The sequence below is a fragment of the Giraffa tippelskirchi genome, chromosome 3, assembly GCF_054371585.1.
Source record: "Giraffa tippelskirchi isolate mGirTip1 chromosome 3, T2T-mGirTip1v1.2.pri, whole genome shotgun sequence".
In the NCBI taxonomy this organism is placed as follows: domain Eukaryota; kingdom Metazoa; phylum Chordata; class Mammalia; order Artiodactyla; family Giraffidae; genus Giraffa; species Giraffa tippelskirchi.
This window is the reverse complement of record NC_137277.1, coordinates 30,441,829-30,513,917: the sequence shown is the minus strand read 5'-3', so window position 1 is coordinate 30,513,917 and position 72,089 is coordinate 30,441,829. Positions and strand designations below refer to the sequence as shown.

Here is a 72,089-nt window from a genome sequence, read left to right as displayed (position 1 = left end):
GGGAAAAAACTAGTCATTGAAAAAAATCACTGGATGGCACAAGCCTGTGTCCTTACTCAGATACTGCTGACACCGTGAATACCAAGTCCAGCTGTTGAGAATCTAATTACACTTTATTGCATTTCTTTCTTTTTTTAATTGCCTTATTATGTTCTCCTTCTAGGCTCTAGTCTTGGAAGGCTGAGACTTGTCTTACCACTCGTCCTTTCCTATGGCTAACTTCAGTCCCTGGCATAACATAGGCACTTTATTAATATTTGTGGAAACAAAGTCAGACTTTATTTTTTTGGGTTCCAAAATCACTGCAGATGGTGATTGCAGCCATGAAATTAAAAAAGGCTTACTCCTTGGAAGGAAAGTTATGACCAACCTAGAGAGCATATTAAAAAGCAGAGACATTACTTTGTCAACAAAGGTCCATCTAGTCAAGGCTATGGTTTTTCCAGTGGTCATGTGTGGATGTGAGAGTTGAACTGAAGAAAGCTGAGCACCGAAGAATTGATGCTTTTGAACTATGGTGTTGGAGAAGACTCTTGAGAGTCCCTTGGACTACAAGGAGATCCAACCAGCCCATCCTAAAGGAGATCAGTCCTGGTTGTTCATTGGAAGGACTGATGTTGAAGCTGAAACTCCAATACTTTGGCCACCTGATGCGAAGTGTTGACTCATTGGAAAAGACCCTGATGCTGGGAAAGATTGAGGGCAGGAGGAGAAGGGGACGACAGAGGATGAGATGGCTGTAAGGCATCACTGACTCGATGGACATGAGTTTGGGTAAACTCCAGGAATTGGTGTTGGACAGGAAGGCCTGGCTTGCTGTAATTCATGGTGTCACAAAGAGTCAGACACGATTGAGCGACTGAACTGAACTGAATTGAATGCATGAATGAAAGGGTTGTTGAAAAAACATAAAAGTCTCCAAACCTCTGTGTTACACTAGAAATCTGCATGTGAAGGTGGGGATCCCCTGTTTATATGCACCACACTCTGGCTGTTAAATATTGCTTTAGTTGCTTTACAACTCATTTATTTATGTTACTCAAACATTTAAAATTTCCAACCTCATGGTTCATCAACTATCCTTTCTGTCGCTTGGACTTCCAGATGCATTTAAGGAAAATAGACTTTGGTACAGTAGAATTGTAGGATGTCTCAAGAATGCTGGGGCAGTGATGAATGTGTTTTTTAAGGTCTTTATCACTTCAGCATTTATCACCTTTCTCATCATTTTCTATGTTTCTTCCTGAAGGCTAATGTGTGCAGGAACTTTAACAGCTTCCCCACTACAAAGTAGGAACTGTCTTTGCTTTTTAATCTGACTAAAAACCTAGAGCATGTATATGAAGACACACTATTATTTTATTTTATTTTTTTGGCCACACCCTCCAACATGCAAGGTCTTATTTCCCCAACCAGGGATTGAACCCATGCCCCATGGGTTCATGGGATCATGGAATCTTAATCCCTGGGCCACCAAGAAGTCCCAAGACACACTATTATTATCATTGTGCTTAGTCACTCAGTTGTGTCCAACTCTTTTCGATCCTATGGACTGTAGCCCGCCAGGCTCTTCTATCCATGGGGATTCTCCAGGCAAGAACACTGGAGCGGGTTGACAGGCCCTCCTCCAGGGGATCTTCCCAACCCAGGAATCAAACCCAGGCCTCCCGAATTGCACGCGAATTCTTAACCGTCTGAGCCACCAGGGAATTATCATTTTATTATTCCCATTTCAAGCATAAGGAAAGTGGGGTTTGGAGTATAAAGAAACGTCCAAGTCCATTAGAATTGGACTCTCCTGCCACCAGCTCCATCTCAAGCGTCAACTTTCTCCTGGTTCATTTTATCTCCAAGGATAAACACTTCACGGTGCTCGGTCTCTCTAACAGTGGACCTGATAACCCTTGACCAGCCGCCGCCTGGAACAGGCTCAGGATTTTATGTGAACTATTTGGAGGCCTCTGATGGAAGGCTGCGCGGTATGAACATTCAGTCATGTTCAAAACATCTGAGGGACTGAGCTATGTTTATCCAGACCTGGCAGTTCTTGTGTTCAGAACTATTTTCTTGGAGCACACTGGAGGGGCTCGCCTTTGCCAGAGAATGTTCCTATAAGGTTTCTCTCGAGTGAGAGGAGAGCATTGTCCCTGCTCTGAGGCCCTCCTAGGGGTGTGGGAACACAGTTTTCATCAGATGCTTATAGACACCCTGTTCATTACATGGCCTTCCCAGCATACATGTGGAAACACCACAGCCATATAGATTCACAGCATGTCCACACCGGCTTGCAGACAAGCCCAGGGGTTGTGATGCTGGGTTCTACCGCTCTTTTCTTGACCACGAACTCCAGCCACAGGCCACTTGTGGTCTGAGTCCTAACCCAGCTCTCAGCACGTGTGACCACATGATTTCTGGACAAAATGACGGGCTGTGTGGGTGGGGATCTAGCTCTGGACCCAGGCAGCCGCGAGAGGACCCCAGGTTGCAGGAGGCATCAATTCTTTCCTGATGGGATGAGCCATTAGTGAGCTTAAAAAACAAGCCGTTTCTTCCAAGCCGGATGACCTAGTTTTACCTTAGTGTGTGAGTCTGGTTCCTTTTTGCTGTCTCGCAAACTTTATGAATAGTTAAAGCTAAGCTTTTTCCAGTAGCCATGTATGGATGTGAGGGTTGGACCTTAAAAAAAGGATGAGCACCAAAGAATTGATGCTTTCTAATTGTGATGCTGGAGAAGACTCTTGAGAGTCTCTTGGATGCAAGGAGATCAAGACTGTCAATTATAAAGGAAATCAATCCTTAGTATTCATGGGAGGGACTGATGCTGAAGCTCCAATACTTTGGCCACCTGATGCAAAGAGCTGACTTATTGGAAAAGACCCTGATGCTGGGAAAGATTGAGGGCAGGAGGAGAAGGGGGTGACAGAGGATGAGATGATTGGATGGCATCACCAACTCAACAGACATGAATTTGAGCAAACTCTGGGAGATAGTGGAGGACAGAGGAGTCTGACATGCTGCAGTCCATGGAGTCACAAAGAGTCAGACACAACTTGGCAACTGGACAACAATAAACTTTACAGAAACTTGCCTTAAATGTTTGCTCTCAGCTATGCTCTTAGACATCAAAAGAAGTCACTTTCCACCCATTGTGTATTATTTGCCAGGATGGCCCTAACAAAGTACCCCAGAGAAGACGGCTACCTTCTCCTCGTGTCTTCACCTGGTCTCTCCTCTATGTGTGTCAATATTTAAGGTGTCCTCTTATAAGGACTCCAGTCATGCTTGATTAAGGCTCACCTATATGGCCTAATGGCAACTTACCTCTTTAAGAATCCTGTCTCTCTATACATCCCACTCTGAGGTACTGGGGTTAAGACTTGAACATGGGAGGAGAGAATTGGAGCTTCACTCCTGAACTCCCTTCCCCCCAAAGGAACAGACCTGGGGGTTTCTGGGTTCCTTCCTTTTTTCTTTCAGAGTGACACACACATTCAAACCATAGAAGCCAATGAACACTAGTGCCTGAGAGAAGGAACATCTTTCTCTACTTTTTCATATTTTGGTTCACAGAAGAATGGACTTTCTCCTCCCTATAGACAACTTTTAAAGGGAACCTGGCTGACTTTTCTCTACCACTTCCCAGGGTCCTTCCCCCAGCTAAGAATGGGATCACTGACCCATCGTACATGAAATTCATTCATGGCACTGGGGTCACTGGATTCAGATCACTGCTCGTGGGCCCACACTGTGGTATTTTCAGGAGATTATATGTAAGGCCAGCTAGTTATCCTCACTCCTGGGTGACAGACAGTAGCTGAGGGACTTCCCTGTGGCGGTCCAGTGGTTAAGAACAGACCTTCCAGTGCAGAATAGGACGTGGATTCAATACCTGGTCAGGGAACTAAGATCCCACATACCTAGGGGGCAACTAAGCCCACTCACTGCAACTAGTGAGCCCATGTGTCCCAACGAAAGATCCCATGTGCTGCAACTAGTAATCAAAGCAGCCAAATAAATAAATAAATAAAATAGGTTAGGGGAAAAAAAAGTCAGTAGCTGAGTCAGGAATTTTTGAGGCCTTGCCTCTCTCTCTCTCTCCATTGCCATCTGAGAATGTGGTCCCAGATTTCAATTCTGGGGTAAATGCCAGGAAGTGAGAGACCCCTGTCTTTGATCCCAAGCTTGGGAACCCTCTTCTAATTACCCACACTTTGCATTGGGATATTGGGCTCTGAACTGGTGTACTCAATATGCCATCAAAAAAGGAAGCATACAAATGAAAATGTTTCTCTATTGTTTAGTGAGACCTGTGTATATAATCAAATAGCAGGAGGAGAGAATGTCCCTCCCAACCTCTTTTCATGCCATGATAATTAGAAGGTTAAGGGGAGAATCAGTTAAAATAATTGGGGCATCTCTTGCAATACAGGCCAAAAAAACCCATAAATTGGTTGGAGGTATTGAGAAGGACATTGTCTGATAGAATGGGGGGGAATCATATTCTCTGGGGAACTACAAGCTTTGAACTTTTCAGATCGTTCCCATTTCCTAAAAATAAAGACAGAAAGTTTTCTACATTATCTATCTCTAGGGATACTGAGTGTTGCTTATACTATTTCCATGAGTCAACTTTTACTGAATATATATATCCATCCTGTTCAAGGACATCTACCTAATTTATTTAAGAACTTTGTTTTATTGTCTCTTTAAATTATTCTTTTTCAAAAATTTGTCATTTTTTGTTGTTGTTAATAACTCTGCTATTTTAAATCCTCAGTCCACAGAAAAGAATCAATGGCTGCAAAGTGGTTTGTTAAGAATAAGAGTGTATTGAAAATAGTAATGTAAATACTAGAGCTCAAAATAGCATCATAAATATAAATAAGAAAGAGGATTCCAGTCTAGTTCAACTATAGACTATGAATCTGCATGTGCCAGAGCCGTGCTAGGAAAACAGATTTCCTACAAACAACTCCAACTGGAGGGTTGAATGAAAAGTCTGACAAGTGAATTTTTAAATTGGATTTCACTGGATGAAGGAATTTCTTTCTTTCTATTTCTGTACCGATTTGTCCTGTTCAGAAACTTCGTTAAATAGGAGTATGAAGATTTTGCATCATTTTCCACCGGTGACCTCTTTAATAAACTCATTGAGCAACTTTTTCTAGAACAACCACAAAATACTGCTTTCCAGTCTTCAATGGAATCTTTTTCTCTAAGAAGTCTAAAACTTCAAAGCCAACATTCAAAGCCTTCTCCAAAGCATCAACAGGTTGGAGTCAAAATATTTTCCCAAAGTTCGCAAAACCAATTTCATAGCCTTTGACACATTTGCGCTCAGAGAGGAAGTCAAATGAGCATGTGGAAATCATTAGGGCATTCACTGCCCATTTCTAGTTCTCTGCCTCCTGCGTGCCTGACAGCACTGCGTCTCCCAGCTGCCTTTGAAGTCAGGCACAGTCACGTATGTGACTGGCTTCAGTCCGGAAAAAAGGGTGGATAAACAATTTTCAGAGTTCTTTCTAGCCTGCTGCCAGGACAACTTGTCCATGTTCCAGCAGTGGCTGTTCCACCACCCTGGATCTCAGAGTAAGGATGACATGCAGCAGTCTTCAGCTGCCTCGTGCCAGTCACGAACTTTGCTGAGTGAGGTCAGGGGCCCACTTGTTACTGCGACATAACTTAGCTCAACCTAACTGATGTGTAGTGATGGGATTTATTCATCAGTGGACACCAGATGGATGATGCCCTGTATTAATAACATCTAATGTGAAAGAGCAACATCATGAAGGCTGGTGGTAAGGCTTGTATTTGTTTTTGGTTTGTGGTTGGATAAAACTCTGGCGTACCAACTTTTGGACTCACTTGGAATACTAGTGAACTATCTTCAAGGAAGAAGAAGCTGATGACTTTTTCTGTTGGAAACTTATAGTACAGAACAAGAGGTATTTATTTTAGTGAGCAATTATTGTGTGAGTCATGGTGAGGATTGGAAAATATGCGTTGGGAACACTAGCTAAGTAGGAATGGAGGGAGGAGAAGCTGGTGAAAATAAATGTCGGGATTACCAGTGTGTGTGTTAATCATGATGCAGTAAAGCAGGGAAGATGCTCAAACTGGAAATTTAAATCAAGCGGTGTCCATTCAGTGTAGGTCTTTTGACACATGGTGTGAAGGTATCAGCAGGAGGTATAAGATTTTATTCTATACAATAAACTGTATTGAGTAAAAGGCACTCAAATGAGTATTTGAATTTAGGAATGAGCTTTTGGGTTTTTTTAAAAACATTACTTCATGGCACTGATAATATCTCTTAAGGCCATCTCAGTGATGTCCAGGGCTTTGCACTATGTATTTGGAAATCCATGAGGATTTTTCAGGCGATGGACAATTGGTATAAATGAGTAAGTGAGTGATAGTTGCTCAGTCAGGTCCAATTCTTTGCAATCCCAGAGACTACATCCTGCCAGGCTCCTTTGTCCATGGAATTCTCCAGGCAAGAATACTGGAGTGGGTTGCCATTTCCTTCTCCTGGTATAAATGACTTAAACAGCAAAGAATTTGACTCTTTCCCAATAACTGTTGATTTTTTTTCCATTATCAGAGGAAGAGAGAGATGACATTGTTGGGTAGACAATGTTTTAAAACTGCAACCAAAATGATGTCACAGAATTTGAAAAATTCAAACTCAATTCAACCAAAAAGTGCACGAGGAAATGTTCACTGATCCTTCCCAGCTTTTGACTTTCACTTTTATTGTTCTTCTGGATGTTTGAATAGATACAGAGAGTGTATACTTTCATGATGTTTAAAAATCTATAGTCATCTAGAATTTATACTAGTTTATCTTACTAAATTACAATCTAAATTAATTTTTTTGGCAAATTGCTATTTATTGAATGATCCTTCCTCCCTCCTACTATTATGGAGCACTGCTTTTATTAGATCCACATGTATAAGGGCATGATTTTGGACTTTCTGTTTCACTGATCTGCCTGCCTATCTCAGTTTTAATTACTATAATTTTAAATGCTGCTTCTGTAATAATAAGTAAGAAAAGCTGAAAGATTTTTAAGGACATTTAGAGAAGTCTTACCTTACAGTAACTTTAAAATTGTTATCAAGTAACTCATCTCTTTAGAAGATAATATATGCAATCTGACTCCTCCAGTCTGATTTCTGCCTCTCTTCATTGGCTTCTTTCTCTATATTTGCAAACGTGAACAACTTTTTCGTATCTTGAAGAAACTTGCTCTGAGTATCTTGTGTTTTTCTGGATGTTGCATTCCTGCATTGTCCCCAACACCTCTGGACATCTTCTGGGTGTGGGAGAAAGGAGCCCTTAATGGGAAAAAACCTCAACACATGGTTTTCCTAGAAGCTCTCCCATCTCTCCGTTCTGACCACCACAAGCATATCCTTCCTTCTTCCTCGGTACCTTCCACTGAGAAGTTCATCAGAAGCTTCTCTGGCCTCTTGCTGCCAATAGGTCAAATCGAAATCTCTCAGCCTGGCACTCAGGACCACCAGAGTAAGAGCACAAACTTACTTTGCAGCATGCATACCCACTGCTACCCTAGTTAACATTTGGGCTGAAAGGTTCTGGGTTTCAGTAGCTCTGTGATCTTGGGCCCTTAGCCTCACTCCTTGCAAACCCAGAAGTCCACCAGGGAGTGGCTTAGCCAGTGGGATTTTGAGTGTGTCAGGCACTAAGGAACCTGCAGGATTGGGAGCCCCGTCTTGAGCACACATGCAGAACATGGCCCATCTTGTACAGCGGTAGTGGCAACACCTCTAGACTCCCGGAGGTAAGCACTGGGACCCTCCCGTTATCTTCTGTGTTCTGAGAGGTCATCAAGTGGTTCTCTTTTCTCATTGCTCACCCTTTATTGACCCAATGAAACTATTTTATTTCTTGGCATCCCCACACCCACAATTACCCTTAATAGATGCTCTATAAAGCTTTGCAAATAAATAGAGACCACCTGGTCACAACACAGAGAAAAGATCCCTGGGAGTCAGAAGGTCTGAGCTTCATCTGGATTTGCCCACTTCCAATTCTGTGGCACTGAACCACAAAATAGCTCTCCTGAGTTCCAGTGCCCTAAATTTTCATTTGAAGTGGTGTTAATCTTCTGTGTTTAAGAGTCACACGTGGCTGGTGGCTACTCTTTTGGACAGAGAAGACACAGGACATTTCCATCATTGCAGAAACCTCTACTGGATGGTGCTGAGAGCTAATACAGCATGAGAAGAAGATGCTGTGGCTGGCAGACATGACTTAAGATAATCTTTATGGGAAATGCCTAGAATAGAAGCTTCACAGACAGCAGAAACACGGCTGCATTGAATGGAAGAGATGGTCAGTGTCTACGAGAGGCACTCCAGGGCTTCAGAGGAATTAGATTAGCCGAGAGTCAGAGAAGCAACTGAGAAACCTCACCGGAACCATCTGGGAGTCATCTGAGCTCACTGAGTCATAGGGAGGAAGAAGGGAAAGTGGCCCCACCTCATGTGAGAGTGTACAGCGTTAAACTCAAGCTACGGGGCAGCTCCCCCAAAGTATTGTGAGGCTTCAAATGGGAAACAGTGGTGTTCAGATCTTTAAACTTCTTAATCGATTTAAGAAATTGAGCTTGATGAATGCAAGGAAGTGATTACTGGCTTTAAACAGAAACGTTTTGGTGAAGTAACAGAAATGGAAGCCTGATCACAGGAGGCAGCGTGAATGGACACAGCCTATCATGAAAAGACTCTTCACAAATGCAATGAATTCTCCGGCTACAAAATCTAATCTCAGAACCAAGGTCCTATGCCTGCATTCTAGCTGTAACAACTACTGGGGAAAAAATTCCTAATAGATGCTTAAAAATAAAAATCAAATTGATAGAAGGCCAATATCTTCAGAAGCATAACATCTTAAATTCTGAAGCATTGTGCTTTGAGAAGGATATGAAGAACAGAAAAGTTGGAAGGAAGTTCTGGGAAGAAATCAGATTTATTCCTCTTGTAATCTGAAACATAATAACAGTACCTTTTATTTGTATGGTACTTTAGAGTTCAAAAATGGCTTTTAATACATCTTTTTCTGAGCAAAAAAAAAGAAAAAGAAAGAAAAGCAAGAAATTGAGCTTGAGTTGAAGAGGCAAAAACATGGTGTTTAGCCCAGAGAAAAGAAGACTGGGAGAACACATATAAGAGATGATACCTTTTCCAACTCAGAAATGTCCTGTTAACCTGTTAACCCTCTGTTCAATTCTCAGGATCCTCTTCAAAAGATTCCTATAATGTGTTACTTTTGAGAACACCCCTTGGCCAGGTTTTGTTGTACCAGCTGTACTGTAAGTTTCTAAAGGGCACAACTATGACACCACTCCCCTCCAGTCTTCACATCACAACCAGAGGATCTTTCAGGAATTGAGACGATGACCCTCCTTGAGTCACACCCTCCAATGGTTACACATCACAAGTAGGCTCAAGATCAAACTCCCACAGCCAGGACCACCTATGAAAATGCAGGGCTCCTTGTTCAAAAATTAGTAAGAATTTCAAGATGGTGACAGCAAAGCACTGACCCAAGTATGAGCTCCCCTGAGTCCAGGGCCTTGAGTCACTGTGCAGGTCTCATGCCCATGAAGCCAGCCCTGCCCGTTTGTAACTCCCTTATGTTAGTGTTGTCGCTCACTCATGTCCGACTCTGTGATCCCATGGACTATAGCCCACCAGGCTCCTCTGTCCCTGGGATTCTCCAGGCAAGAATGTTGCAGTGGGTTGCTATACCCTTCTCCAGAGCTTCTTCCTGACCCAGGGATCAAACCCAGGTCTCCTGCATCGCGGGAAGATTGTTTACTGTCTGAGTCGCCAGAGAAGCACTGTATGCAGCTCCTCAAATGTTCAGGGTCTTTGAAAATGCACCTGTCTGCACCCTTGTGGGCTCTCCCACGCCCAGCACATTGCACATTGATTCTGTCCCTTTCAGATAGTTGCTTAAATGTCACAATTTCAAGATAGCCTCCCAAGGTTCAATCCCTCTCATAAATTGTCATAATTAGCTTAGTTCTTTGTTAAGAACTAAGGGTTCTTAATTCTGAAATTTGATTGGGTTGCCCGTCAAATTCACTGGGCTGCTACTTCCATGAGGGCAAAGACCATGTCAATCTTGTTCACTGTCTTATTTCCAAAGCTCAATAAGCACAAACACACGGAAGGAACTCAGTAAAAATCTATTGACTGAGTGAATGAATAAAGAATGAATTGCAAATAACCCACATATTTCCTTTTTTTTTTCACAAGTGCAGTGTGTCAGCTTAGCTATCGCACTTTTGCTATTGATTTCTAACATAATTCCACAGTGATAAGAGAACAGACTCTATGATTTCAATACCTTTAGACCATGAAATTTTTGCACCTTGTTTCTCTTCTTGAACAATAAACACATCTCATAACTTCTCTATGAAGGTAATTACTCATCCGACCAACCAGAACTCAAATGACTCTTGAAATTCTCACTAGATAGCTCTGCATCAGTAGATTTGAGGTTTTTGTTGACTCTTCATCTCTAAATTTCATAATTAGAGCCCTTTCTACATTCCCTAACACTGCTATTCCACAATGCTTAGTACCCATTTTATTAATACATTCCTGTGTATCCTCAGCTCCACGCAAACAAAGAAAAATGTGTCCTTAGCTAAGGGTCTTAAAATCCTCAAGATAAGTTGAACAGAAACCCAACCAAGGTGAGAAAGGGAGGGACCTACTTCTAAATTCTCTTTCCTGTCTAGAGGAAGTTAGCTATTTCTGTTGCTATAACTCCAGCTCAGAACACAGTCCAAAATGCACACATACGGGAAAGAACCTATTTTAGTTAACTAGCACTAAAATGCTGGTAAGTGTCACAAAACACAACCGTTTTCCATTTGCAGCTGAACACTCTTTAGGAAAAACATGCTGTCAAAGACACAGGCACATGGAGGGCAGTTCTACAGTCCATCAGTATAACGTTTATTGCCAACAGGATGCTAGAAGAGCTTGATTCCTAGAACTGAGTACCGTCTGTCAAACTGTTTGGGATTTTTTTTCTTCTATCTGCAAAACAGAGTATACACTCAGATATGGTCCTTAAATTCTATTTAAAGATATACTCAAAGAAGTTTAGATCTGCTGCTGATGCTAAATCGCTTCAATCGTGTCTGACTCCCTGCGACGCCATAGACGGCATCCCACCAGGCTCCCCTGTCCCTGGGATTCTCCAGGCAAGAATACTGGAGTGGGTTGCCATTTCCTTCTCCAATGCATGAAAGTGAAAAGTGAAAGTGAAGTCGCTCAGTTGTGTCCGACTCTTAGCAACCCCATGGACTGTAGCCTACCAGGCTCCTCCATCCATGGGATTTTCCAGGCAAGAGTACTGGAGTGGGGTGCCATACGACTTTGCAAATTAATTCATTGATACAGATGAGATTGATTGTTCAAAATATTACACCCTCATGAATATCCGTTGGGAAAAATAATACATCGGTTTTAAAATAATTTTCTTTAAAACACCACAAGCTTTGATAACGTCTAATTTATTCTAAACAGTCAGAGCTCCCTCCTCACTCTACCATGGTGTCACTGGAGCTGCTTTTTGTTCTTGATGAGCTCTTTAGAAGCTCTTTGCTGAAAGGAAAGAGTTGGCAGCAGAAAGGGTCTCCTATTAGCTTCCAGCAAAATGAGTAAACAGCATGGTCCCCAGGGAACCAGCCATCAATCACAAAACAGAACCCTTCTGAAGTCGGAAGAGAAAGATCTGGGCTGAGGGAGAATTCAGAACTGTTAGAGCAGAGGCTGCAGAATCTGTGCTGCTGCTTCTCCATCCTAGGCCCCTGCAGGTTAGATTCCCCTTCCGACCTCTAGATTCTTACCTGTGTGAACACACACGTGGCCCCAGAATCCTTCTCAACACTCTGAGTAAGCACAACTATGGTCTACAGCTGGTCCTCAAGATCAAACAGACTTCCCACCCTTGGACAAGAGATTAAGTATTGCCTCTTTTCCCCATGAATGCATGAAGGTATAGGGTTCAGGAAATACCATCATGGCACCCTGCCGAGAACGCTGGTGTGGGTAATCCCAACAATGGTGGGTCCAGCACCACTGGGAACAGCTGAAGGGCCAGGGCTAAAGGAGTGGACACCAACAGGGACAAAGAGGACACATCAGTGAGAACCATTCCACCTCCTCCTGCACTGGGTCAGCCCTGCACACAAAAGGAAGGACTCCAGCCCCATTTTCAGGGCAAAACAAAAATTATAATCGAGCACCAGACCCCACATCAGCTATTTAGAGCATGAACTCAAGACTCAAAAATGCCCGGCGAGGTGTTTACGACAACACTCTCCAGGGACGTAAATGGAAATTACTAAAATTATAGATGACTTGGCTATTTAGGGGCAGTTACACACATTTCTAAATTGGAAATGATGCCTGGCTGGGTGGAAGCCTTCAACATTCCACAACTCTTCTTAAAGCCACATAATATTAAAGACGGTTTGAGCCTGAGTACATGAAGCTAGATCATGTGTTGATATTTGCAGACCTGGGATTCTTACACAAGATCACACTCTGTGAGTCTTGGCTGTTCATGGGTCCTTGTGTTTGAATATTTGCCCTGGTGAAGTAGCTGTGACATTTAGACCAGAAACCAAATGTTTATTTGTGGAATTTTGCCTTGCCCACACTTTACCAAAATAACAAGAAAACTAGCCTTTTCCTATGTCTGAACTGCATCTTCTTCCCATCACATTCTTGTAATCCTGGGAACATATGTTTAAGTAAAAGGACTCCACATTCACACATTCCTCAAAAAAATACAACAAATTATAATTCATGGAAAAAGTCGGCAAGACTTTTCCCAAAACATACAAGAAATAAGAGACATGTGGAATTTATGTTTTTTCTCACCATTGTCTAAAAACGATGACCACCAACACTTGATTGCTCTAATTGCTAAGTGTTTGGTGGCACTTATATATCTTTGTTTCCATTAGAAGCAAAAGGAGAATGACGAAACCTACAATTTGATGTCTAAAATGATATACTGGGACTACGAAAATAACACTAGGACAAGCTTATCATGTTTATGTCAATCCTACTAGCATTTTGAGCTGTTTTGTGAGGGTGACTAAACCAAGAATTGCTGGGAAAAAAACTTTAGGAAACAGAGAAAGAGAGAGAGAAATAGACTTGGGGTTAGTAGACAGCGGTTAGGACAGAGCAAAGAGAACTCAGGCAGAAAAAGATGCTAATGAAACAGAGAGAGGTAGGCATGCAAGATGCAAGTAGTGAGAAACAGGAGAGAAGAGACTTCCTCTCCGCCCCCCCCCCCCCGCCCCGCCGCCACTGCCCCAGTAATTTCATCTTCCCATTTCAGAGTTTCTAGATCAAAGGATTCAAAGCTAGCATGCTCTCTATATCATATCAAATTGAATTCCAGATGGTTAAGTGAAACTTAAGAAGTCACGAACTGAATTAGAAGAAAGTATAAGTAAATAATCCTGTGGTGAGAAAGAGCTTTCCTGGTGCAATTCCAAAGAAATAAACCATAATAGATACATCTACACAGTTCACCCTCTGAACATTAAAAACTATAAGCAAAATGTCAATGCAAGTGTCATATAAAGAATATATGTTCTGTATATGTATGGCTGAATCCCTTCACTGTTCACCTTAAACTACCACAACACTGTTAATCACCTATACTCCAATACAAAATAAAAAGTTTAAAGTTTTTTAAAAAAGACTATATATTCTTGGGAATTCTCTGGTGGTCCAGTGGTTAGGACTCAGCGTTTTCACTGCCTGGGGCCCAGGTTCTAAGATCTTACAAGTGTAGCCAAAAAAAAAAAAAAGAATATATGTTCAGTACGTAGGATGAAAGTGTGTGTCACATGATACACAGGGAACTCTTAAAAACAAATGAAGAAAAGATAAATCCTTGGGGGAAACAGGCAAACAACAAGGACAAGCAACTGAACAAAGAAAGTCAAGGACCCAGTGAACAATGTACTACAGCATGATTTTCCAAAGATGAGATGTGAAAGCAACAGGACCACTTTTCTGTGACAGGAAAGATGCAGAAAGTCAGGCCCTCCATGGGCTGGCTGGTGGTAGGGATGCTGAGTAACACATACCCTCAGGAATGCCATTTGATAAAATACAGTAAAAGCCTTGCCCAATGTGTGCCTGAGTTCTGATGTAATGATTACATATCTAGGAACTTATCTTAAGGAAAATATTAAAGATGTTTGCATCTTTGCAGACATTTCACTAACAAGATTCAGTCATGGCTACATTTTTATAAAGAAAATTTCCTTTTATAAAGAGGAATTCCCTGGAGGTCCAGTGGTTTAGGACTCCATGCTTCCACTGCCAAGGGCACAGGTTCAATCCCATCCCTAGTTAGGGAACTAAGATCCCACAAGCTGCAGAGTGGAGCAAAAAGAGAAAAAAAAATAGTTATTAAAAAATAAATTAAAAAAGAAGAGTCAACCACAATAAAAATATCCAATAATGGGGGATGAGACATAAAGCATTCTAAAAACTCAAGACAATGGAATATTAAAAAGCCATCAAAATGATGCTGTGGAAAGGGATTAAATGACATGGAAAGAGTATACATTTTTAAGTGGAAAAAGCATAAATGAGTTGAGGTGAGCAAGTCCCTGGGGATGGAGTCAGTCACATAGTAAGTTTCAGCTTTATAGGGCTACTTTATTCGGGATTCCATTTCTGAATGGAAAATGTGCACAAAATCACAGAAATAAAATATATGTATATGGAAGTATCTATTTAGTTTAGAAGTACTGGAGATTTTTATTTTCCTCTTTCGCTCATCTGTACTTTCTCTTTTTTATCCAAGTATAGTTGACTTACAGAATTATATTAGCTTCAAGTATATGACAGTGATTCAGTATTTTTACAGATTATAATCCCTTTAAAGTTACTACAACATAAAGGCTGTATTTCCCTGTGCTTATGTATTTTATACATAATAGTTTGTACCTCTTAATCCCCTACCCTTCTCTTGCTCCTCCCCCACCCCTTTGCCTACTTGTAACCACTAGTTTATTGTCCGTGAGTCTGCTTGTTTTATTAATTTCATTGTTTGTCTTATTTTTCAGAATCCACATATAAGTGATAACATAGTGAAATAAATCAGCCATAGAAAGACAAATATTCTGTTATCCCTTGTTTGTATTTTCTGACATTTCCACGAGTGGTATTTATTGTTTTTACAGACACTGAGGCAAGGTTTTAAAAAATGATGCTGTGTATTAACGGCTAATGGCAGAAACCCATTTGAATAAGGAAATGAGATTACCAATGAGCAGCAGCATCCGAAATGTTATTAATCATGTATTTAAATATAAGCATTATATATGATACATATCTGTAAGTAAACATAAACATTGCATATTACCTATATGTGCAAATAAATTTTATATGTACATATATTGTAATAGAAAAAGGATTGGAAACATGTACCATAAAATGCTAACAAGCTTCAGTGATTATTTCTGGGTGTTGTGAAAATAAGCAATTTTCAGGGGTTCTGTGTGTGTGGGTTCCCTATTTTCCAAAATAGATGTTCAGCAAATGTTTTTCATTTGTAATAAACAAAAAGTTTTTTAAAACAATACACAACCCCTGAGATAAGGCGGGATCTCCTACAATGTAAGTGATGTCCCGTTTACCAGTCCATCCAGCATCAGCACCTTTTTGTCACCTTTTTGGACCCCCCGCACTCACTCACAGGTGAGGTGAGCAAGTCCTGCTGATTCATTGTACCATGTTTGGCGTTTCTCCCCTCTTGGTTTCCACGGCCATCTCTCTAATTCAGACTTTCCTTGCCCAGTCATGGCTTTCTCAAGGACATGTCCCAGTCCAGAGATGTCCACTGTTTCCCCAACTGCTGGACATGGAGTTGAAACCCTCTCCCAACATTTCCTGGGGTCTCACTCATCCTATATCTTCATACACACCCTCCAATAGGAATCACAGCCAAACTGTCCCCTTACTGTTGTCCAAATGCACTCTCTGTCTTTCCAGCTTCCTTTTTGCTTGAAGGACCCGGACAACCACCTTCCCAGAAACCTTTCTCTTTCTCTCAAAGCCCACCTGCCAAGACAGGATCTCTGTCCCCACGGCCTCCGAGGAAATACACTTCTCCTTTACAGTCCATTCATGTTACACAGAATAACAGGAATAATACAAATAAGTGTTCTTACCTAGTCTGTTACATTGTATTTCTCTCGCCCAGAAGCCTAGTAAATCACAGAGAATGAACGTTTGGATGCAAAGAAAGGATTCTCCAAGACAGGACCCCAGTACGTGTCTATAAATACGATCCTTTAATAAGTGAACAGATCATCCCTCGCCTAAGTGCGTGCGCAGCGCCCTGGTCCCACCTGGTCCCGGGAGCGCCACATCTGGTCCGGGGAGAGCCCCTAGCAGAAGCCCACCAGGCGCAGGGTGCTGGGGAAGCTTCTGCGCATGCTCATGCACTTGTCCTGGTCGATGTACAGGGAGTTGGCCTTGACTGCCAGGTCGTGCTCCAGCGTGGCCTTGGTATGGGCCAGCGACTGCAGCGTGTCCTCCGCGTCCCTCAGGCGCTGCTGCAGGGTCTGGATGGTGTCGTCCACCTCGTACACCTCGTTCACCAGCCTGCGTGGGCAAGAGGTGCCCGTTAGGTTAGCAGAGGTCAGGCTGGTCATTAGCTCCACCGAGGGCGCGTAAGCTTACTGCATTCCCACGGATCACCCCCAACCTCAGAACTACTTCACGTCACACGGGAAACAGTATCGGTGTGCAGTTGCATGAGACCAGGAGCGCTCCTACGGTCCATAACCAGAATCCAAACGGCTGGGGGACACCAGCGAGTTTTCATGCTCGCATTGGTCATACACACACGCATATTGAACACTATATATTTTTTTAAAGGCCAACTTTTAAACATTTGATTTTCTTTTAAATAATAAAGACTTGGGGAAATCGAAACAGCTTAATTTTCATACATTGATGTTATCATTAAAAATGGTTTGCATAGTTAGGAAGAGGAGGGACACCGGATTGTATTCAGTGGCTAGAATTCAGCCCAATCTGTTAACTATAGGGGAGGAGTTAGTTAATGGGGCACTTCTCCAACTATGATGCCCCTCCCCCCACCAATGCCCCAGAGTTCCAGAGTAAACACCGAAATGTCAAAAACCCAAGAGAACACGAAAATGACAATGCATGAAATCAGCTACATGAGCCACGAAACAAGTTGCAGTTCTGATTGTGCTGCTGATGAAAAACATGACACATTTTCCTTAAGACTGAAAGGAAAAAAGGCATGATTTTATATTAAAAAAAATCTAGCATCTCCCTCTCAAATTATTTTAATCTATATTGTTTTCATTTTCATTTCTTTAATTATCAGTGAACCTTTTTTCAATGTCTATTGGGCATTTGCAATTCTGCAAAAACTACTTGGCAAATGTTTTCCCTAATTTGTTTTTGACTTTTAATTAGTTTATGATATTTTTGTTAAAAGTAAGATTTCAATTTTTAGTAAGCTGTCTTTCTTTTTCTTTGTGATTTCTTCTATTGTGTTTATATTTAGAAACATTTTCTCTTCCCAAAGAACAATTAACCAAGGACTCCTTTACAGTTGATCTGGCCAATAATATCCAAAGGATATGACCACATGGTCAATCAAGAGAAAGAATATGAAACAGGTTACAAAATGACAATAATAATGATAATTAATTTATTGACTGCATTAGTTTATGTGTATATATACACACATGCACGCTCAGTCACTCAGTTGTGTCTGACTCGGTGACTCCGTGAACTGTAGCCCACCAGGCTCCTCTGTCCATGGAATTTTTCAGGCAAGAATACTGGAGTGGGTTGCCATTTCCTCCTCCAGGGGATTTTCCCAACCCAGGGATCAGAACCACGTCTCCTGTGTCTCCTGTGTCTCCTGAATTGGCAGACAGATTCTTTACCACTGAGCCACCTGGGAAGCCAGTAGAAAACACCACTTCCAAATTCATCAAATTATGATCAGCAATTGAAAGCTGAAGTTTTTCTTATTTGGAGGTTCATTTATCAGGAGACTGGAGTGCATAAAATTAACTAAAATGTACCATAATCTGAAGAGTGACAGTGAACAAATAGGGATGGGGACATCCCTGGAGATAGAAAATGATCTCATGATCATGGAAAAATATTAGAGCATGTTTAAATCATTATACCAAGGCCATCTTATAGCTCCACAGAACTTTGCAACTGAAAAATAAATGTGAGAGGTCATCAAGCCAAGATTCCTTGTTTCACAGTTGAAGAAACTGAACCCCAGGGACTGATGAACTGCCCTCCCTGTAGGCACACAGCCATGTTTATACACAGCGTGGTCATCCAGGAAGATGGAAGGAAATCGGGGGCCTTGACAACCATAATAAAGATCTCGGTCCCATTTCCTGCCCGACCCACTCAGCACCCAGAAGCAGAGAGCAGGGAAGTTGGCCTCTGCGCTCTCTCCTACTCATGAATTTGAACAAAGTGAAGAGTTTGACACAGAAGGATAAAGGAATGATTTCTTCATTGTGTTAACTTGTGTGGAATAATATTATGTGAGAACAAGAGGAAATAACATCAATGTCTGATGATAACAGACACCATAGCTGGATGATGGGGTATTACACAGTCATACCTTTTATAAAAGAATTGTTCTTGCCTTGGGATTCCCTGGTAGCTCAGTGGGTAAAGAATCAGCTTGCAATGCAGGAGATGTGGGTTCTATCCCTGGGCCAGGAAGATTCCCTGGAAGAGGGCATGGCAACCCTTGTCTAGAAACCTATGGACAGAGGAGCCTGTCGGGCTACAGTCCGTGGGTTCCCAAACAGATGGACACAACTGAAGTGACTGAGCATGCATACACGTGGGGAAAGAGACTTAGAATATAATGTTGGTTGAAAACATTTGGCTATTTGGGAGCCTCCTGCAGCCCGCCCCAGGTTGGGGGGCACTGCAAAGCACCCCCAAAAGACTCATGGGGGAAATGACAAGCCTGTGCACACCCACACCATGGCTTCACCTCAGAACCTGACCTGTTTTCTTATGTTCCAATGGGGGAGGGGAGGAATTAAACTTTCGTGCCAAAGTTTCCTTTGGTCCAAAATCGGTAAACGCAGCATCTGAGAACAGAGCTAAAAGCATATTTTGTTGTTGCTGTTAAGCTCAAGCTGATTTTAAAAGTTAAGTTTCTTTTTTGAAGATCCCAGGGTTTACAGTACCGCTAGCAAAGAAAGAAGTCTTCAGAGAGACTGTTGGAGAGGGCTGGTGGTAGGATTTACGAGGGCCCATTGTTTATAATCACACCGGCCTGCTTCTCGTCTCGGATCCTTCACTGAACTGTTTTCACTGCTTCAAAAGGAACCCTGAACCTGAAGGTAGGGACGGAGCAGGATTATATGAGTCTTTACTCCTCCAAGCCAAATATGTTAGTCTAGTGGGAAATTTATCTGTGAGAGATCTTCTGAAGAAAGACACATTAAAATATCAATTTCTTAAAAGGAATACAATTTCTTAAAAAGATACTTAGAATGCATGCAACTAGCATCCTTGTTTTCCTATTGCTGAGTGAAGGCAGCTCAGAGGTATTACGCCTCCCTCAACTTGCACCATTACAAATACATTTTTCCTCCTCTTTCAAGGCCACGTTCCCCTCTCAGTTTCCTTATTTTTTTGGCAGATGGCAGAGAGCCATTCTGCTGGAACCACTCCTTCTGGGGGAAATCACAGAACTGAAAAACAGTTTGCATTCAAATACAAATAAAACTACCATCGTTTGAAAAAAAAAAAATCAAGATGAAGTACAGCAGAGCCTGGTCTGGCCTGCCACCAAGGATGCCAAGAATGTTTAGAATTGCTCTTGAAAGAACCCATTTAGAAAAACTTCAAATGCAAAGCAAAGTCTCGAAATGAAAACAGCACTTCTTCTCTGTCCCCACTCCCCTGAGTTCACGGTTCTTATGTTTTCTTCATCCAGACGGCCAAAGGCTGCTTTCAGAATGCTCGATTGAAAAAGAAAAATAATCCCCTCCCTCAATAATCATCCTCAATTCCATGGTTGTTTCTCTAGGCCCATATTTTTGGCAATGATATTTTAACAAGAAATCTTTATGGAAACAAAAGCAGGTTTTGTCCTGAACTTGGTAAAGGGGCAGAAGAAATAAGACACACGGTAGGGTCGCCAGGAAGTAAAGGAAAAAAAAAAAGCAAATTCTGTTCAGCCAGGAAGGGAGAGAAAAGAGGAAAACGCATTCAGCACCTTAGAAGTGGTTGTGAATGCCTCACTGTCTGATAACTGCAAAGTCAAATTTGACCATGACCCAAAACCCTTCCAGAAAGCAACCCTGTGCTGGTCTGATGGCAGCCTGGACAATTTCTCTCTCCTCACCTCTACTTTCGATGACTTTGCAGAAATTGTCAGAGTGTGAAACTGCAGCTCAGCTTTTCCTAATAATATTTGCATAAAACCACAATTCATGATCTAATCTAACTGGCCAAATGGGTGTGACCCCACTCACTACCAGGTTCCTGTAATAAACAGACACTTCCGACTGGCTGCCTCCGGAGTAGAGGCCCACTTATCCTCCAAGATGGGCTGTGTGTGAGTAGGGGTTCTGTGGAACCCACTTGGAGAAAGGTGGCCTGGGGGGTGGCCTCCTCCACAAGGATGGCCGAATGACAGCTCCACTGAGAGAAATGCAGCTGCTGCGGGAGATGAAAGCCAGTGGCATGTGGTCTAGAACCCGACTCTCAGCATCCAACACAGACAACACGCGTGCTGCCCGTGGAGGGGGCTCTGCAGTGATCCTTCCTCTGTGACCCTCAGGTTCATATTCTTCTCCAAGAGCCAGATGCAGCCTGTGCTTGGCTAGGCCATCCCACGGTGCATCAAGAAGCCAGAGGAGCTCAGGCCCAGGACGGGGGTTGCCAGAGGCCCTACCCAATGAAAGAGAAGCAGAAGCAAACCGCTAGGTTGGCTGAACGGAGCTCAGCAGCAGACAGACAATGATTCTAACTATGTCTCTTCTTCCCCCCAGCAGGTGCCAGCCAGGCCACATCACTCAACTCATGTCTGCCTCAGTTTCCTTATTGGTAAAGCGAAGATCATGCAGGAGGTAAAGTATGCAGGACAGTGCCCAGCACAGAATAAGATCAATAAATGACAATGGCTCTAGTGATTGCTGGGCTTCCCTGGTGGCTCAGACAGTAAAGAACCTGCCTGCAATGCAGGAGACCCGGGTTCAGTTCCTGGGTTGGGAAGATCCCCTGGAGAAGGAAATGGCGACTCACTCAAGTATTCTTGTCTGGAGAATTCCATGGACAGAGGAGCCTGGCGGGCTACAGTCCAGGGGTTGCAAAGAGTCGGACTTGACTGGGTGACTAACACTTTCATGGTGATGGTCAGCATCACCACCTTTATCATCTTCATCATTTCCGGCCTCACAAAGACCCCCTGTTGGACATATGTATACCTATGGCTGATTCACGTTGATGTTTGACAGAAAACAACAAAATTCTATAAAGCAATTATCCTTCAATTAAAAAATAAACAAACAAACAAAAAAGACCCCCCCCTTTCCTTCCCTCCAGGGAACACACAGCCTCACCCCACTGCTTGTTCCCCGGGTAAGAGCTCAGAGTCCTTTTGTCCCTAGATAGAAGGGAACTCTATCGTGGAGCAGGGCAGATGTCAAGGCCAGTGGTCTCTCCCCTCTGCACAAGTTCAAGTTCTGCCCCATCACTCCTCCAGTTGCTATAAATTTGACTTGCTTCTGCACAAAGTGTTTCAAGACATAAGTAGAGCCATAATGAAATCCAGAAAGAGGCAGACAGGCTGGTACTGAGAAATTGGAAATGAAGCCAGGATGGGGATGAGGGTGGCCAAGTCCACACGAGGCCATTTAAAAGGAATCTTCCAGGTTAAAATGATAAGAATAAAATATACCTAGTGTCCAGCAGATGCAGTGTGCAGACAGTTCCCTCCCACCGAGCATACATGGGAGATGCTTGATGAAGACCAGCTGCTTTCAATTTATACTGAGAACAAGAACAAACTGAAATGAGCTGAGATGAGCTGTTGGGGTTTAGGGAATCCTAAGGATGCTCTGAAGGACCAGAGCAGGTATTAGCTGCCCAAAGAGATGAAAGAGAGCAGTGGTGAGAGCAGACAGATGGGGCCTGGGGATCTGGTGCCCAAAGTCTCTTTTCTGATGAGTCTGGGGGACTGAGAAGCTCACAGCGGCCAACCTCTGAGCTGCTTCCAAGACAGGAATCTGGAAACCCCAGAGACTCCAGGGAGATGTAAAGGCACCCAGCGCCTCCTCCACCTGTTGAAGGAGGCTAAATGTTTGTTAACACTTTTCTTGTATGTAGTGTTGATGTCATTTCTTTTTTTCTCTAACTGTGGTAAAATATACGTAACACAGAATTTACCATCTCAGCTCTTAAGTTCATGGTATTAGTACCTTCACAATCTTGTGCATCTATTACCATCTTCTACACTTCAAGAACTTATCATCATCCCAAGCTGCAAACAGTAACGCCATTACCAACACTTTAAAGAAGGCTCCTGTCAAAGCTATGGTCTTTCAAGTAGTCATGTATGGATATAAGAGTTGGACCATAAAGAAGGCTGAATGCTGAAGAATTGATGCTTTTGAATTGTGGTGCAGGAGAGGACTCTTGAGAGTCCCCTGGGCTGCAAGGAGATCAAATCAGTCAATCCTAAGGGAAATCAACCCTGAATACTCATTGGAAGGACTGATACTAAGCTGAATCTCCAACACTTTGGCCACCTGATGTAAACAGCCAACTCATTGGAAAATATCCTGATTCTGGGAAAGACTGATGGAAAAAGGAGAAGAGGGTGGCAGAAGATGAGCTGGTTGGATAGCATCACCAATTCAATGGACATGAACTTGAAACCTCCAGGAGATGGTCAGGGACAGGGATGCCTGCCATGCTGCAGTTCATGGGGTTGCAAAATAGTTGGGCACAATTTAGTGACTGAACAACAATGACAACAAAAAAGGCTCCAGCCTTTGGCTCCTAGACCATCACTAGGTTCCCCCACATCCCCAAGTTGGTGGACATGCCTTTGAAAGGAGCTCAGAGCTGCAGGCAGGCTGGGGGCTTCCCCAGAGGAGCCCAAGCAGACCCAGGAGATGCCCCCCTCATCACCATGACCCCAGTCTGGTCCTCCCCACCTCTCGCCACCCACTCACCGCAGCTGAGCCATGTCTCTGCACAGTTCTATGTTGGGTCTCCTGGTCCGCTCGTCCAGACGGGTCTGAGCCACCTTCAGGAAGGCAGACTTCTCCACAATGGCCTTCTTGATGGATTCAATAGTCATCTCTGTCTGGAAAATCTCCTGCAGGGTCTGTACCAGGAGAAGCAAACGCCCGAGGCTTTGGTGCCGAGTCCCCAACAACCTGCTTCCCACCCTGTGCATCTGGGACCCAGACTCCTCCTCTGCTGGGAACAGGGGTTCTCTGTGGGCCTCCTCCTTTCAGCGCCATCCGGGACCTGCGGTGGGAGGTACAGCACCTGCTCGCACCCTCCGGAAAGCATCCTTCAGACGTGGCGTGTGAATACTGACACCACAGAAATGGGCAAATGCTGCAAACCTGAGCTCACTGTCCTTCTTTCCCCAGATCACTGGCTGTTAGACATTGACTAGTGCACATTTGTATGTGACCCAGAGAAAAGGGGGGCCAGGAACTTTGAGGGCACCCACTTCCCTCCCAAATTTGTATGCCCTTAAGTCTTTATCTTCCTGCTGTCTCTTCTCACTAATCTCAGAGAGGTTTTCCTGCCAGTGAAGGATTTGCCTTAAAGCAAATCAAGGTCAAGCTTTGGGGTGTCTCCATGGAAGGGAGGAGCACTGGAGGTCTGGTAAGCCCGAATTTATATTCGTTTTGCCTTAGAAAAGGTCGCCCTAGTTACCTAAACCTGAATCCCTCCCCACCTGGGAAGCCCTTGAAGAGGTAATGAAGTTAAAATGAGGTCATTAGAGTTGGTCCTAATCTAGTCTGACTGGTGTCCTTATAAAAAGAAGAGACAAAGACAGACATGCATGCAGGGGAGACCACGTGATGATGCTGGGAGATGGTGACAATCTACAAGTCTAGGAGAGAGGACTTAGAAGAAACCATCTCTACTGATAACTTGACCTCAGACTTCAGCCTCCAGGACTGTGAAGAAATAAATATCTGTTGTTTAAGCCACCCTGTCTGAGTGCTTTGTTATGGCAGCCTGAGCAGACTTAATACAGCGGTAAATAAAAATTTGTTGAACAAAGGGACTCCACCATGGCACCTTCTAAAACGTCTTTAGATGGCCTCTCACTGGCCAGGGAGCCCTGCCTTTAGATGACTTCTCACTCCCCTTTAGATGCCCAGGGAATCGTAACCCTTCCCCCATCAATGAGATCCATGGTCTGGCTCCACCTAGTTTTCCAAGCTTCTATTTCAGGACACACACTGTCCATGCCAGCCAGACCAGGCTCTTTACAGAGCTGACTCAACCCCTGATCTGCCACCTCTCGAGGCTTTGTTCCTGATGCTGCCCCACCTGAATGTTCGCTTCTTCCTCCAAACCCCGAAAATAATTTCTTTATTGGCTATTTGGCAACCACCACTTGTAATTTTCTGTTGTTTTTAATTGTGTGTGAGCTTTTCAAGTTACACACACCTTCTCTACAAATATAAGCTTCCTGGAACAAAAACTACCTTTCATCTATCTCTCTGCCCTTCACCGAAGTAGAAGCTGTCTGGCCCAAATATCTGTGGCCCAAAGAATTCATCGTGAGAAGGGAAGGTAAATTCTTGCAGCCTGGGAAGAATGGCGCCCTCAATCAAATAGTACTTCCTTAGAGAAACACGGCCAACAGTGTAAGGTTCTTAAAAAGAGAAACAGAAAACTATATCCAGCATAATCCACAAAAATAATAAGAGCTCCAAGCCCGATACTAAGTAATACAAAGCTCCTTATTTATCTTGAAACCCACGAATTCTGCCTAAATCCTTCATTTTATTGTCCTTATAAAACAAAAGCACTTTAAAAAGTTCAATATCAGAAACATCTTGAACCACCTAATAGTTTCCTGTGTTTCGTTTTATATTCCAGGGGGAATATAAAAAAACGAAAAAACGGGGGCTGAAATAATTCAACAGAAAACATCCCTACCATATGTTCTAATAATAAATTCACTTGCTAGTTACATACAGTGATTCATTAAACTTTAATAATAATATTTTTGTAACTGTTAAATACTAGGAGCCTTTCACGATATAGTGCCTTCTTTGTGTTCCCCAAACCAGTGGATTCCAATTTCATGCTGACACCTGGCTACCTGGCTAACATAAATGGTGCACTTCCTACTGGTTCTCATTTTCTTTAGTCTGTATGGACAGGAAGTCGTGTGCCTTATGGTGGAGATCTGAGGTCCCAGGGCCCCTGCCCTATCTCTCCAGGTTAGCTGCGGGATCCACACCACAGTGCCGGGCTTACCTTTGCCAGGTGAGTCTGAATCTTATTTTTAGCATCCGCGGTCTCAGCGATGCGATTGGTGAAAGCCAAGTTCACCTTGTTGAACTGATTCCACATCTCGTTGGCCGTCACCACCAGGAGGTTTTGGATGTCATCTCTCAGTTTCGCAGAGGCGGCTCGCTCACTCTGGGAGCGAAGAATGTTGTCGTCAGTGAATTTGGCCCAGGACTCGGGCACTGAGACCCTGAAGAGAAAGGAAATACATCCAGACAACGGAAACAATGATGAATCAGCCTAGACGGTCTGCAGGCAACTGTCCATCCGGCGAAAGGAAAAAAAAAAAAACAAATCGCTTGATTCTGGTTTTATTGCATGAAGTGTAAACATCAGAGCAAAGCGTCTTTTAAACCTGTCTTAATTGCTCCTTATTTCACTGCTTACTCTGGAAAGCCACAACACATATTAAGTTCACTACCAATGTAGGGGGAGAAAGGATTGCTGAAGGGTGTGAGTATGTCCATTCATTAGAAAGGTGTCTCACCAGCCTCAAAAGCATTACAAAAAACTATTCAACCTCAGGACTAATCAAAGAAGTACTGTTGAAAATAGCTTACTAATAACCCTTTGTCAGAACAGCAAAGAGCTAAGAGAACGATTATTTTCCAGTGAGCGTGTTTAGAGACAGATTCGCTCATATCCTGCAGGTGTGTGTGTTAGTCGCTCAGTTGAGTCAGACTCTTTGCGACCCCATGGACTGTAGCCCACCAGGATCCTCTGTCCTTGGGATTTCCCAGGCAAGAATACTGGAGTGGGTTTTCCATTTCCTCCTCCAGGGGATCTGCCTGACTCAGGGGTTGATCCTGCATCTCCTGCACTGGCAGGCATTCTTTACCATCTAAGCCACCAGGGAAGCCCTATCCTGCAGGTAGGAATGTTGAATTGCTACAGGCCTGGTGGAGAGCAACGTGAACTGAGTCTCTCAAATGTCATAATCCAGAAATTCTACTTCTAATTGACATGTAACATTACATCAGTTTCCAATGTGCAACATATTGATTTGATTTATGGATATATTGCAAAATGCCCACCACAGTAAGTCTAACATCCAGCATCACACACAGTTGCAAATCTTTTTCTTAGGATGAGAATTTTTAAGATCTCTTCCTGGTGGCTCAGACAGTAAAGAATCTGCCTGCAATGCAGGAGACCCAGGTTCAATCCCTGGATCAGGAAGATCCCCTGAAGGAGGGCATGGCAACCCACTCCAGTATTCTTGCCTGGAGAATTCCATGGACAGAGGAGCCTGGCAGGCTACAGTCCATGGGGTCGCAAGAGTCAGACAGAACTGAGTGACTGAGCACACACACAAAGAAAGGTAACACAGGGTTATCAAGACGCAGAGAGACAGGTCCTCTCATAGAGAAAAGACCATCCATCCCAGATCGTATCCAGGGGCCTGGCAAAGAAACTGTGGACAGGGCAAGTCTAACAAAGAGTGGAAATAAATTATTCAACATTCAGCTGTTTTTCAGCTTGTACTCCTATCACCCCCACCCCCCCATTCAGGGCATCTAAAACACTGGTAACATTTTATTTTCTTTATGCTTAATTATGTTTTCTAGGTTTTCTGCCTCAAGCACGTGCTATTTTCATAGTTAAGATTATAAACAACAAATAATTCTTTTACAAAAGATCGCAGGATGCAACTGGCCACAGAACACGTGAGCTTACTGAGGACCTGTCCATAGAAGGTGAGTCTTACCTTTCTGCATTCTCCCATGACTTCCAACTTACCTGTATGCTGCATCCTTTGGAAAGCAGAGAGAATGAATTCAGTGGCATGGAAATCACAGGCAACCTGTGTCTACTTACGTAGCATCCACCCTCTCCACTCCACGGAAGTAGCTGACGCCGTCCGACGTGTTTCGCAGATGGTGGCATTTATCGTCGATCCTGTAAGCCGACTGCTTGTCACTCAGGTCCTTCTCCAGTTCGTGCTGGGCAGCTCTGTTGGCTCTAAAAGGCAGAAAGAGACAGAGCTTCAGGCTTAGGAAACAATGTCACACAGGGAAGTGTGACTGCCCTTCTGGGTGGGGAACCACCCCTACCCCCACCCTATCCCCATCCCCATACCCACTCTCTCCCATGACCTCCCATGAAAGTCTGCTCCTTCACATCATGTCCAGCTTCTCCATTAAAAGGAGCTTCTCCTGCAACCTAGACGTCCATCGACAGATGAATGGATAAAGTTGTGGTACATGTATGTGATGGAATGTTACTTAGCCATGAAAAGGAATGAATTTGAGTCAGCTGAACTGAGGTGGATGAACCCAAAGTCCGTTAAACAGAGTGAAGTAAGTCAGAGAGAGAAAAACAAATAATGTATATTAAGGCATATATATGTAATCTAGAAAAAAGTGGTACTGATGAACATATTTGCAGGGCAGGAATAGAGACAGAGATGTGCAGAACAGACTTGTGGACACAGCAAGAGAAGGAGAGAGGGTGGGACAAATTGAGAGAGTAGCACTGAAACATTCATTACCATATGTAAAATAGATAGCTAGTGGGAAGCTGCTGTATAGTACAGGGAGCTCTGTGACAACCTAGAGGGGTGGGAATGGGTGGGAGATGGGAGGGAGGTTTAAGAGGGAGGGGACATATGTATTCCTATGGCTGATTCACATTACTGTATGGCAGAAACCAATACAACATTGTAAAGCAATTATCCTCTAATTAAAAAAAAAAAGGAGCTTCCCCTGAAGCTGTCCATACATATGAGTGATGGGAACTCTGTCCAGACTGTCCTGCTATGGGCAGAGATGTGTGGACACACAGAACTGGGTATCTGCAGCCCCTCAGGCTGGCCCCATTTTCCTAACACACAAACCGCCCCCAGACAGGACGCTGGTTTGGAGCAATCTGTCCACATCTGTGCTTCCCTTTCCTTCTTCCTTTTCCTCTTCCACATGCTAACCTCTTTCCCCTCCATTCCTGGAGAGCAATCCCCTGTGAAGTTATCAGGAATTCAGAGTCAGCCTCCTTCCATCTGTAAATGACCTCAGTTTGTGGTCACCCCAGGCCTGAGAGGTTTGCCAGGAGATAGAAACCAAGAGTCAAAATGAACCTCCCTGGCAGGAGCCAGTGTGCAGAAAGAGATCAGGAATTGCGGTACCCAAGCTTGTGCTCCAGCGGCCACCCTCCTGGGAAGGAGCAGCCCTTGGTGAGCTCTGAGATGCTATAATCACAGAGTGCCTACTCAGCACCCAGGAAGCAAAATGGACAAAGCAAAGGTCTCCTCCCTAGAGGAGCATACATCCTACTGCAAGGCAACAGGCAGTCCCTATAAGGAATAGGCAAATCCTGTGGCTTATCAGCAGAACAATTCAGAAAACAAAGCAGGAAAAGGGGGCCAGGAATGTGAGTGATGATTTTAAACAGGATAGTCAGGGTAGGACTCCTAGAGGAGGTGGTGCTTGACCCAAGACTTGCAGAGGGAGAACCAGACCAGACAAAGCCTTACTGGCCATTGGAGGGAGCCAGGTTTTTCTCTTAGGTGGAATGAGAGACCACTGACTTACATTCTTAAAGGATCATTGTGATGTGGGGTTGACAACAGACTTCAGGGGACAGAGAGGTCCCATTAGCAGACACATGCAGTTACCCAGGTGAGACACAGTGGCTTAGACCAACAGGGCAGCAGTGAAGGAGGGGAGAAAGGCTTAGATTCTGGAGATGCTTTAATGATAAAACCAGGGGAATCTCCTAGGAGATCAGACATCAGTGAGAAAAAAATAAAACCTGATGTTGAGTCACTGGAATAGCAGGAAGCCATCGGTGGAGGTAGGCGAAATTGAGGGTGGGTGGGGGAGAAGAACACAGAAGGTCTTGCTTAATGTCTGAGTGTCTGTTAAACATCCAAGTGGAGATACGAAGTGGGTTGTTGGAACTGGGGAGAAAGTTCTGGGCTAGAGTAAAAATTGAGGAGGCAATCGCATAAAGCACATACAGAGAGCACCTGAAAGAAGCAAAGGACTGGATAATCCTAGTCATTTCTGAATTCTGGCCTCAGCACAGAGAAGCCACCCAGGAAAACCTGCGTGGGACTGAACCAGCTGATTTCTAACTTGGCCTGTGCCTCTGGGTACTTCACCGGACCTGTCAGAGCTCTTAATTTTGTGGTTTGTAAAGTAGAAACGAGGGTAGCAGCATGCAGGTTGTCTGCGTTTTGTGAGTTCTAAGTCAGCGCATCCGTGTACACAGGATGAGAGAAGACGGAGCTGCCTTCCTGCTGCTTCCCAAGTCCAGTCTCTCGCCTCAGGCTACTGGGTTGAATTCTGGGACTCGAAGACCTTCCTCATCTGTGTTCTGGGACCAAGATGCTCCTCAGGCTTCCTCTCTTGGGCTGACACCCTTGACCTCCTCTGACCTGACTTCAGAACCTCCTTAGGAAGGTCTTCTCTCCATCCACCACCTTAGCGCCCAAGATGAGAGAGATCTATGTTGCCATGTTGGTTTCTAATGAGACTCCATCCTCAGCTGAGATCCTCGCTGGTCTCATTGTTTCTTCCTTCATCATTCCTCCCAAGACAAGTAGAGTTGAAACCCCTCTCCCATTGCCTCTACTGGACCAAGTCCAGTAACCATGTTAGGGATCCCAGCCCCCATCTCCTGGATGGAGAAACCATCCCAGGAAATTAGGTGGGCATTTTGCCCACTGTGCATTAAAGAGCAGAGGATATGGAAGATGCGTGGCAGATTTCAGATTATGAAAAAAAAAAAAATGAAGATTAGGAACTGGACCAGAAGAAAACAGAACAATCATTGGAATCACACTCAACTGATTCTGCAATTTCCAAGGAGCAGAAACCAGAAATTAACATCACAGCTGCTGTGTCCTGCATTTATAGCTTAAGTAAACTGTCCACTTACTTAACCAAGCCATGGGCAGTCAGCCATCCACAACCAGTCCTTAGCTATTTCTGAATTAAAGAGCCCTTTCAATCACAGCTTGAGAAACACCTTAGCCATCTGAACCTGACTGACCTTCACAGCATCCATCCTGAAGGTCAGGAGACTGAGAACCACCACCACTTTCAGAGCACTTGTTCCTTTGGCTACATCACATATTACTGCTGACAACATCAATACAGGCAGAATGATCATTCCCTTTGTGTGACATATTCCACACTACTTCTTCCCACGGCCATCACCAAATGCATGTTTATCTTTCTAGTTTTTTCAGCCAGTACTTTTTCTATGCTGACAGTTGTTATCATGGCTTCAAATCCTCCTTTGACTATTATTCTTTGCCCTCAACTTCCACGATAAATATTAAGTACCTACTATCTACTATGGAGTCAGACAGAGGAGCCTGATGGGCTACAGTCCATGCAGCTGCAAAGAGTTGGACACGACTGAGCAACTGAACTGAACTGAACTATCTACTATTGCCAAGAGAAGAAGAATTTGTATTTGGTTAGAGGAGGATGGGTGAATGATTGTAATGCCGTGGATGTAGTGAATGCAATGATGTCATCACAGCACCAAGGACCATGTACGAGGGTTGCCAGGAAACCAGAGAAGGCTGAGTTTTTAAGGAGGAGCAGAGAGTAAATATAAAAGTGAAAGTGAAAGTAGCTCTCAGTCGTGTCTGACTCTGTGCCACCCCATGGACCGTAGCCTGCCAGGCTTCTCCATCCATGGAATTCTCTGGGCAAGAATACTCGAGTGGGTAGCCAGTGCCTTCTCCAAGAGTAAATATAGAAGTGTCACAATTCATCGCTTTTCCAGCTGTTGATCTGAACATGTACAAGTCAATCTCTTATCAAAAAATGGAGTCTTTTGAGTTAAAAGAAACCTTGGTCATACTTCAAGTGAGGACAAAAATCCTTTCTAAACCATTGCAAAAAAATATTTCTTAAAATAAAAATGTAAAGTAAATATCCCAAGTATTCGTCTTAACCTCTAAATAAAAACATATGTGCATATGGATGTGTGTCCATGTATAAGAAATACTTACATAAGAAGCTAAGAGAAATCTGATTGGGAGGCATGGAAGTATAGCTTCATGATAGATTTTTAATTGTATAGAGAAGTTAAAGTTCTTACGCCAGTTGGGCAATGGCCTTGTCCAAATACAGCTTCATCCTTTCTTGACAACACAGAATAATATCAACTTCCTACTCAATTGAAAAAAAAAGGAACATTAATGTTTTGATTATGAACATAACGTTCAAAGTCAACAATGTAACAAAACATCAATGAAGGAAAACTTTGTTACTGGGAGAATTGTGACATAAAATAAGAAAATAATTTGATACCCTCTTATTTACCTATATGCCCCTATGACATTGCTGTCTCAATAGAAGACTGAAATTCACCCTTTACAGGGTTATTGGGAAATTATATTATGGAACAAGTTGGGACAGGGGTAAAATTTTAGGAGTTTTATCTTTTATTGCTGGTCTTTAACTAAATCAATGGATCAACAAATCAAATTCTGGTGATGCACAAGGTTGAATTGAATGCATGGCTTCTTCTGTGCTAAGTACTCTTCCAAGAAAAGCAAATCTGGGAGGGAAAAGGATAGCCTAAAAGGCAGTTCTCTCTGGAAATGCATGTGACTTTCAAATGACCCAGTTTTATGTTCCAGATAGAGTCCAACCTCCACCCTGGGAGGCCAGCCCTCCCCTCGTCCAGCCTCTGCCCTCAGCCCAGCTCCTATACTGGTATAAAAAGCTGCACTATCCACACCATCTGCTTGGCCACACACGTGGTACTTTGATGCTGCTAGAATGTATACACTGTTGACATATGTTGTAGCAGAGATTGTTTCAATATTTACTTCCCTTTGAACTTCATATTCACATATCAGAACCTTAAATAGCACCTAAAAGACATTTAAGGCATGCACATAAGCACTGTTGCCACTTTTTCAAATGAAAAATGATCATACCGTCCTATTGAACAATGAACTCCTGAACACTCTCCTGTGACATAAAACAATACTGTGATGAACAACCTCAAAAATATTTAGACGCCACCAATGGGGATGCCTTTTTTCAAGGTTTTGGCAAGTGCAGCCAAGTTGCCCTTCAGAAAAGTTATCCCCAACTGTTAATCTAACAATAAATGAAGGTGAATTTCCTCACCTCGCACACCCAGTGGACACTGTGATTGCTCTCAATCTTGGTCAACATGACAAGCCCCCCACATAAAAGCACTCTTGAACAGATTTGCATTTTAATATTATGACTATGTATTTGTTCATGATCTGACTTTCTTCTTTTGTGAACCACCTGTTCATGTGCTTGTATACCTTTTCTGCTATGTTTTTCTTATTTATAAATATTCTTATATTTAGAATTCAATCTTTTCCCATTATATGTCACAAGTACAACATATGTGTCATAAAATATTTTTTACCAGTTTGGTCCTTGCCTTTGTATTTTGTGTGTGGTGTTTTTGATACAGATATTTATGATCTCTATGGTGTTAAACTATTAAAAGTTCCCCCTTGGGGTTTCTGCTTTCATTAGTTTGATTTTAAAGTCCTCTTCTCTTCAATGTTAATTATTACTCAACTATATAATCTTCTTATTCTTTCATTGCTTAATTGGTGAACATAAAAATATTATGCCTAGAGCTTATTTCAGTGATAAGCCTCCTGCCTGATCCTCCGATACTCTGAATGATTGGAGTAAATGAAAAGCTAAATTCCCACATCATGTGACCAAGTTCCCCTGCTCTTACAGGCAGCAAGGATTTCTCACATGTTCTCATTGTAGGTTGTGCATGTCTTTGATTTTTAGTACTATTCAGTCTTCATCTTTCTCTATGGCTTGGTATGTGTGTATAGCTGGTTCACAGAGGTGTTGACAAAGGATCCATGGAATACTGCTTAGAAAACACCACTTAAAACCCAAAATCTCAGTGAGCTTTTATGCTATGTGTACACAATGCACACAGAGGGAATTCCTGGAACTTCAAGTGGATAACAACTACATTTAATGAGACACTTGCTATAAGATCCTTCAGCAGTATTTTTTACATCTGAATTTAAATAATGTCATATGGTGAACATCATGGTTGGAGGTAGAAGGCTTCATGGGGCTAGGGAATGCCTGAAACCAAAGACTTTTGGAACCTGTTCCCCAATGCTAACACCTACTAATCCATACTCATATATGGGCTTCCAGGAAATGCTCCCAATGGAAGCAAAGGCAGGTCTAACACCTTATCCCCTCAACCACCCATGAAAAGAACATTTACAGAAGATGGTGGACACAGACAGAGGGCAGAAGGGCCCAGATGTAATCAGATCAATAGCTACCGCCCAACACCCAGGGAAGCAAACAGAGATCATGGCAGGAAACCCAAGAACAGCACACTAGGAGCCTGGCAAGTGGGCCCACTCCCTCTGGATCCTGAACTTGGGGAGGAACAATAAACCCCATGAATCAAAGGGTCACGGAGGAACAATAAACCCCATGAATCAAAGGGTCACGGTGACTGCTCTGCATTTATCAGAGTCTCAGTGATCAGAGTGAATATGTCGTGGCTTAAGATGGAAACAGAACAAGGAGTCGCATCCAGGCATTTGAAGAATCTCGAATGAATCCTACTCTTTGAGCAGGTGAAACCTTTGCGAGGCATCTCGTTATGGTTCTCCTCTTGGGAGCTATATAGTCTTGGGATGGGGAGAGGAGTTGGGGGATAGAACAGAGATTTCACAGCCTTTGGCTTCCCCTCACCTCAAGCAAAACCTCGCCTTGTCGCCTCACACTCCTGGGTCTTGGGTGGGATAGTGGTTAAAGACACTATTTGGCATCAGATAGCCCAGCTCCAAGGTGGCTTTGCAGATGCTGGGACCGAAGGCAAGTTATAAGCTAAGGGGTAGATACCTTTCTAGGCTGCGGGGTAGAAAATTACGTGCCTCGCAGATGAAAAGCTCTCAATAAGGCGTGGACCTTACAACATGACATGGGTCATAGAGCGTGACTTAGAACTTGATCCTCACACACAATGTGGACTCCACCCTATTCTCAGCTGAGGGACATCGGCCGGGTCACAAGAACCCTGAATGCTGACCACACTTGTGGCTGTGTGCTGACTCGGCTACACCCTGAACTGTGGACATACAGTCATTTCTGGGACCTCACTGTTAAACCCAGACCCTGCTTCTAGCAGAGTGTCATTCTATGTATGCATGTTAACTGAGCCTTTTTAAGTTTGGGGAAAGTGGGTCATCTAACATACTCTTAAGAGACAGAAGAGGTTACTAAAATCAAACTTTAAAAATCAAATTGTAAGTCCAATTGTATCTGGAATCTGGGTGATGGCAAACAAATATCACCTATAGGAGTAGACACTCCATTTCTTTGTGGGGTTGTTTTTGCTTTGTTTTGGTTTTGGTTGTTGTGTTGGGGGTTTTGTTTTGTGGAATCTTAGTTCCCCAGTGAGGAATCAAACCCATGCCCCCTGCAGTGGAAGTGTAGAGGCTTAACCACTGGACCACCAGGGTTTCCATATACACAGTGTTTTGTAATGATGATACTCTCAAATTCTCACACATCCTTGAGTTTGGGATGCAGAAAGTGTTTTCTTAAGAGATATGCATTCTCAGTATTTGCTCTTCCATCACTTGAAGTTGACCCATCACCTGGTCAGTTGTGAGGGGGCTGTAGTCCCCCAACCTATTTAGAGGCGGAAATCCCAGATAGGGAAGGCATGTCTTGCTACTGGCAGTGAGAACCCAGCCAGACATTTTTTCCATGCTGGCATCAAGGTTCTATTCAATACTGTCTCGGAGCAGAATCCTCCTGGGACAGAGTCATAGAACCAGTAACAGGTCCCTCAATAGGAAGGGAAGGCAGAAGGCATCAGGGTCCAAGAACAGTTCACTTTCAGGCTTCATGAATGTGAATGAAAAAATGAGGTCCCACGGACATATGTTTGGCACTTGGGGATGCAGAATGAATGCTTAATAGAGTATGCAAGCTAAAAAACAGAAATAGGGAAGGGTACCAGGTACATAAGAGCTGAAACCTTTAAGGAATGGCAGAGACCTTGTGAGAGAGAGCCTAGGAGGTAAGGTCAGAGGATGGAGAACAAAATCATCTTTAGTTGGTGGAAGGTGGAAGAGAGCCTAATGGGAGGACCAGCACCATACATCAGATATAACTACAAGCTTCTGGATGGCAATTTGGCTGCATGTCAAAAGCTCTACAAATGCATGTACCCTTTGACAAATCAATTACATTTTCAAAAATGTATTCTAAGGAAATAATCTGAAATACATACAGTTATCAATACCATGCCTATATGAGGGCAAGGGCCACTTGGAAATCTCTGTACTTTCCCCTTAATTTGGCTGTGAACCTAAAATGCTCTAAAACATTGTCTTTAAAAGTAGCACTGCCCTTCCAAATCTACATTTAAGAATAAACACCATTGAGCATGTATCCCACCAAAAAATGCACTGTTCAAATTCATAGATATAGTATAATTCTAATCTTGAAGATATGTTTGTGTGTCTTCAGATTGGGTGACATCTACCTAAGCGTGATTACGAAAAAGACCAAAACATTCTAAAATGAATAGTCATTCCTAACTGAACTTTGAGTGATTTTTATCTTTTATTTTTTTATCTTCTTTATCTATTTTTATCTTTATTGCATTTTTCAAATTCCCTCAGGAAATATCTATTACTTTTATAACCCCTCCCAAAATATATCTTTGTAAAAAAATAACACACTCCTACTGTATAGCACAGGGAACTATATTCAATATCTTGTAAAAAACCATAATAGAAAAGAATATGAAAATGAATATATACACGTATATATTTTATACACACACAAACACACACACACACTCATATATGAATCACTCTGCTGTACACCAGAAGCTAACGAAGTGAAAGTTGCTCAGTCATGTCCTACTCTTTGTGACCCCATGGAGAATTTTCCACGCCAGAAATACTGGAGTGGGTAGCCTTTCGCTCCTCCAGGGCATCTTCCCAACCAGAGATTGAACCCAGGTCTCCTGCATTGCAGGCAGATTCTTTACCAGCTGAGCCACAAGGGAAGCCCAAGAATACTGGAGTGGGTAGCCTGTCCCTTCTCCAGCTGATCTTCCCAACCCAGCATTGCAGGTGGATTCTTTACCAACTGAGTTAGTTATCAGGAAGCCCACTGTAAATCAACTACATTTCAATAAGAAAATTAAATGTAGTTTCTCCTAAATGCTATAAATATCTGATACTACAACTCCTTACTTATAAGTGTCTTTATGTAACATCATTTTTGTTTCTAGACATTAAATGGCAAATGCACATTTGCCAGTAAGTTTCTTATTGAAGGACTTGCTCCATATTTACCGCCAGCAGCTCTTTTTCCACTTCATCATGAACTAGATCAATTCCCATTCTCTTCTCTCGATGAAATAGACATTCTCGGGCTACCTACAGACACAGAAATAATGGGAAACACTAATACAAACTGACTAAAATCAGTGACTAGCACTTCTAATAACCTGTTTCTAAGATGAGTCAATAAATACTCCCAATACCAACTTTTCAAGCCATTTTGTTGGAAACCAAACAAGAAACTCACTGTGACAACTAAATGAATCCCTACTGCCAGTGAAAAGGTAAAGAGTTTGAAAAATTACTGATTTGGAAAGTTGACAAAATGAAGCAGATGGTGTCCTACTTAATTCCCACAGATCATCTGAGAAAATTATTTGGCATTAATTCCTTCTAGAGAATAGTTCAATAACCCAAATCATAGTCTTTAAGATATTATTTCTAAATATTTTCTACTGAGAAGTGAGAGGAATAAACAAGTGATTATTTAAAGACATCAAAACATTTGTGTAGCCAAAAATCCAGGTGATTATTAAGTACCATTTATTGCTTTCCTAATTATAAAAATAATACATCTTAATCATTAAATAGGAAAAAAGAGAAGTTGAAAATGTTATTCATACCCTTATCACCATTGTGTTTGTTTTTAACAAAACAGAAGTTATAATGCCCTCATAATTTTACATTTTGGGATTGATATTAAATAGTAGACCTGAAATAGTCTTTGAGACAAAGTATGTTAATGACCCCAATAGAACAACTAAACTATGTATGAAAGAACATTATGTGTTAAAATACCGTTTTTCAAAGAGTATTTCATGACATGGGATGACTGTATAATGTTAAAATTTTTTAAAGCATAAAACACAACAGTATGTACACCATAGTCAGGATGTAATATCATTGAACAAAATCTTGGAGTGAATCTCTAATTTTTTAATAGTACAATGTACACTTACTGGATCATTGAAAAAGCAAGAGAGTTCCAGAAAAACATCTATTTCTGCTTTATTGACTATGACAAAGCCTTTGACTGTGTGGATCACAATAAACTGTGGAAAATTCTTCAAGAGATGGGAATACCAGACCACCTGACCTGCCTGTTGAGAACCTGTATGCAGGTCAGGAGGCAACAGTTAGGACTGACATGGAACAACAGGCTGGTTCCAAATAGGAAAAGGAGTACGTCAAGGCTGTATATTGTCACCCTGCTTATTTAACTTATATGCAGAGTATATCATGAGAAACGCTGGGCTGGAGGAATCACAAGCTGGAATCAAGATTGCCAGGAGAAATATCAGTAACCTCAGAAATACAGATGACTCCACCATTATGGCAGAAAGTGAAGAACTAAAGAGCCTCTTGATGAAAGTGAAAGAGGAGAGTGAAAAAGTTGGCTTAAAGCTCAACATTCAGAAAACTAAGACCACGGCATCTGGTCCCATCACTTCATGGGAAATAGATGGGGAAACAGTGGAAACAGTGTCAGACTTTATTTTTGGGGGCTCCAAAATCACTGCTGATGGTGACTGTAGCCATGAAATTAAAAGACACTTGCTCCTTGGAAGAAAAGCTATGACCAACCTAGACAGCATACTAAAAAGCAGAGACATTACTTTGCCAACAAAGGTCTGTCTAGTCAAGCCTATGGTTTTTCCAGTGGTCATGTATGGATGTGAGAGTTGGATGGTGAAGAAAGCTGAGCGCCGAAGAATTGATGCTTTTGAACTGTGGTGTTGGAGAAGACTCTTGAGAGTCCCTTGAACTACAAGGAGATCCAACCAGTCCATCCTAAAGGAGATCAGTCCTGGGTGTTCATTGGAAGGACTAATGTTGAAGCTAAACTCCAATACTTTGGCCACCTGATGTGAAGAGCTGACCCATTGGAAAAGACCCTGATGCTGGGAAAGATTGAAGGCAGGAGGAGAAGGGGACGACAGAAGATGAGACGGTTGGATGGCATCACCGACTCAATGGACATGGGTTTGGGTGGACTCCAGGAATTGGTGTTGGATAGGGAGGCCTGGCGTGCTGCTGTTCATGGGGTGGCAAAGAGTTGAACACGACTGAGCGACTGAACTGAATTAAATTGAATACTTACTAGAAGATGAATTAATGGGTTGAAGGAAACTCTGATTTTAATGTGTATTACAAAATTGCTTTCCAGCAAGTTTCTACTTAAGTTGAGTAAGTAAGTTCAGTCGCTCAGTCGTGTCCAACTCTTTGCGACCCCATGAATCGCAGCACGCCAGGCCTCCCTGTCCATCACCAATTCCCGGAGTCTACCCAAACCCATGTCCATCGCGTCAGTGATGCCATCCAGCCATCTCATCCTCTGTCGTCCCCTTCTCCTCCTGCCACCAATCCTTCCCAGCATTAGGGTCTTTTCCAGTGAGTCAACTCTTCCCATGAGGTGGCCAAAGTATTGGAGTTTCAGCTTCAACATCAGTCTTTCCAATGAACACCCAGGACTGATCTCCTTTAGGATGGACTGGTGGGATCTTCTTGCAGTCCAAGGCACTCTCAAGAGTCTTCTCCAACACCACAGTTCAAAAGCATCAATTCTTTGGCGCTCAGCTTTCTTCACCATCCAACTCTCACATCCAAACATGACCACTGGAAAAACCATAGCCTTGACTAGACAGACCTTTGTTGGCATAGTAATGTCTCTGCTTTTCAATATGCTATCTAGGTTGGTCATAACCTTTCTTCCAAGGAGTAAGCATCTTTTAATTTCATGGCTGCAATCACCTTCAGCAGTGATTTTGGAGCCCCCAAAAATAAAGTCTGACACTGTTTCCACTGTTTCCCCATCTATTTCCCATGGAGTGATGGGACCAGATGCTGTGGTCTTAGTTTTCTGAACGTTGAGCTTTAAGCCAACTTTTTCACTCTCCTCCTTCACCTTCATCAAGAGGCTCTTTAGTTCTTCTTCACTTTCTGCCATAAGGGTGGTGTCATCTGCATATCTGAGGTTATTGATATTTCTCCCGGCAATCTTGATTTCAGCTTGTGTTTCTTCCAGCCCAGCGTTTCTCATGATGTACTCTGCATAGAAGTTAAATAAGCAGGGTGACAATATACAGCCTTGACGTACTCCTTTTCCTATTTGGAACCAGTCTGTTGTTCCATGTCCAGTTCTAACTGTTGCTTCCTGACCTTCATACAGGCTTTTCAAGAGGCAGGTCAGGTGGTCTGGTATTCCCATATCTTGAAGAATTTTCCACAGTTTATTGTGATCCACACAGTCAAAGGCTTTGGCATAGTCAATAAACCAGAAGTAGATGCTTCTCTGGAACTCTCTTGCTTTTTCGATGATCCAGAGGATGTTGGCAATTCAATCTCTGGTTCCTCCGCCTTTTCTAAAACCAGCTCGAACATCTGGAAGTTCACGGTTCACGTATTGCTGAAGCCTGGCTTGGAGAATTTTGAGCATTACTTTACTAGCGTGTGAGATGAGTGCAATTGTGCGGTAGTTTGAGCATTCTTTGGCATTGCCTTTCTTTCTACTAGCAATATACAGAGTATCTGTCTTCTACATTTTTGCTGACCCTATACATTATCAGTTTTCATTTTTGCAAATTTGAATGAGCCAAAGAAGTTTCCTTCATGCCTTAGCTTGCATTTGTTTCAGCATGCATGTTTATCATTGAGTTTTAATATTTTTTCTTACATACAGTGGACCATCGGTATATCCTCTTTTGAGATGTATCTATTCATGTGACTAATTCTCATTTTAATTAGGGTCTTCTGCTACTGTGCTGATTGTAAATGTTTAAACACACAAGATATCTGGACAAAAAAAACTGCAAAAAAGAAATTTAAATTATACACATCTTATGGAAATCAGTCATCACTGAAAGGAATGGTAAGGGAAAAAATTTAATCTCCTCTGGAATTAAGTAAAAGTAAGTGGGTATCATTTTAAAGGATCATTAAAGTGGGAGTGGGGATGGATGTAGAACAGACCAGAAATCCTCAAAATGTTCCAGAGCTCAGAGTAAGTACGGAAGGACTTCTGATCCCCAAAAAACAATTTATGGTAAGTTAATTTAAAACAATCTCATTAGCATCCTATAGACTTTTCTCAGGATTTCTGTGGTTCTGTGTATTTGTGTACACTTGTGTTCAGTGGGGAGGAGACACAATGAGAAGTTACAGTGTGGGGGAGGGGTCTCCAGCAAACCCCCCAACCCACTAGACTTCCAGCTCCTCAATACTCCAATCTCCTCTACTACAGATGCTGTAAAATAACCTACTGGAAATGCTTATCACTTGGAAAATGAGTTATACAAACATGGAGTAAAATGGTGTTAGCTTTGCCCATCCACATACATCAGTTCAGTTCAGTTCAGTCGCTCAGTCGTGTCCGACTCTTTGTGACCCCATGAACTGCAGCACACCAGGCCTCCCTGTCCATCACCAGCTCCCGGAGTTTACCCAAACCCATGTCCATCGAGTCGGTGATGCCATCCAACCATCTCATCCTCTGTCATCCCCTTCTCCTCCTGCCCCCAATCCTTCCCAGAATTAGGGTCTTTTCCAATGAGTCAACTTTTCACATGAGGTGGCCAAAGTGTTGGAGTATCCACATACATACAACTTCTCAAATAATTTGTCATTTGCACATCTTCAAAGACAGAATGTTTTCTTTCAATGGTAGTGGATAGAATGGGGTCAGGGGAAGCGGGAAGCAACATGCACACAGAGGGTTAGTGGTAATTGGATCTCCACTCAGAAGCTTAATCAGAGGCCAGCAACCTGATGAAAGGCTGCCCCCAAGACCACAACTGGCTCAACCGCCATCCCATTTCTCTATTTAATCAAACTCATTCCATCTCCTAAGAAGGTCTCATTTGATCATTTCACTGTGCCCCAAAGTGGAATCACCACATGCACATGGAAGGCATTTCATGACATAGACTAAAAGGACAGCTTATCTTTTTCCTTTCAAACAATGTTTATGTTAGACCAGGGACAGCAATGACCAAGCAGCCTATTTAAGAGATGGGAAAATGGCATTTTCACCATAAAATATTGGGTGTCCTAAGAATGTCGCTTTTTCATACTGTTCATGGGGTTCTCGTGGCGAGAATACTGAAGTGGTTTGCCATTCCCTTCTCCAGTGGACCACATTCTGTCAGAACTCTCCACCATGTATGGTGGGAGAGCTAGACTACATGTATATATGGATGGGTGTGAGATACAATGATGTATGGACATGAGAGTTGGACTATAAAGAAAGCTGAGAGCCAAAGAAATGATGTTTTGGAACTGTGCTGTTGGAGAAGACTCTTGAGAGTCCCTTGGACAGCAAGAAGATCAAGCTAGTCAATCCTAAAGGAGATCAGTCCTGAATATTCATTGGAAGGACTGATGCTGAATCTGAAACTCCTGTACTTTGGCCACCTGTTGCGAAGAACTGACTCATTGGAAAAGACCCTGATGCTGGGAAAGATTGAAGGCAGGAGGAGAAGAGCATGACAGAGGGTGAGATGGTTGGATGGCATCACTGACTCAATAGACATGCGTTTGAGTAAACTCCAGGAATTGGTGATGGACAGGGAAGCCTAGCATGCTGCAGTCCATGGGGTCACAAAGAATCAGACAAAACTGAGTGACTGAACTGAAGAATGTCACTTTAATCAGCCTCTGATGTGTGCAGAATTTTCTCCTTTTTTTTTTGGCAGTGCCACTGGGCTTGCAGGAGGAGATCTTTGTTCTCCAACCATGGATTTTACCAGTGACCTCAGCAGTGAAAACATAGAGTCCTAACCACTGGACCACCAGAGAATTCCCAAATTCTTTCTACTTAATGGCTGTTCTGAAAAATGTGTGAAAAATAGCAGTGGTTTTATCATCAACGAAACTTGTTACAGATTTATTGATAGGAGCTTGGCTCCTACGGGTGAAGTGAAATATACTGCAATAGATAAATGTTCTTGACAATTCAATGATGGGTTATAATCCTTTTAATAAAGTTGTATATTTACCTGAAGAGGAGCTTCTGTCTCCATCAAAGCCCTCTCCAATCTTTTCTTAATGTCAGTTAGTTCATTTGTCTCTCCAATCATTGCATCCAACTCATGAATGATTTCAGATTTCCAAAACCCTATGTCGTTGACTCGTTCTCCCAAATTTTGGGTGGAGTCTGCCTGGGTTTTTCTTGTTTGTTGGTATTTGTCTTGAATCAAGCGAGATGTATCCACTCTTAGTCTCTCTGAATTGTGTCGGGAAGTGTTGGACTCTTGAAAGTTGGTTAGGTTGGACCTGTACCAATCGTCAGGTGTATACCTGGTGAAGAGGGTGGTTCTGTTGGAGATAAAGGGTAGCATGGTGCTCTCGGACACCCTCTGAGATCTGCTGCAGTACGGGTCCAAGGCTGGCCAGTTGGAGGCTGCTTTGTAGTATGTGCTTGGCCTCCACGGCAGGCTCAGGCTATGGGTCAAATTGTAGTGGGGGAAGCGATCCTTGTAGCTTGAAGCCATGGTACTGACGGCTGGTAGGAAGTTGGTTGGTGTTGGTCTAGGGTGGGCATAAGTTGCCGTTAAGGTAGAACCTGGAAGCTCCATGATGCTCAAACAGTATCTGTAAATCTCTCCTGTTTAAAAGAGGTCAGGGGGAGGCAAAAATAGATAGTCACATAAACTAACTTAGGTGAAAGCTTACACATAAAAGGTCAGGTCTGGCTTACTATAAGTAGCAGTGATAATGCATTAAATATTTGTTTTAATTTGATGTCCACCTTTACTAGTGATAACATATCCCCAATTTTTTTTTTTGATCTCTGTATCTCTAGACTGTATTCAAATCACATTTTTGTAGATTGGCCATTTGAGTTTTTGAAATATTTTTTTAAATTATGAGAAGTAACATTGTCTTGTAACAGATTGAAATCAAGAGCCTGAACCATGCTTTTTAACAGGTTGGGTTCAAATCTTGGCTGAGCTCTTTACTAGCTGTGACATCTTGTGCAAATGATTTAACCTCATTTAGCCTCATCTCTAAATTGGGAATAATAATAGCAATCACTACTTTGGATTGCTATAAGCAGTATTAGCAGCAAGAGGTTACTTGGTAGTATTCCCCCACCCCAGCCCACATCGAGCTTCCTAAATAAACATGCAATCAGAGTAGCAATGGCAAGTATGCAAACATAGTTCAAGGAAGTACCCTGATATCCTTTTCCTGGCAACTTGCCACCTCCAATATACACAGACACATAACTCAGCCCCTGCAGGGCTATGAGGATTGAGGAGGACAAGGCTGAGTGTTTGGAATACTTAGCACAGTTCCGGGCACAAAGTAAATGCTCAATAAATGTTAACTTTAAAAATTACTAGTGTAGAGGAATAAACAAAGTAAAAGATGAATATCCATTCTTTCCCATCAAAAAACTACTCCTCAGAATATACTTTGTGAATATTTCATTAATAGTTTTATCTTTCCAGATTTTTCCTTTTCTTATACTAACATATATACTATTTTTAAATCTATATACATCTTCCTATCATATATATGCACAGGGCTTTTTAATACAAAAACTGAATAATCTTAATCATTATATGTATCATTCCAGTAACATGAATTTCTGAAAATAAATGTATTTTGGACCTCCTTATTAAAACATATAGATGTGCTTCATCTTTTGGGGGGGCTTTCCAGTTGGTGCTAGTGGTAAAGAACCCATCTGCCAATGCAGGAGATGTAACAGATGCAGGTTCGATCGTTAGGTCGGGAAGATCCCCTGGAGGAGGGCATGGCAGTCCACTCCAGTGTTGTTGCCAGGAGGATCCCATGGTAAGAGGAACCTGGAGGGCTACAGTCCATAGGGTCACAAAGAGTCAGACACAACTGAAGTGACTTAGCACACCCTTTTTTACCAGCTGAAAAGCATTCTATTGTCTGGAATTTGAGGTCACTGTCAGTCCACAAAGCCAAGGATGCCATAGACTATGACACACATTTCAGCATCTAAATGTCATTCAACTTGGGGGTTAATGTCTATGGACTCATTTATTGAAAATAAAAAATAATATCAGATCTGATTTCGTAGTCTGCTCAGAAAAAAAACAGACAAACAAAACAAAAACAAGTTCAATGATTCTTTAAATAGCTGTTTTGACACCATTGGTATCCAAACCACAAAATGATCTATTTGTCAAACTGTGGCTGAATCAAAATTCACTGGGACCACATGTGATGAAACAGCTGCCCACTACCACAGGTGGTGTCCCCCACGACACTAGCTCCCTGACTATTTCCTAATTCTCCCCTCCCTCAGCCTCCAAATGCCTTATACTGGACAAGCTTAGGTTACAACAGAAAAAACAAATGCCTTAACAACCACTTGCCATTGTGAATCTCTGTTTGAAACACACTGCTTTTTGAAAAAGTGAAATCAAAGCAACTTGAGACCTTAGGGACCTCATGGCTACTTTCAGTTTCAACCTCTTCCTCAAGTCACATATAGAAATAAATGGATCAGTTTTCTTTGAGCCAGAAGCTTCAAGTAAGACTGAACCACTCTTGATTGGCTTTTTTTAATTACTGACAACAATGAATATAAAAGCTAATGTCACACTTGGTTCTTCAACCATGGAATTCCAGGTGTAGAATTACTACATGTATTTAATCAACACCTATGATGTTGAAAGAATGATGATGGAGCCACAAGAATGATGGGATGGAGCCAAAGCAAAAACAATACCCAACTGTGGATGTGACTGGTGATAGACGCAAAGTCCGATGCTGTAAAGAGCAATATTGCATAGGAACCTGGAATGTTAGGTCCATGAATCAAGGCAAACTGGAAGTGGTCAAACAGGAGATGGCAAGAGTGAACGTCGACATTCTAGGAATCAGCGAACTAAGATGGACTGGAATGGGTGAATTTAACTCAGATGACCATTATATCTACCACTGTGGGCAAGAATCCCTTAGAAGAAATGGAGTAGCCATCATGGTCAACAAAAGAGTCCGAAATGCAGTACTTGGATGCAATCTCAAAAACGACAGAATGATCTCTGTTCGCTTTCAAGGCAAACCATTCAATATCACGGTAATCCAAGTCTATGCCCCGACCAGTAACGCCGAAGAAGCTGAAGTTGAACGATTCTATGAAGACCTACAAGACCTTCTAGAACTAACACCCAAAAAAGATGTCCTTTTCATTATAGGGGACTGGAATGCAAAAGTAGGAAGTCAAGAAACACCTGGCGTAACAGGCAGGTTTGGCCTTGGAGTACAGAATGAAGCAGGGCAAAGGCTAATAGAGTTTTGCCACGAGAACGCACTGGTAATAGCAAACACCCTGTTCCAACAACACAAGAGAAGACTCTACACGTGGACATCACCAGATGGTCAACGCCGAAATCAGATTGATTATATTCTTTGCAGCCAAAGATGGAGAAGCTCTATACAGTCAGCAAAAACAAGACCGGGAGCAGACTGTGGCTCAGATCATGAACTGCTTATTGCCAAATTCAGACTTAAATTGAAGAAAGTAGGGAAAACCACTAGACCATTCAGGTATGACCTATATCAAATCCCTTATGAGTATACAGTGGAAGTGACAAATAGATTTAAGGGACTAGACCTGATAGACAGAATGCCTGATGAACTATGGACAGAGGTTCGTGACATTGTACAGGAGACAGGGATCAAGAAAATCCCCATGGAAAAGAAATGCAAAAAAGCAAAATGGCTGTCTGAGGACGCCTTACAGATAGCTGGGAAGAGAAGAGAAGCGAAAAGCAAAGGAGAAAAGGAAAGATATTCTCATCTGAATGCAGAGTTCCAAAGAATAGCAAGGAGAGATAAGAAAGTCTTCCTCAGCGATCAGTGCAAACAAATAGAGGAAAACAACAGATTGGGAAAGACTAGAGACCTCTTCAAGAAAATTAGAGATACCAAGGGAACATTTCACGCAAAGATAGGCTTGATAAAGGACAGAAATGGTATGGACCTAACAGAAGCAGAAGATATTAAGAAGAGGTGGCAAGAATACACAGAAGAACTGTACAAAAAAGATCTTCACGACACAGATAATCACGATGGTGTGATCACTCACCTAGAGCCAGACATCCTGGAATGTGAAGTCAAGTGGGCCTTAGAAAGCATCACTACGAACAAAGCTAGTGGAGGTGATGGAATTCCAGTTGAGCTATTTCAAATCCTCAAAGGTGATGCTGTGAAAGTGCTGCACTCGATATGCCAGCAAATTTGGAAAACTCAGCAGTGGCCACAGGACTGGAAAAGGTCAGTCTTCGTTCCAATCCCAAAGAAAGGCAATGCCAAAGAATGGTCAAACTACTGCACAACTGCACTCATCTCACATGCTAGTAAAGTAATGCTCAAAATTCTCCAAGCCAGGCTTCAGCAATATGTGAACCGTAAACTTCCAGATGTTCAAGCTGGTTTTAGAAAAGGCAGAGGAACCAGAGATCAAATTGCCAATATCCGCTGGATCATCGAAAAAGCAAGAGAGTTCCAGAAAAACATCTATTTCTGCTTTATTGACTATGCCAAAGCCTTTGACTGTGTGGATCACAATAAACTGTGGAAAATTCTTCAAGATATGGGAATACCAGATCATCTGACCTGTCTCTTGAGAAACCTGTATGCAGGTCAGGAAGCAACAGTTAGAACTGGACATGGAACAACAGACTGGTTCCAAATAGGAAAAGGAGTACATCAAGGCTGTATATTGTCACCCTGCTTATTTAACTTATATGCAGAGTACATCATGAGAAACGCTGGGCTGGAAGAAACACAAGCTGAAATCAAGATTGCCAGGAGAAATATCAATAACCTCAGATATGCAGATGACACCACCCTTATGGCAGAAAGTGAAGAAGAACTAAAGAGCCTCTTGATGAAGGTGAAGGAGGAGAGTGAAAAAGTTGGCTTAAAGCTCAACGTTCAGAAAACTAAGACCACAGCATCTGGTCCCATCACTCCATGGGAAATAGATGGGGAAACAGGGGAAACAGTGTCAGACTTTACTTTTTTGGGCTCCAGAATCACTGCTGATGGTGACTGCAGCCATGAAATTAAAAGACGCTTACTACTTGGAAGGAAGGTTATGGCCAACCCTGATAGCATGTTTAAAAGCAGAGACATTACTTTGCCAACAAAAGTCCGTCTAGTCAAGACTATGGTTTTTCCAGTGGTCATGTATGGATGTGAGAGTTGGACGGTGAAGAAAGCTGAGCACCGCAGAATTGATGCTTTTGAACTGTGGTGTTGGAGAAGACTCTTGCGAGTTTCTTGGACTGCAAGGAGATCCAATCAATCCATCCTAAAAGAGATCAATCCTGGGTGTTCATTGGAAGGTCTGATGTTGAAGCTGAAGCTCCAATACTTTGGCCACCTCATGCGAAGGGTTGACTCATTGGAAAAGACCCTAATGCTGGGTAGGATTGGGGGCGGGAGGAGAAGGGGACGACAGAGGATGAGATGGTTGGATGGCATCACCGACTCGATGAACATGGGTTTGGGTAAACTCCGGGAGTTGGTGATGGACAGAGAGGCCTGGCGTGCTGCAATTCATGGGGTCGCAGAGAGTCGGACACGACTGAGCGACTGAACTGAACTGATGATGTTGAATCTTAAGGCATTTCAATCCATGTTTGTCAAATATTAAACCATGAGTCATCCACTCTAAAGGGTGATATGTGAAAGGCTGAGGTTCACAAGCCAGAGAAGACCTATGAATTGAGAAAATCAATATGGCTTGTAAAAGCATCCAGTGCTATTCTTTAATTAGAGATGGGATATAATTTAAAACCTGGAATCTGAAGTATAAACTCAGTGACTTAAAAAGTTCCCAGATATAGAGCTCCTCACATATGGCAGTAAGTCTCACATGAGAGACAATATTCTATCTCTATTCCATACTCTAACTCCAGTAGGCCATCAGTCATGACTGTGCTCAATTGCTCAGTCGTGTCTGACTTTTTGTGACCCCATGGACTGTAGCCTGACAGGCTCCTCTGCCCATGGAATTTTCCAGGCAAGAATACTGGTGTGGGTTGCTGTTTCCTATTCCAGGGGATCTTCCTGACTCCAGGGATCGAATCCATGTCTCTTGTGTCTCCTGCATTGGCAGGTGGATTCTTTACCACTCCACCACCTGGGAAGCCCTATAAGTCATTTAAGAAGACCTAATAAAAGACAACAGCATGGTAATTTTTTCCCCACATTGGCCAAGAAAATTAAGAATATTATGGCCCCTAAAATACTTAACTCAAAATAGATTTCTGCCTTCAACCAGGATAGAGCAATAAAAAGTAGACTTAGCCTCTTCCAACTAAAAAACTAGACAAAATATATGCAGCAACTGTTTTCAGGCAGCGCAGGACGCCAATCCCTGAGAGAAGAGAAACAAATACGGTGAGCCCTCTGATCACGTGGAGGCAATTTCCAGACCATGGGGAAAACAGATGAAAACCAAACACAGCCTGGAAGCTCTGACCTCAATTTGTGAGTTTAGGAGGAGGTCAGAATTTGGAAAGTCTGAGACAGCTGGAAGTTTTGATGCAGGATTCTGGAATAAAATGATCTACGCAGAAACAGAGCTCCATAAATCTATGTAGGGTCCACTTGAGTCTTTGCTGAGTAATAGACTGGACAGACATCAAGAGACATTCCACAGACCTTAGCAAAGAACGATGGCAGTGTTGTTAGCTGAACAATTCCTAGAGCCAGAGAAGGCACAGAGACATTTTGAACCCAGACCAGCTGGAGTAGAGACCTGTTAATGATCACCTGGAGCATTCAGTGGAGACCCCAGAGAGGTCACACATTAGAATGGGACTGACCTATCTCTAGAATGAAGGTACTAAAGATTCTAGCAAAGTTTGAATACAGGCCTCAAAGAACTGAAGCTAACCCACAAGTGCCTGACAACAACAAGATGCTGAAACATAAAATACCACAATATCCAACACCCAATCAAAAACATCCAGACATACCAAGAAGCAGAAAAATGTGACCCATAAATAGGAGAAAAATCAGTCAACAGAAGCAGGCATAAAAATGGTGGAGATGTGATGGAGATAGAAAACTATGTACAAGTATTTAAAGAAAGACGAGAACATAATAGAGATATGGAAGACTTAAAAAAGAACTAAATGAAACTTTAAGGATAATGCGAAAAAGATCACCAGTCCAGGTTTGATGCATGACACAGGGTGCTCAGTGCTGGTGCACTGGGATGACCCAGAGGCATGGGATGGGGAGGGAGGTGGGAGGCGGGTTCAGGATGGGGAACACATGTACACCCATGGCTGATTCACGTCAATGTATGACAAAAACCACTACAATATTGTCAAGTAATTAGCCTCCAATTAAAATAAATAAATTTTTAAAAAAAGAAATTTTAAGGATAAAACATACAATATATATTTTCACAATTTCACGGGATTGGATTAATTGCAGAATAGACACCAGAGAAGCAAAGATTAGAGAGCTTAAATCTAACCAAACCAAATCACAGAGTTTTTTAATTAACTAAAAAAAATGGAAAGGGGCTCAGTAAACTACGGTATAATATCAAGTGGTCTAACATCATGTACTCGGAATGTCATATCAGGAGAGGAGACAAAATATCTAAAGAAATAATGGCAGCAAATTTCCCAAATTTGGTGAAAACTATAAACCCCTAGGTCTAAGGAGCGCCACACACTGCAAGAGGATAAGTACACAGCTGTGTGTGTGCACACACACCACCACTACCACCACCTCCTCAAGGCTCATCTTAATAAAAGTGCTGAAAGTCCACAATAAAGAGAAAACTTTAAAGTCAGAGAAAAAGAGCACATTAGGTAGGCAAGAAAAAAAATAAGTGAAAAATTCTTCTCAGAAGCTCTGCAAGCCAGAAGACCATCAAACAACCTCTTTAAAGGACTGGAAGAAGCTGTAATCCTAGAATTCTATTCCAGTGAAAGTATCCTTCAAAGATGAAGTTGAAAATAAAAGTTTTTCTTAATAAAAGAGCAAAAGCCAAGAAAATTCAGCAGCAGCAGAACTGCAGTAAGAGACTTGGTAAAGGAAATTCTTCAGGCAAAAGGAGATTATACCAGATGGAAACTTGGATCTGCCCAAAAGAATGAAGTGTCAGAAATGTTAAATATGTGTGCTAATAGAAAAAAAAACCTTTTCTAACTTTTAAATTTCTTTAGAAGATGGTTGTTTAAAGTAAAAATAATAATAAATGTACTGTGAAGTTTATTATAAAAAAATAAAAGTTGTGTGATAATAATAGCACAAATGATGGGAGAGCTGAAATGGAAAAGTACTACTGTAAGGTCTTATGATTAAATGGAATAATGTTATTTAAACGTATACTGCAATAAGTCAAAAATGCATACTGTAAACTTTAGAGCAGCAGTTCTCAAAACATGATCCAGGAAACTACAGGCTCGCCTCAGACCTCTTCTGGGGTGACAAGGTCAAAATTATTTTCATAGAAAATACCCAGCTGCAATTTGCCTTTTTCATTCTTGTTCTCTCACAAATGTACACTAGAGGTTTCCAGAGGTGACATGATATGCGCTATCACGACAGACAATACAGAAATAGATATGAGAGCCCAGATAAGAGAAATTTTAAAACTTTACCAAAAATGTAAAACACCACCACTCTTCTCACTAAATTTGTTTCAGAAAACATGGTTTTTCAATGGAAAGTGTTATTTATGCTACTATCTAAGAGGCTTTCGTCATTATTTTTTAAAGAGCTAGTATATTTGATTTCTCAATTTTAATTTCTAATAAGTATCAACAGTATAATTAAAGCTCTACAGGGTATGTCCTCTGACCATATCAGAGTTAAACTAGAAATCAATAGCAGAAAGGTATTTGGAAAATATTTAGAAAGTAGGAAACTAAACAACACACTTCTAAATACCCTTTGGGTCAATGAAGAAATCACACAGGAAATTAGAAAATATTTTGAACTGAATGAGAATAAAAAACAGAACATATCCAATTTATGAAATGTAGCTAAGTGTATTTTGAGTGAGGCTTTTAGCTTTAAATGCTTATACTAGAAAATAATGAGCTAAAATCAATGATCTACACTTTCATCGTAATGGCTAGCAAAAAAAAAAAAAAAAGCAAAGTAAACCCAAAGTAGAAGTAATAAAAAGTCAATGAAATAGAAAATGAACAAATTTTTGGAAAGCAATGAACTATTAACAGTAAAATTGATAAACCTCTTGCAAGATTGATCCAGATTTTAAAAAGGAGAAGACAAATTACTACCAGAAATGAAAGAGGGAATACTACTAAAGACCTTGCAAACATTAGAAAGTTAATAAGGTGCTATTACTAACAACCTTATGCCAAGAAATTTGACAACAGAGAGGAAACAGACACAATTCTTTAAAGACACAAACAACCAAAATTAACTGGAAGAAAAAGGTTACCTGAATAGCTGTATAGGAATTAAAGAAATTGAATATGTAACTTAAAATCTTTCTTCAAAGAAAACTTCAGGCCCAGATGGGTCCAACGATAAATTCTACCAAAGTTTGAAGGAATAATATCAGTTTTTAAAAGCCCATCACTTACTTGGGTGATGTGCCTTTCACAATATTTAAATTATTTTCTAAATTCTAACTCAGCCTCTTCCCAAGAGGCCATGAGCAGCACATACTAAGATCATTAACTGATGCTATAAATATCTCATATTTGCAAGAAAACTAAACAAATTCTTTGGGAAGATGACTGAAAATAGCTGTGGAAAAATTCATCCCCTAAATCATGCAATTGTTTTTTATTTTTTGCTTTCAGTTATGACCAAAAGGCATTTTAAGAAATAAGACCTGTTACAAAGTCAAATACAGTATTTGACTGTATTCATTGAAGGTGGGGTCAATAGTTATTTACATACTGGAAAAATGCTATAATAGTCTTCTATAAATATTAACATGCTAAAATATAATTAATCACACAGCGATTGTAAGTCCGGGAAAGCTCTATTTAAAACCCAAAAAGTGGCCTCAAGTTGGAGAAAAACATTAGCACATTTAGGCAAGGCTTTAAGATCATAAATATTTTAATGTATAAAAATCTATAAATCATAGTCTACAGAAGGGGTGACAAGGACAGAAAGTTTCCATGAATTGTTTCACACCTTGTCTCAGATCAGTGGCCAGCATAGGCTTGAAAGAATCACACAAAACCTCTGTTCCTTTGGCCATATGTATTTAATTCTGTTTCAAGCTGAAACAGAAATAAAACACTGCCCCTAACACATTAATAAGTACCAGACTTAAAGAAATTGTATCATATTTCAATGTTTAAGTAATTTCTCCCTATGCATATATTAAGTAAGGATGCAGGAAAAGTTTAATAACTCTTTCTTCTAAAGTAAAAGCTTGATAAGAAACTCTCTTCATTGCTTGTGAGAGTATAAATCACTACACACTGAGGAACTACGTATGGGGCAGTATCTATTAAAGTGGAAAATGCACATTCTCTAAAAACTGAAATTCAATATATATTATATATATACACACAAAAATACAAAAACCCAAGTTTGTATACAATTAGAATGTAAAAGAATATGCTTCTAGTAGTTTTTAAAAGGGAAGAGCCTAAAAGTCCATCGACAGGAGTATGCATGCGTAATTTGTGGTAAATTCATGCCAGAGTTATCACACAACTGTTAAAAGCAATGACCTAGTGCATGCATAGAATGATATCATTATATAACTGTTCAAAAGGACACTATATATTGGTTTCTGGATAAATACCTAAGGAGTAAAAGTATAAAAATATGCAGAGTATAAATAAACACTATATTCTGGTAGGTGGGGAAGGAGAAAAAGGACATGAAATTCCCAAGGGACACATACGCAGCCTCTTCCCTGTCTGTAATAGCTGTTTGGTTTTTTGTTTGTTTGTTTTTAAATAAGGCATACATGCATGCTTGAACACTTTATTTTGTGAAATATTTTCTTTTAAAGAGAAAAAGAAGATTTTATCAAAACACTTGGCCTATAAGTCAAACAATTTGTTTGCTTTTTTCACAATAGCCAAATGAGTAACTTTCCCATTTCTAAAATGTTTATTTACCTACACCTACACAAGAATCCAGGGAAAAAACAGGGACTTGGTGTAAACTGTCAAAATACAAGTGAGCACGTCATAGCCAGAGCTAAACAGAAAAGGCCATGGGCAGTGAGCAACTGCCATGATCTGAATTTCAGCACCTCTTTGACGGCCCAGGTGACTGGTTGTCCAGCCGTCCCCTTGGCTGCATTCTGAAGACCTGGGTAAGGAATCCGGGAGAACAAGGGCCAGGGTTGGGGCATCGCACAGGTAACAGGTGTAAGATATTATACTTAGGGTCTGGGGTTCTGACGCCCCCTTCCTGGTTCTGCATTTAGAAATAACTTCTCAATCCTTGAAAAGCATCAGAAATGTGCATTAGGAAGGCTTGGGGGACTGAGTAAGGGTGCCTGTGGGTTTGTATGGTTTTTATTTGGAAGCGTGGGAGGAGAGACGTGAAGATGGAAGGGGAGGTGAGAATTCCAGGGTTTCCAAGACCTCACCCTGAATTCGGAGGCCAGACGTTGGAGTCCGAATCGGGGCGAGGGCGCTGTAGGGGTCGTCCCAGCGGCAGTCAGGAGCCCACGGGACCACTTACCTGTCAGGGGTGCCGGGCGAGGGGCAGGGAAGCGGGCAGTGAGCGGGAGGGGTCGCAGCCCCACCACCTACAACCCGCTGAGACTCGAAGGACCGGCCCCGCCCTGGTCCCGCCTCTCCAGCCTGTGACGTCAGCGCAGACGGACCACTCAACGGCCGCCGCTGCGGGCTCGCCGGCAGCCGATTGGCCGGTGGAGAGAGAGAGGCGGGTGGTGGGAGTTGGAGGGAGGAGGGAAACCCAGCGGGCTGGTGATAGTTGCCATGGACGCTCTGGCGCCTAGTAACCACGGCTCCCGGAAGACCTCGAGGCGGAAGGGGTGAAGAGGTGAGGGATTCCCCGCCGGATGCTGGTGGTCCGTTCTAGGAATGCTGACAGGCACCCACATTTCCACCTGCTTCGCTCCATGAAGGGATTATCCAGCGAGCTTTCCGCACTTCCTCACTCTCAGGAAATGATTTGGAGCTTCTGTAAACAGGAGCCCTCGCTGTTTGGACAGGTCTGGGCCACATGTCTTACCTACATCAGTGTTCATCCATGCACCTTCCATTACGTACTCAAGCTTGGAAAGGTTCATTGACTTAGGCAAGGACAAACCAACTCTAGGCTCCCAGACCCTTACCAGCGCCCTGCCAGCGTCATCCTATTTTCCCACATTCCTTACCAGCAACTCTTTCTATATCTGGCATAAGAAACAATTACCCTGAGCTACCCTTTTACTGGGCTTCCCTTGTGGCTCAGCTGGTAAAGAATCTGCCTGCAATGCGGGAGACTTGTGTTCTATCCCTGGGTTGGGAAGATCCCCTGGAGAAGGAAAAGGCTACCCACTCCAGTATTTTGGCCTGGAGAATTCCGTAGACTGTATAGTCCATGGGGTCGCAGAGTCAGACATGGCTGAATGACTTTCACTTCATCCTTTTTACTGAGGCTTCCCAGGTGGCTCAGTGATCAAGAATCCACCTGCCAATGCAGGACACATGGGAGATTCGGGTTCAATCCCTGGATCAGGAAGATCCCCTGAAGGAGGAAATGGCAACCTACTTCAGTATTCTTGCCTGGAGAATCCCATGGACAGAGGAGCCTCAGCTGAGTTCAGTTCAGTCGCCAGGCCCCCCTGTCCATCACCAACTCTTGGAGTTTACTCAAGCTCATGTCCATTGAGGTGGTGATGCCATCCAACCATCCCTCTATCATCTTCTTCTCCTCCTGCCTTTAATCTTTCCCAGCATCACGGTCTTTTCAAATGAGTCAGTTCTTCACATCAGGTGGCCAAAGTATTGTAGTTTCAGCTTCAACATCAGTCCTTCCAACGAATATTAAGGACTGATTTCCTTTAGGATGGACTGGTTGGATCTCCTTGTAGTCCAAGGGACTCTCAACAGTCTTCTCCAACACCACAATTCAAAAGCATCAATTCTTCGGCGCTCAGCTTTCTTTATAGTCCAACTCTCACATCTATACATGACCACTGGAAAAACCATAGCTTTGACTAGATGGACCTTTGTTGGCAAAGTAATGTCTCTGCTTTTTAATATGCTGTCTAGGTTGGTCATAGCTTTTCTTCCAAGGAGCAAGCGTCTTTTAATTTCATGGCTGCAGTCACTATCTGCAGTGATTTTGGAGCCCAAAAAATAAATTCTGTCACTGTTTCCACTGTTTCCCCATCTATTTGCCAGGAAGTGATGGGACCATGATCTTAGTTGTCTGAATGTTGAGCTTTAAGCCGACTTTTTCACTCTCCTCTTTCACTTTCAAGAGGCTCTTTAGTTCTTCTTCACTTTCTGCCATAAGGGTAGTGTCATCTGCATATCTGAGGTTATTGATATTTCTCCCAGCAATCTTGATTTCAGCCTGTGTTTCATCCAGCCCAGAATTTCTCATGATGTACTCTGCATATAAGTTAAATAAGCAGGGTGACAATATACAGCCTTGACATACTGCTTTCCCTATTTAGAACCGGTCTGTTATTCCATGTCCACTTCTAACTGTTGCTTCCTGACCTGCATACAGATTTCTCAAAAGGCAGGTCAGGTGGTCTGATACTCCCATCTCTTTAAAAATTTTCCACAATTTATTGTGATCCACACAGTCAAAGGCTTTGGCATAGTCTATAAAGCAGAAGTAGATGCTTCTCTGGAACTCTCTTGCTTTTTTGATGATCCAGAGGATGTTGGCAATTTGATCTCTCGTTCCTCAGCCTTTTCTAAATTCAACTTGAACATCTGGAAGTTCATGGTTCACATACTGTTGAAGCCTGGCTTGGAGAATTTTGACCATTACTTTACTAGTGTGTGAGATGAGTGCAATTGTGTAGTAGTTTGAGCATTCTTTGGCATTGCTTTTCTTTAGGATTGGAGTGAAAAATGACCTTTTCCTGTCCTGTGGCCGCTGCTGAGTTTTCCAAATTTGCTGGCATATTGAGTGCAGCATTTTCACAGCATCATCTTTTAGGATTTGACATAGCTCATCTGGAATTCCATCACCTCCACTAGCTTTGTTTGTAGCTAAGGTCCACTTGACTTCACATTCCAGGATGTCTGGCTCTAGGTCAGTGATCACACTATCGTGATTATCTGGGTCATGAAGATCTTTTTTGTATAGTTCTTCTGTGTATTCTTGCCACCTCTTCTTAATATCTTCTGCTTCCATTAGCTCCATACCATTTCTGTCCTTTATTGTGCCCATCTTTGCATGAATTGTTCCCTTGGTATCTCTAATTTTCTTGAAGAGGTCTCTAGTCTTTCCCATTCTGTTGTTTTCCTCTATTTCTTTGCACTGATTGCTGAAGAAGGCTTTCTTATCTCTCCTTGCTATTCTTCAGAACTCTGCATTCAAATGAGTATATCTTTCCTTTTCTCCTTTTGCAGAGGAGCCTGGCGGGCTACATGGTATCAAAGAATCGGACATGACTGGGCACACAAGCACCCTTTCTATTGCTTTTCCCATGCACAGTGTGTTGCATTTTGTATTAATCCTCAGAATTCTGGATGGGCCTTGCTGATGCCTCAGGGTGTGGATGAAGTCATCGCCACCAGCCAAAAGGCCTGCAGCAGTCGTGAAACAGACTGAACTGCCTGCAAACTCGTTCGAGATGATACTCAACCTTTGTGCCTGCACACAACAAAATGCCCAGTATCATTGCTAACTGAATATCAAAATCAGTCAATGTCTGATTTTAAAATAAATAGGAAAAACGATAGCAGATTCGGTCTTTTGCATGATACTTTGAGTCACTGAAATTTAAAACTTCCTAATTATTGGTCAACTCTGATCTCCACAGAAATAACTGGATGATTTCTTAAAATAACTTAGAAACCCTCCCTCCAAAAAATTGTTCTGTGATTATCAAGTCTTTGCCAGAATTAAGAGGTTAGTTATCTCACTCTGTAGCTTTATTTTACAATCGAGACCTTCTAACTGCTTATTTTTCTCTGTTTATAAAGAGAATAAACCTAAACAACCTGCATTCTGTGATTCAATCTCACTCTTCTCAGCAGCTCCAGAAACTAGGAGATGTGTCTGTTTCTGTTCATCCCTGTGTAGGCAGTGTGTGGCTTAGTCCCGCCACACAGGAGGTGTTTTGTTTTGTTTTTTTGGTTAAGTGAAAGGATGTGCGTGATGATTAGCAATAGGAGATCATCAAAGGTATGGAGGAGAAGCAAGAAAGCAGATCGCGCCTGTTTTTTAACTTTGCTCAAGGAACGCACTGCTTGAGGCCCTCTCTACCTCTGACTTCCTTATCTTCTGTGTTTCATCCCCTCGGCCCCATAACCACCCAGCCTCCTTGCCTGTCTCTCTGGGGCTTCCCATCACTCAGCCCATTACTCTTTCTCAAAGATGCTATCAGCCAGAGACATTCCTGGAGGTCCAGTGGTTAAAATTCCACCCTTCTACTGCTTGGGAGTTAGGGGAACTGAGATCCTGCCTGCCACATGGCAAGGCCAAAAAAATTTTTTTTTTAATTTCTTAATTTAAAAAAGATGCTATCAGCCCCTTCCCAGCTCTACTTCCCCATCACAAACAACGTGTGGTCCCTCCATCTTCACTCCTGGGTCCCCACCATTGTCTCCACCCCCATGGCTGGCTCGCCTTTGGCCTGCTCCTCCGTTCCTCCTCTCAAACCATGAGGTGTATGTTGCTCTAGATTGGCTGCTACTAGACATCAGTGCCATTCCTGCTTGGTCTAAGACCTGATGCTACTCATTTGAAATCTGTTGATTCATTTCTCCCTAATTCACGAAGGACTATTGCCCTAAAACTCCCATTTCACCCCTGTTTGCCCAAGACTCGTGGTGAATGAAAAGCTTAGCCTCCATCTCTGTGAAGGCCTGTTCATCACCGTCCATACCTCACTCTTCTCTCACTCACACCTTCATCATTAGAAAAAAGTGAAAGTGTTTGTCGTTCAGTCATATCCGACTCTTTGCAATCCTGTGGGCTGCAGCCCACCAGGCTCCTCCATCCATGGAATTCTACAGTCAAGAATACTGGAATGGGTTGCCATGCCCTCCTCCAGGGGATCTTCCCAACCCAGGAATTAAACCTGAATCTCCAGCATTGTAGGCAGATTCTTTACCAGATATCTGAGCCACCGAGGAAGCCCTCATCCAATGAGAAAGGAGATTTTTCACAGAAGCATACTGCCTCCCTCCACTCAGATGTCTGAAATATTTCCAGCATCTTTTACTTCTCTTCCTCCCTCGGGACCTTCCCTTCCACCTTCCAACACAACCCAACCATGACTGGTACTGAATTAATCCCCTGGGCGTTCCTGCTTCTCTGAGTTATTGACCTACATTGCCCTTCCTTGCCTTGTCAATCCTTAAATAAATGATCTATGAGCATGGTCTCTACATGGATTCCTGCCTGATCTCACGACTATCCCAGTCTCCATGGGCTCAAGGTCCATGTCTAGTGGTCAGCATCTGTGTATACATCCCTAATCCAGTGGTCCAGCCTGGTTTGACACACTGCATGCGAGAGAGTCAGCTGCCACAACCCTCCACTGGAACTTTCCTGGACTGTGAGCTCCTTAATCTATAATTGGGTATGGGATCCCAATGGACTTCATGAGCAGAATATAACACTAATATTTACAGAAAAGCACTTTATGGAGGGTTTATTGGCAACTTGAGTGTGTGATGCATTCACTGAGTATTTTATCTTCTACAACAACAGAAAGGTAATAGCAGTTGTCACTGTTATGTTTTGCTTATGTTACTAGGCTATCTATAGGGGTGTGTTTTACCATCAGCTTTTTTCATTGAATGACTTTTTTCATTGACATGAAATTGCAGGGCACACCTTGTTGGGAATATTTCCAGAGAGCCAAGGTACACTGCCTCCATCAAGTTTAGATATCATATTCTAGCTCCCTTGCTTAGCAAGTGAGGAACTGTGTCCCTGAGGCTAAGTGACATGTCCAGGGTCACATTTTTGTGTTGCTTTAGGATCAAGTAGAAAACAGTGGACACCACAGGGCCCTCACTCATTATGTTCCCATCAGAGATGTGATCTCATTGTTGTATGTTTTCACATATTGCCTTCCCCGTCAGACAATGTCCCTGGGAGGACAGGGACAATATTCTTCAAGCCTTAGTCACAGGAACCATTTTGAAGCACTCCCTCTGTGCCAGCTTCATACACATCCTCTATGACCTTCATCATAACCCCATAAAATTGATGATATGATCCCCCTTTGGCAGGGACTTACCAAGGTTAAGTAAGTTGACAAGGTCGCATTAGCCAAGAGGTCTTAGAGTTAGAGTCTAATCTAGGTCTGTCTGACTCTAAAGCCCACAGTCTTTCCTCTACATCCAATGGCTGTATTCCTTCTCATATATTCTCCTTTCTAGCTTCAGCACCCCATCAAACTTGGTGTGTGTGTGTGTGTGTTTGAGCACACACACATGCATGCACTCAAGCGTGTCCAACTCTTTGCAACCCCATGGATTATATATTGCCCACCGGGCTCCTCTGTCCATTGGGTTTCCCAGGTAAGAATACTGGAATGGGTTGCCATTTCCTTCTCCAGAGGATCTTCCTGACCCAGGGATCAAACTCGCCTCTCTTGTGTCTCCTGCATTGGCAGACAGATTCTTTACCACTACGTGTCTCTTGGGAGAATGAATGAGCACTTGAAAAAAGAAGGACCAGCTTCTCTCCTCTGCTCTTACTGGTGACATGGTCTTGGGCAAACCCTGAAAACACCCCAGGTCTGTTGTATCTCTCCATAGAATGGGGCTAATGATGCCTCATGGGCCTGAAAGGGAGAGTATTAATCCTATGCTCTGTTGAAATTCTTCCCAGAAAACAGATTGAAATTCAGATGCTCACTTACAAGTGGTTCTGGAAAAGCTAAGGGTACTTAGCCCATCTAAGGGGAATGGCAACCACTCCAACAGGGCCAGTTGGACTGCCTTCTCATCTCCCTGAAAGAAATGAAACTCAATGGATAAGCAACCCAGATTGGAGTTATCAGGGGAGGTGCATTATAGAGTATTAATCAGCAGCTGAGATGGCTAGACAGTTTATTTATCTCCATAACCTAAAGTCTTATATGATCTGGGACGCCTCTAAAATTCAAAGTTCCATTTAGAAGGTCCTGGTATTTATTGGCAGGCCAACATCATCAATTAATCATCATCAACAACAAAGATGACTCATTTTAAACGCTATAGGGGAGGTCCTGGCCATCTAAAGGAAGAGACAAAGGCACAAACAGGACAGTTGGGGTGGGGGGAACTTTCCATTTAAAGTTGTTCAGAGTCATACAGTGCTAAAGGTTAGGTTGTCTATTATACTTCATGCTATGTATGAACAAGCAGAGGACTATATCAAGGCTACTCAAAAGATCTGACATTTTAAGAGTGGAAGCCATTTTGTAATATTCTTGCAAAGATTCTACAGAGACTATATTATTTTTTAAATGTGACTGTTACAAGCAAAGAGACTAATAGGTCTGAGGAGGCTGGTTTTTAAGCAGTGATACACGGTATTTCATCTAGATGAGCTTTTATCAGTTAAGAAAAATTAGCTTCTAAGTAAGTTCATTTGTATCATTTTTTTTTAGATTCCACATATAAGGGATGTCATAACGATATTTCTCTGTCTGACTTACTTCACTCAGTATGACACTCTCTAGGTCCGTATGACATTCTTTATGTGTAGACTCTAAAGAGACATGATACAAATAAACTTATTCACAAAACAGAAACAGACTCACAGACTTTGAGAATGAGCTTACGGTTGCCAAGGGTAAGGATGGGGGGACAGGATAGTTAGGGTGTTTGGGATGGACATGTACCCACTGCTATACTTAGATGGATAACCAACAAGGACTTACCATATAACACAGGGAACTCTGCTCAATGTTATGTGGCAGCCTGGATGGGAAGGGAGTTTGGAGAATGGATACATGTATATGTATGGCTGAGTCCCTTCACCGTTCAACTGAAACTATCACAACATTGTTTGTTAACTGGCTATACCCCAAAACAAAATAAAATTTTTTAAAACAAGAAAAATTAGCTTCTGAACTCAGCTACCACTGGGAGGTTTTAAACTTTAGTGAAAACGATAGGACATGTCAAACAGAGAGACAGTCAGTGTCTCAAATTTACTGGACCAAGATCACGCAAGCTATCAGAGTGTTTTTTAACACTGGACATGCAAGGCAGTGAACTAGGTAACTGACTGTAGTTTGATTAATACTGGCTCACAAGAGCCCATTGGTAAGTTCTCAGGAATTCTGTAAGCCTGTTGTTTTATAGTCATTATTAAAAACTAAATTATATCAATGTATAATTAAATAAATTGTATTGAGACAATGGCAACCAATACTCAAAACATCATTTTCTAATTCTTTTACAGCACTGTACTAAATTCTTTTACAGCACTGTACTATTTTTCAACCTCTTGAGTTTATTTTCTCTCTCTCTTTTTTTTTTTTTTGGCTGCTCCACACAGTTTGTAGAATATTAGTTCCCCAACCAATGACTGAACCTGGACCCTCAGCACAGAAAGCTCCAGGTCCTAACCACTGGACCACCAGGGAAATCCCCTCTTGAGTTTATTTTCATCTGTTGCCCTGTTATGGTAGAAAATCAATACATAAAGACAATATCCATTCCCATTTTTAAGTTCAGTGATATCACATTAGTAAATTGTAATTGACCATGATGGGGGTATTTAAACCATGAAAATCATTAAAAGCTATAAATCAAGGATTGATTTATTGTTTTCTTGATTGTCTAGATTGAAGAACATCATAAAGAAAATGCTATAATACTAATGAAACTTAAGAAAAGTCTTGTGTCTGTAGCCCTACATTGTGACAAACAAACAAACAAAAAAAGAAGCTACATTCTTCTTATTGAAGGCAAACATCTGAATCAGCAAAGAAGCAGTTTATTTTATTAAGTGAAATTTCAGGATACATCTCCAGTTTTGTCTTATTCATTAACATAAAGGAAAATATCAACCAATGGTCAAGTTGAAACTCTTGTTCATCGTTGCAATGTTGGCTAGAGATAGAAAAGTGTAGAAAAAATCAATGAAAGTGTGTGGTGAAAATCAGTTGGCTGTGTGGAATTTACAATCCAGAGCCCTGTGATTTTTGTGATTATTTATAACTTGTATGTTATTAATATCTATCTTTGCATAGTAAAATGTGTAGTAAACTTATGTGTGTATATATACAGACATTTTCCCAAGAGAGCCAGCTGTTATATGTTTACATCAGTGGAAGTGGGCCCCTGTGCTTATCCTTAAAGAGATTATCATCTGGCAGGACCCAGGCAAAACCCCTGTGGTGCAGGCTCCAGGGTGGTGAGAAGTGTTAGAAAGGAATTCAATCTGGAGTTCTGACAGGGCAAAGCAGCAGTCATCCAGGGACTCCTGGAAGATTGGTCCACAGGTTACATGGAAAATCATGTAGCTCTTTAGACTGAGAAGTGTGTGGAAATAAAAATGGAGTTGGATGTACATAGACATGCTATATGTGTATGAGATATTTGAAATGGCATTTCACAGTGACTTAATGAGAAAGTTAATTTCTTTTTGTTGATGTGATTGAAAATAGTTTATCGCTTGTTTGTAAACTAGAAATAGGCAGAGTGTGGTTGATGGTGACTCTGGTCTGCCTGGTGTTGGCCTTTGTCTGATTTCTGTCCACTTGAGTTGATCGCTTCTGCTGAGGTCATGCTGTGGACAAAGTTACTAGAAAATTAAAGGTGTCTGCTACAACATGCCCCTAGTTTCCACTTGGGTTTGTCGTTGTCATAGTCAGGCCATAGAGGAAAGACTTTTCAGCTGATGCCATCAGCCGTGACCTCAGAGCCCGGGGAACAAAGCCTCTCCAGAGAGTTGTTTGGGAGGCTGTAGAGGTGCTATTGGTGCTCTGATCTCCCCAACCTCGGACCCTTTGACCATTCTCGAGCGCAGGTGTCTGGTGGGCTTTCCCTCCAGCAGTGGACTCTACCTCTCCCTGAAGAAGGATCTCCAGAATCTAGCTTACCTGCACCAGAAAAGATGGGAAGCCATGCATCAGGCCAGCCCTTAACCAAAGACCAAGTTCAAGAGTGGAAACAGCCCAGCGGAGACAATGCTGAGATGTGACATATGCCGTCTCCAGGGCTCCCCTGTAGGTTTGAACCAAAGTCACCCGCCACTCCCCATCACCAGGGACTTTCCCTGCTATCACACTCCTGCTTCTCCTGACTTTCCTTCCAGACCCACCGCTTTGTTTCTCCACCAGCTTTTCCACAGGAACATCCTCTGATCAATCACTTTTACATGAATCCTCAGAGGAACACAAGCTAAGACAATGGCCGCGTTCCGCGTCATGTGGTCCTCACCTCCATCTAGCACCCATGGCCACAGCTAACTGGCCACAGGTGGGCACAGGTGGCCTGTCTGTAGTTTGGCAAGCACGCTGAGGAGCTGTCACCCAGGCTGCTCTAAGCAGATCCGCTCTCTTAGGAAGTCTGATCTTGAGTCATCGAGAGAGTAGCCGAGTCATCACATTCGATGTCACAAAACTCTGGTTGAGAATCATAGACTTGGCCTGCCTGGAAGCCACCAGATACCCTGTCATTGGAACCTTATTGTCTCCTCAGCGACTTCCCATTTTTCAAACAATCTTCCATTTCCAAGAGATTTCTTACTTTTCCACGTCCCCTTCTTCATATCCTCCTGGTAATCATTGTCTCTATTTCTCAAAGAGCCTAAAACACAAGCAAGGAATCACCTCTGGTGGACCCAATTTCCTGGCCACTCATTGTTAAATTCTTAGGGAAAGGGTCCTGAAAACTACTGTGGAGGCTGTAATGATTCAGCAGAAGCAACATGAGGTCAAAGTAGTATTCATATCACTCAAGTAGTGAAGATGGAAGGAAACTGTATGCAATATTGAAAAGCTGGAAGAGGCAGATGAAGTTGTACAAGCAATACACACAGTAGATACCCACACAGGGTAGTGGTACTGGGTCACCTGCCACCCGGCCTGACACCACCAGGGAGTCTCCAGTGACCTCTTCGCCAACACTGCTGCCAGAGCCGCGGTGCCGGCAGAGGCTACGCTGGAGGAGAGGGCCCTGGGTCAAGACGCCATTTTTGTTTTAATTTTAATTCATTATGTAATACTAATATCACAGTAGGTAATAATAATATTACAATGTTGTTATTATGTAACAACATCACATTATGTAATAATAATATCATTGGAAAAGACCTGGTGCTGGGAGAGATTGAAGACAGGAGAAGGGGACAACAAAGGATGAGATGGTTGGATGGTATCATTGATTCAGTGGACATGAGTTTGAGCAAACTCCAGGAAACAGTGAAGGACAGGGAAGCCTGGTGTGTTCCAGTCCATGGGGTCGCAAAGAGTAGGACAAAACGGAGAGATGGGACAACAACAACAATAATAATATCACAGTCTGTCTTACAAGTTAAATATATGAGAACGTATGAAATAGAAATGGTAGGAAAAACATAAACGTGGGTCAGGAACATGAATTTTTTCCCAAACCAGGGGCCGAAGGAAGGTGTGTCACCTGCAAGGCACAAAGAGGAGACAGAGAAGGTGACAGGACAGCGTGTGTTTGTCCCCGTGTCTACTCCAGGAAGGAGTCGAGGCAAGCCCTCTGCCCTGGTCTGGAACTGGGGGTTTAGTTTGGTCAGTGGGAGATGCTGGCTTGAGAGAAAAAAGCCATCTGGTTACCTACACAGAGCTGGTCCCCTGGTGACCACAGGTTGGTTTTGCCATAAAAGAAATTGGGGTGAAGCAGAAGTTGAAGAAGTAGCTGGCTCCCCTTTATCTTCTATGCCCCTTCTCTCCCGAGGTAAGGCTCTCAACATAGGGAGGAGAGAGATCGCAGAAAGAAAGAACGGGAAGGCTATAAACCAGGAAACCCTATACATCAGGAAACCCTATAAATCAGGGATGCTGCAGCCTCTGGCTTGAGGGTGCTTTTCGGGTCTTTGGCTGCGTTTTGCTCAAGAAAGCACGTGAGTTCTAGGGATCAGTGGAGACTGAGGCACATTGTCTGGGGTTGCACCAGGTTTGCCCTCTAACTAGATTTAAAAAGGAACTTCTGACCTAACCTGGCTCACCAGGGCCCCCAAAGAGGCAGGAGCTCAGGGCAGACATCTTTGTTCAGAAATGGAGGTTGAACCGTCCTCGGGGTAACCTGTCAGGTGGGGTGCAGAGAAAAGAGATGCCAGCTGCACCCTCCATATCGAAGATGGAAGACCAGCCCTCTGCAGACTCCTGCAAACAAACAGGATCTGTGCTCGCCTGGAATCAACATCAGCTCCTCCACGCCCACCCCACGCTTCCCCGGAATGCTCATCAAAATACTAACTGCTTCGCATAGGCCAATAATTAGCTCACCACTCACAGCACAGGGATTCTGTGGCTCGGGGAGAACATTCCCCAGTGAGGAACAGGCCACATCGGAACTTCCCTGAGAGCTCTTAGAGTGCAGATTTCAGGACCTCATCCCCAGAGGACCTGATTCAGTAAGTCTAGGGTGGGGCCTGGAAATCCAGGCAAACTTTATAACAAAGAAGGGCTTTACTTGGATTTGAGCAACCATACCAGATCTTACGTTTTGTTCAGATAGCCCTTTCTTTAATCTTTATAAAAAAATTTGGGGATCCTTAAAGGTGAAGAAGGCACCACCCATGGCTCATCCTGTGAAGGGACGCAGCTCTGCAGAGGCCCCGCTGTGGACAGCAGTGGTTCCCTTATGACGTGCTCAGTGGGTCAGCACCAGGCACGCAGGCAGTGTGGCTACCAGGGTGCCTCCTTCAGAAGCCAGGTCAAGGTCGGGCCCCTGGCCTCCAGCCTTGGCCAGCTCCCACTGTGTAACTGCAGAATACACATGTTCCTTTTCTCCTTAAGCCTTGATGTAGAAAGGGTGGGATAACACTGCTCAGGACTCCTATCTGCCAGGCATCCCTAAAGGTCACAGCATCACCTGCAGCGACTGCCCATGTCCCCTCCTGGTACCTGCCCCAGCCAGGAGCTGCGTGCTCCAGCAGTGGAAGAGCCATGAAAAAGCTCTCTCTGTCTGATGTGGGCCCATGATGTGTTGGAAAGGACGTAGGCTCAGTGATGAGACAGACTCGGGCGGCAGTTTTGTTTCTGGTCCAAGATGATGAACGAGCCATTTAAATCTCACTGGTTTCAACTACACCTTCTCAAGTGCACATGGAATATTCTCTAGATTGATCCCACGCTCAGCCTCAAGGTGAGCCTTGGTAAAATTTAAGAAAATCGAAATTCGTATTAAGCACCTTTTCTGATCACAACGCCACGAGATGAGAAATAAACTCTAAAAAACACAAACACGTGGCAGCTAAACAATATGCAACTCAACAACCGTGGGATCACTGAAGAAATCAAAGAGGAAATAAAAGAACACCTAGAAACAAACAAAACCGAAAGCACAATGGTTCACAACTTCTGGGATGCAGTAAACCTCACTGGTTTCCTGTCTGCAATGTTGGGATAGTCATCCTAACTCCCCAGCTTCTTACTTGGGCTCACTGAGAACACAGGTGGAACAGTCCCTGCCTCCCCACCACAGAACCCTCTCATTCCCGTGGAACAAGAGAGGGGTACCTGGGGGGCAGGTTTGGGAACCTACACAGCCCCAGGCAGCTATTTTCTCCCCGCTGGAAAGGAAGCCTCTCACGACAGAACCGCAACAGGACAGGATGTAATTACAGATGGCTGTAACTCAGCCATAACCTGGGACGTTTCACCAGCTCTTCCAGCAAATGACCAAGGGCTTCTTGAAAGGTGACAACTATTTTTAAATAACTAGACTGGATGGTGGAGGGGGGGTAGTTTTTTTTTCCTCTCCTCTCAGCTTAAGGCAGATGGGTTCAAAGACTAATTTAGATCAGGGTTTATTATGAGTCCTGGGGCTAATTTTTTCCCCCTAGTTCTATATCCCTAGAGTTCCTATGCTTTTCAAACACAAGCCTAGAAATAATCATGGAAATGGATTCCCTGATTCCTGACACACACACACTCAGGAGTCTCTCGCTGGAGTCTCTGTGGGAGCCAGGAAGCAGTGGCAGAGGATGGAGGCGGGTGAGGACACCCCCGCTCCGAGGATGCAGCCCGGAAGCACAGAGCCGAGGAGGGCGCAGGAAAGAGTCTTAGCTGGGTCTGGGGCATCGTCTGAGATACAGCCCAGTTTTCTTCTCCAGCCCAGTGGAGACCGCCAGACCTCTGGAGGTATTGGAACCCTTTCCAAGGGGCAGGTAGGCCCTCCAACCATTTCAGGGCTTCCACTTCTGTACATGTTCATTTCTACAGCGGACCCAGCCTCAGGGAGAAGGGTTCGGAAACCCTCCTCCTGGCTCCCCATCTCTTGCACAAACAGTCTTCTCTCTGACTTTCAGGAGTGTGTTGTCTTGGGTGTAAAACATCCCAGGATGTCCAACTGGAGGACGCTTCAGAGACTTGTTAACAGGTTCAGAAAGTGTATCATTCTGATAATTAGGTAGTGAATTCTGTTGCCAGTGAAGGGGTTTCCAATCAGTTTCCTACAAAGTGGAAAGAAGACCTAAACAGCAGTTCATTCATCAGATAATTTTTGGTGATAGATGATCTTGTTATTTTCAACACATGACTCAGAAGGTGTCCTATTTCCAGTTGTGCTGTGCTTAGTCGCTCAGTTGTGTCCAACTCTCTGCGACCCCATGGACTGCAACCCACCAGGCTCCTCTGTCCACGAGATTCTCCGGGCAAGAATACCGGAGTGGATCACCATGCCCTCCTCCAGGGGATCTTCCCAACCCAGGGAATGAACCCAGGTCTCCTGCATTGCAGACGGATTCTTCACCAGCTGAGCCATCCAGTAGCATTCACATAAGAATACTCTTTCCATAAATTAGAAAGAGAAAGAAAAATAACATACGATATCACTTACACGTGGAATCTAAACTAGGACACACACACAAATAAATAAAATTCAATAAAATAGGACACAAATGAACTTATCTGTGAAACAGGAGCAGATTCATAGACATAGAGAACAGATTTGTGGTTGCCAAGGGAGAGAGATGGACTGGGAATTTGGGATTAACAGATGCAAACTAGTGTATATAGGATGCATAAACAACAAGGTCCTACTGTATGGCACAGGAAACTATATTGAATATCCTGAGATAAACCATAATGGAAAAGAATATTAAAAAAAGAATGTATACATATGTATAACTGAATCACTATTCTGTACAGCAGAAACTAACACAACATTTTAAATCAACTCTACTTAATAAAGTAAATTTAAAAAAAAAAAAGGAATACTCTTTCCACCCCTATCTGTATGAACAAGGTTTCTCAATATCAACTGCTTGAAAAATGAGGCATTGGCACAGAACTGACATTGAAAACAAGCCCAGTTTAGCAGTAAGAGGTGCATTAATTTAATAATGAATGTATGTTGTTTTGATTCATAGTTTGTTTGACTAAAAATAACCACAATATTTAAGAATGTGTTTGGGGGCTTAAATACTAGCCAGTAGTGAATGAAATGGCTCAGGCCAGTGCAAGATCTCAAGAAAGGTGATAATGGGGCCATTTGTACATGGCAGTTCTGTCCGCAATCGTCACACTTGTATAGACCACTTCGAATTCAACATTAATGGCTACTCACCCAAAGGAAGGAAGAGCAGACTTTCAGAACTAGAGAACATGTCAGGTGGCTTCATTTTTATTTCTTATTCCAGTATCAATGTTCTGTTCCACAGGAAGTGAAAAGTATGTATGCTTGCACTTTTTTTTATGGAAAAAGTTCATCCCTGACCTCTTCCTCTTGTTCTGCAAAACAAAGACTGCTGGAAATCTAAGGAAACTCAAGAAGTATGCCATTCAGTCTCGTCTCTTTACAAGCAAGGAAACTAATGGGGAGTCCAGGGAGTTTGGGTGAGTTGCCAGTCACACCACTGGAAGATTCTGGACCAGAGTGCAGGTGCTCTGACCCCAGCCAAGGAGGAGTGTGTCTCAACCCAAGTCAACATGGCTTTCTTGGAGCACTGTGAGCTTCACTCTGCAGAGCTGACACCCTGAGGCTTTCATTTACTTTTCATTTACCTTTTTCCCTCTATTAAATATTCTGTTTCCTGGCTCCTTTGTTTATTTCCATGTCTGGCTTTTTCTCTCACTTTAGTGGAATAAATCCTTACAGTTTCTGATGCAAAGCTCCATGGTCAGCAAAATGTGTGATTGGCTTTTCCCCCTGAAAATGTCATATTTCTTTCCTCACACTTGAGTCCAGTTCATCTCGGTAGTAGATTCTGGGTTGAAAATAATTTTCCATCAGAATTTTGTCATGAACCATCCAGGGCTGCGTGATACCATTTTGATTCCTAATCCTTTTTGTTCGTCACCTGGTTTCCCTCTTGGAACTTTCAGTGTCTTTTTAAAATCACTATTGTTCTGAAATCTCAGAAAGGTAGATTTCTTATGCATTTTTTAAAGAATTCTTATAAATCTATAGTAAAGCAACCTACTTTTTTAAAATAATTTCATTTACTTATTTATATTTGGCTGCACTGGGTCTTGGTTGCTGCATGGGCTTTGCTCTAGTTTCAGCAATCAGGGGCTACTCTCTAGTTGCAGTGCACAGGCTTCCCACTGAAGTGGCTTCTCCTGTTGCAGTGCACGGACTCTAGGGTACACAGGCTTCAGTAGTTGTGACTCGTGGGCTCAGTTGTTGCATCTTCCAGGCTCTAGAGCACAGGTTCAATAGTTGTGGCGCAAGGGCTTAGTTGTTCCATAGCATGTGGGATCTACCCAGACCAGAGCTCGAACCCGAGTCTCCTGCACTGGCAGATGGACTCTTCACCACTGACCCACCAGGGAAGCCCTTTGTGCGTTCTTTGTGCTTGTTATTTTTTTATTTTGTTTTATTTGTCATGATGCTGGACACTTGGCTGTTTACCATGTGGACTCTCCCATCCTTCTCTTCCAGAAAACCTTCTTGCACTATTCTTTGATAATTTTCTTTCTTCCATTTCCTCCAGAACTAATATTAGATGACTTTATTTCCCTTAAATTGATCCTCCAATGTTCCCATCATTTCTCTCCTGTTTTCTATTACTTAGTCATTTACCTTTTATGTTCTGGAAGATTTCCTCAATTATATCTCCCAGACTTCCTGTTCCATTTGTTTTGCTCCAAAACTTTTAATTTCCAAGAGCCCTTTCGCATGGTCTGACTTTTGTTTTATTCTGAAAACAGCATTCTTGCATGACTGCAATGCCATCTCATATCTGTTTGGGGATATCAAACTACACGGTATCTTGTTTTCTTCTCTACTATGCATAGCTTTTTTCCCCCTCTTTTCCTGTTTGGTTTGGACCCTTGTCTCAAATGCCTAGTGATCCCTGATTCCTTTTGATGTTTCAGACCGAGGCTCTAAGAAGGACACTGGAAGTGCATATTGGAATAAGGCTTGTCACCTGGTGGCCTCCACATTCAGGCAGATTACACTGTGCAGAGCCATTTTCTCTGGAGAGGAATCCCCAAATCCTCACCTCTGCATGTAGCAGTGAGGACTCTGTGAGCAGAGCGGGGGAAAGGGGCAGGGAGGCGGGGAGGGGACGAGACTTTCATTTCATACCTCCCGCACACTGCACCTGAAATGCCCAAGACCAGAGCACCTTCTGTTTAATCCGTGCAGAAGACAAACCTGCAGTTCTCTGAGAGGAGCAGGGAGGACCTAGAAGACCAGGAGCCCTGGAAGGAGACAGACCCCCACTGGAGACAGTGTTTCCCATTTCTGGTCTCCAGCTCAACTCACCTCTGACTTTATTCCGTAAGTGATGCTTCTGAGCCCAGAGCCTTCAAGGGGTTTCATGAAATTACATAGCTTGTTTTCCTTTAGTGTTCCCTGCCTACACACGTTAGAACATAGCCTCTTCCTCTTCATTAAGTCAGTTTCTC

The 72,089-nt window shown here is 42.7% G+C and overlaps 1 protein-coding gene across 1 annotated transcript; it reads right to left on the bottom strand.

Moving 5' to 3' along the window:
* Window positions 1-16,365: 16,365 nt before the first annotated feature.
* Window positions 16,366-54,743, bottom strand: TEKT3 (tektin 3). Its single transcript, XM_081583924.1, has 8 exons — window positions 54,620-54,743; window positions 42,952-43,559; window positions 36,971-37,054; window positions 31,699-31,769; window positions 27,460-27,603; window positions 25,609-25,831; window positions 23,322-23,476; window positions 16,366-16,701 (listed from the first exon to the last, which is right to left on the bottom strand). The coding sequence occupies exons 2-8, from the start codon at window positions 43,528-43,530 to the stop codon at window positions 16,485-16,487; spliced, it is 1,473 nt and encodes a 490-aa protein (XP_081440050.1). The 5' UTR covers window positions 43,531-43,559; window positions 54,620-54,743; the 3' UTR covers window positions 16,366-16,484.
* Between the last annotated feature and the right edge of the window lie 17,346 nt (window positions 54,744-72,089).

What these genes read in the sequence shown, in the direction of transcription:
- TEKT3 (XM_081583924.1), bottom strand. Translation starts at nt 43,530, where the DNA reads ATGGAGCTTCCAGGTTCTACCTTAACGGCAACTTATGCCCACCCTAGA. An exon ending in GTGGAGAGGGTGGATGCTAC is followed by an intron (nt 25,832 to 27,459) that starts GTAAGTAGACAC and finishes CTTTCTCTTCAG; the next exon opens with GGTCTCAGTGCCCGAGTCCT. An exon ending in TTCAGACTCACCTGGCAAAG is followed by an intron (nt 23,477 to 25,608) that starts GTAAGCCCGGCA and finishes CTCCTGGTACAG; the next exon opens with ACCCTGCAGGAGATTTTCCA.